The 71,560-nt window shown below is 50.1% G+C and overlaps 1 long non-coding RNA gene across 1 annotated transcript; it reads right to left on the bottom strand.

Annotated features, from left to right (window-relative positions):
• Nucleotides 1-31,712: 31,712 nt before the first annotated feature.
• LOC109252340 (uncharacterized) lies at nucleotides 31,713-42,662 on the bottom strand. Its single transcript, XR_008420820.1, has 2 exons — nucleotides 42,531-42,662; nucleotides 31,713-32,772 (listed from the first exon to the last, which is right to left on the bottom strand). It is a non-coding gene; the product is annotated as an uncharacterized LOC109252340 (long non-coding RNA).
• Between the last annotated feature and the right edge of the window lie 28,898 nt (nucleotides 42,663-71,560).

Genomic DNA, 71,560 nt, shown 5'->3' with positions numbered 1-71,560 from the left:
GCTCAGCAGCCCCAGGACACTAACGCACAAGGATGTGACTCCGTACCGGGCAGGGACACATGGACACTGGGGCACTGGGCTCCTCCTGGCACTGCTCTGGCTCACTCTGAGCTCAGTCTCGGGGCGTCTCCCGGGGAACAGGTGGGGTGCCGTCTGGCCCACGGCGTGATTTCTCTCGTTGTCATCCGCCGTGAGCACTTTAAATGTCGGTTGGGAATGGAGGTGGCAGGTGCTCTGGGCACACCTTGCTGGGAAGCTGACTCTGATGACTGATGGAGATCAGCACGGTGGCTGAGCCAGGGGCCAGGGTGCATGTGGGCTGCCGCTCCAGAAACGAGGGAGTGCTAACCGCGACTCCTCCCTAAGTTTTGGTGGATTTGAGCCTGGGTGTGTCTGAGGGGCTGTTACCCAGGTGATTGTTCTCCAGCTTTGGTCAGATCCTTAAGAACCTCTGAGATGGAAGGGATATGCAGGTCCTATGTTCCAATCGCTGTGGCTCTTATGCGATGACTGATGGCCATCCTGGGTGACTGATGGCCGTCCAGGGTGACTGATGGCCATCCTGTGGTGACTGATGGCCATCCTGGGTGACTGATGGCTGTCCTGGGTGACTAATGGCCATCCAGGGTAACTGATGGCCATCTTGGGGTGACTGATGGCCATCCTGTGGTGACTGATGGCCATCCTGGGTGACTGATGGCTGTCCTGGGTGACTGTTGGCTGTCCTGGGGTGACTGTTGGCCATCCTGGATGACTGATGGCCATCCTGGGTGACTGATGGCTGTCCTGGGTGACTGTTGGCTGTCTTGGGGTGACTGTTGACCGTCCTGGATGACTTTGGTGTCCTGGGTGACTGTGGGTCTTCCTGGGTGACTGTTGGCCATCTTGGGGTGACTGATGGCTGTCATGGATAACTGTTGGCTGTCTTGGGGTGATTGTGGCCATCCTAGGTGACTGTTGGCTTCCCTGGGTGGCTGTTGGTCGTCCTGGGTGACTGATGGACGTCCTGGGTGACTGTTGGCCATTCTGGGTGACTCTTGGCCGTCCTGGGGTGACTGTTGGTCATCCTGGGTGACTGATGGCTGTCTTAGGGTTGTCATCCTCAGTGTCCATCGAGGGTGGAAGCTTCCTGGACCTCTATAGGTCAGCCTGGACCTGTGACTCCAGCCCATCAGTTTATGGGGTAAGATGAGGAAGCTGAGGCTGCTTCGGTGCTGGTCTCTGCTTGTAGAGGGACCCTGAGTCCTGTGTCCTGTGTCTGGGCTCCCTCTGCCCGCCCCAACACTTCCTTCCTTGTGTGTTTCAAGTCATCGTTATGCATCGCTTTGGAGTTATTTCAGCTGTTACTATTGGGCCGAATGCACACAGGCTCCTATCTTCTCAGTTTGCACAAGTTAGGTCAGAGGTGAGTGTTCTTTGGTGTGTACACGCTCACGGGTCCTGGGACACCCAACGAACACAGCATTTTGTGAGCTTCATTATCCAAACGGATTGTGTTTCCCGAAGGAGAACATCCACCCGTGTCCTGCTCCACGGACGGAGACAGACCAAGGTGGGTGTTTCTTTGCAGCCTCTGGAAGCCAGTGGTTTTGACTCAATATTCACTGTATTTTGTGAGATTGTTCATGCTGTGTTAGGAAGGATAGGATTCAGTTAGTTGTGACTACTAGAACACCTGTTTTCCCCTCTCCCGAATGTACCATTTTTTCCAAGCCAACATTTCAGGATGGACGGTAGTGAGAGGGGTAACTGTGAAGACATTTTGATGGAGTTTTGCATGTCTGAACATGAGGCGACAGTGGAAGATGCTGCCCTGGTCCTCCTGGAGAGGAGTGGAGAAGAGACCAGAAAGGTACCCACCTCGGGAGAGGCAAGAGCGCCCGTCTGCTCCCGGCAGCCCTCGTGCGTCCTGAGTGGTTTCTGTGGGCGGCTGTGTGTGCGCGAGGGGGGCGAGGGATCCAGGGAGGAATCTGTGATAGGATCTGGCCTTAAAGGGACTCACAGTGTAATGAACGAGCTAGGACATAATTACAATTATAACACAAGTTAAAACGTGGCGAGTTTCATGGAAGAGATAAAAATAAAGTACAGTGGGAGCTTAATGGGGGAGGAGGGCTATTTCCAGGGGGAGAATCAGAAAGCCACTGCCCAGAGGCATTGAGCTACAGCTCTGTTACTTACTTCCAGAAGCCAATAAATTTTATAATCTTAATTTTCTAGATGTTTTCAAAGCATGGGGCATATCCAACTCCCTCAGAGTTTAACTTAAAAAGCAGTCAGCAAATTAAGATTTAAGAACCCCTTGCGTGTGATACAGCCCCCCACAGAGCCCCGTTTTCCTTGCCTCCCTCTGGCACTGGTGGGGCTCAGAAAAGGTTATGCTTTCTGTTTCTTCACGAGGAAACTGGAAAAAAATTTTTTTGCCTTGTGTTGCTATAATAAACTCCCTATCTTCTTACTTGCCAGGCATCCATAACCACTGCTTATACTGTTACAGAGGGTGATACTTACACAGATGACTGTTAAGGAGGCAGTGAGGGAGTAAGAAAGGAAGGAGGGAAGAAAGAAAAGAAAGCAAGAAAGCAAGCTAAGAAAGCCATCTTAGCAATGAGAGCCTATTTTCACACGTGCAATTTAATGATTTCTTTCGTTTGAAGCAATGTAAAAGCAAGTAATTATTGTTATTCCTAATGTCCCAATGCCAAGTTGCAAACCAGGAGCGGCGGGGAAATAAATGGGGTGCTGGTACTTGGTGATCCCGTGTGTGATAGATCACTGCTGATAAGATGTATTAGTGCCATTATATAATTTGATCAGGTAGCCAAGAAATATGTCAGCAACCTCACCTGCCTTATGTGTCTGTTTGCTCAGTGTTACATTCCTCACCCTGGAAAATAAAAGCAATTTGCAGAAATGCACGTGGCTCCGTGGCTGTGGAGTAGCTTCACCCGCTGAACACCTCGGGCGTTCTGGAAGGCTCTATCACAGGAGCTGAATATCAGAGGCTTCCCCCTGCAGCCAGTGAGGCTGCTTCTCTGCCTTCCAGCTCTGGAAATGCTAAGCGGGTAATTAACAAATCATAGGCACAGGTGTGCCAGGTGAAGTTTGGTAAATTGCTTTTGATCTAAATTGAGATGCTTTGGGGATTTAACTTCTTAGACAAAAAGGGCATAAATAAATAATCAGGATTTTAAGGTTGGAACTTGCCAGCGAGCTCTAAAATGTCTTAATGCACTTGAGGAGGGATGTGGGGAGAGCGTTTGAGGCCAGCCCTTAGCTCGCCTTTTGTGCTGGGATGTTTGTTCACCCGATGAGCTCAGGACGGCGGCTTGGCAAACCCCGTCCAGTGGGTTTGGAAGCTGAACATTTTGTAAAGAACATGAGTTGCTCACGGATGCCTCCAGTTTTATTTCTTACCTCGTAAGAGGGAAAAGGGGACGAGACGTGAGCGCCGGGGTGGCGGGTGGACCGTGCGGGTCGGCAGCCGAGGCCGCAGCGGGGTGGGGGGGGGTGGGCCTGGCCAAGAGGCCCTGGGGTGGTCTCCACGGGCCGCTGGCTGCGCGTCTCTGCTCCGCCGCTCACTGTGCATGACGCCATCGGATTCACACTAAACATGTCCTCAGCTCTTGGGGTTGGGGGGGGGGCTCTTTCCCGTCCTCCTGTGACGTTCGTCCTACAGCAGGGATGATGCGGGTACTGGTAATGCTCTCTTTGGCCTTCCAGACCATTTGGTGATGTCCTCAGCCCTGTGGTGGTGGCCCCGGGGGGCTGACCTCTGTGGGCCACATCATCTGGGCCCCCTTGTCCTCCAACTTCCACTGGGTTTGAACAATGGTGGCGATGGTGGGAGAGCAGAGGGCTCCTTGCCTGCTGGGCCATGGTCGTTCGGTGTCCGTCCTTCCTCCCCGGGCTGGTGGTCTTTGGTAACGACTCTGTCCCTCACCCCTTCAGCCCAGGGTGCGTCATGGGTGAGTCTGAGGGTGCTCCCCTCCCCCCGGGCTCCAGAGCCTCACCGTATTTCGACGAGGACTCCATTGGCGCTCTCTGCTCAGCCGCTCCTTTCGGGGTGGGGTCTGCTCTCTGCTGCTTCTGTGCTAACACCGCAGTCTTACCAAAGCTGTCGTGAATCGTCCTGGAAAAGCCCTAAATCCCGATTTTATAGCGTCTCCTTCGCACTAGCGAGAAACCACACAACCTCTGGGAGGAATTAACTTCTCAGCCAAGGTGGATTTGATGTAACAGAAGGATGTGTCAATTAGTTTGATTGGTTTGTGTGCTCGCTTACCCATTAGTCAGTTCTGCAGGAAGGTAAGACACGCTAGGCCCGGAGGATTCATGCCAGGAGGTAGACGTCCAACCAGCAATCCCAGCAGAATGTAGTCGCAGTATGTTCCCCGCCGCGAAGGAGAAGCACGGTATTTTGGGGGTGCAGAGAAGGGGCGTGAAGTTGGCAGAAGCTTTGTGGAGCAGGTGGTGTTTCAGAGGACCGGGAATTAAGTAAGAGAAGAGCAGTCTGGGGAGAGGGGACGGTGTGTGCAAAGGCCCCAAGGCGCGCGAAGCAGCTGTGTTGGAGGGGCGAGGTCAGCGTGTGTGGGGCACAGAGTGTTGGGAGAAACGGGGTGTGGGGTCAGGGGAGGCTCACGCAGAAGCAGGAGGAGGGGTGTGGAATTGATTTGGAGGGTCCTGGAAAGCCACTGAGGGTTTCGGACACAAGTATGGTGGGCTCAGATCTGTGGTCATAAAATCACCTGGTTGTCTGGTGGAGAATGTGACTCGGGGAGCAGGGGGCCGTCCAGTACAAGGGGAGAGGGGGCAGGGGAGGCGTGGAGGGACTCAGACCAGGTGGGGGGGGCGGGTGGGAAGCGGGCTGAAAAGAGATGTATAGGCATGGGAAAATCGGGCAGGACGTCAGCAGCAGCTTGAATTTGAGTCTGGGGTGGGTTCGATCAGTGCATCAGGAAGGAGCCCCCAGGCCCTGGCTTGTGCGGCTGGCTGAGGCCCGGATCCCTGCAGGGAGCTGGCCTGTAGTCCCCCAGCGGGGCCGGCAGCGGGGTCCTCGCGTCTGGGAGTGGAGGGCTGTCCAGGCCGGAGTGCCAGTGTGGTGGACGCCAGTGTAGACCCGACACTGGAATCGTGGGCATTTGTGTGAGCTGGACAGTGCAGTCTGGACAGAGGTGCTCACAGGAGCCTCCCATACTATGGGTCGAAAGGGGTTTCAAATGGGAAATGATCAGGCAAAAGTACGGGCAGGTAAGGCCTGCTGTCCCGTGGGAGTGGAGAAAACGGCTATTGTGGGAGCCGGGAAAAGGGAGCCCTGGTGGCCGAGTGGCTGCCCTCCTTTGGGGGAAAGGTCTCCCCTCTGTGGACACCGTGCCACTAGGACTTTTGAGCCCCCCTGTGCCGGCTCCAGATCCTCCTTCCGCAGAGCCAATGTCACCGTAACCCCCAAACACTAATGTTGAGAGACCTGGACGTTTCGTTCAGCACAATGTATTTTCCCCCAAAAGTGTAGTGCACATTGGGGGAGGGGCAGGCTTGTCTCGTCTGACTCGTGGATGAGACCCCACGCCCGGGGGGCCTCCCCTGTGCTGAGACCACCATTGCTGTCACCCCACCCTCTTCTGTGGACTGTCGTCACTCAGCACGAAGACCTACACGTGCCTGACAGTGTCCGTGCAGCCTCCCGTGGTCTCTGGTGGCTCACTGTGGTTGGTTACCCTGGGCCTCGGGGCCCCCCCCTTTGTCTTCTACAGCCCATGACCGAGCCTGGCTCCCCCAGCTTCCAGCCGTGGGACAGGGTGGTGGCTCTGTGGACTGTGCCTCCTGGCTGATACCCATGGTCTGTGCTCAGGCATCCAGTCTTGGCCTGGGAACTCAGAGCCAAGGACAAGGGATAAGTGATGTCCTAGCAGGTGGTTCCCAGTGGTCTGCCACATGCTGTTGGGGGCCGGGCGGGGAAGCCAGAGTCGAGCTGATGGGGTGAGGGGCGGATAGCAGGTGCCTCTGTGCACAGAGCCCGACAAGGCCCTCCTCTCTCTGGGTCAGCCTTTGAAACCTCCTCTGTGTATATGCTAGCTACCGGCATAAAGCCACAGAAAGTGCCACCCCCACAGGCACCAGGCACCAGGGCAGGAAGCAGGGCAGAGCCCTGGGCAGATGCAGGACAGAGCTGGTGCGATTCATGCCGGCCCTGGACACCCTCTCCCCAGATGCTCCGTGACGCTCACTTCTGCCCTGTCCCTGCCCAGCAGCGGCTCCTCTGGATCTCGTATTTTTCTGCCCCACCAGCTCCCTCTGAGTTTTGCCAAGAAGTCACTGCTGTGTAGACCAATGCTTAAATGTCCTGGGGAGCTCAGTGCTCGAAAGAACTTGCCGGTAATTCCTTTAAAGTAAAGCATATTTTTGCAAAATAAATAATCCCTTCTGTTCAGCATATCTCTTTTCATACAGTTTGTTTTACATATATAATATTATGTTTGTATTATGTTATACGTAATATACATTGTATATTGCTTATATTATGTATTTATATATTGCATATAATATTATATTTCTTTTGTTTTTAAAGTTTATTTATTTATTTATTTTGAGAGAGAGAGACAGAGACAGCGTGGGGGGGGGAGGGGCAGAGAGAGAGGGAGAGAGAGTCCCAAGCAGGCTCCCACTGCCAGCGCAGAGCCCGATGTGGGGCTCTGACCCACAAAATCGTGAGATCATGACCTGAGCAGAAACTGGGAGTCGGACGCTTAACCGACTGAGCCACCCAGGCACCCCATATTATATATATTTGAAATCAAAGTGGACATCAGTTATATTTTTATGATTTTCAGGGAATAATGGGGCCTACTGTGGCACGTTTAGGACCGAGCTGTGTGCTTTCAAAGCAAGAAGACCTCAGCAGCCTAGGTTGGTCTGCACCCACCTGCTTGTCCGGTGCTCAGAGACCCCACGAAGCGTCAGGGTGAGTCACGGCACATCGTGAAGGATGGGTGAGGCCTATCTTTTGTTTTAAATCTCAGAGCACTCTAAGGCGTGTGTGTATATTTTAAGGTACTTTGTTTCTGGAACTTTAGTACACTCCTCGAATTTGTGTGTCCCAAACGTACTGGGAATCACTGAATTAAACAGTATTAATTTTTCTCAAACAGTGGTTAAAAATAGCCACCTCCATCGCGAGCGAGCTAGCAGTGATGGTCCACTGTCGCAATACGTGGCTGAGTCGAGTTTTTCTTCCCTTTTACTACCCTCCTGGAACAGAGCTCTTTTGTTTGATTATTACCTGGGCAAATTTGCTATACGATAAAAAAAAATTATGCACGCCGTTGACTCCCATCCAGATGCCCTTAGGAGAAGATGTTCATTTTCATCTTCTGTTTCCCAAATGAAGCTTTAAATCTAATTAGGTCTTGAAAGGAAATAACTGTGATATGGTTTCTGTAAGTAAAGGGCCTCTCATTTAAATAATGTTCTTATTTGTTTATGCTGTGTGATTTACAGTAAGTGATGAAATTCTCTGTGGCTCGCATGCCGCACACTTAAGGGATCCTTTGCATAGAGCACTTTGAGTAAGTTGTAAACCATTCTAGACACAGAAAAATTTAATTGTTGTAACATTTAATAGTGTGATAGCCTAGCCCAGCACCTGGTATGGGCCTTTTACATAGTGGAGGCTCAATAAATATTTGCAGAATGAATGAACTCGTGCTCATCCATCACTGGATTGGGATAGAGCAGCTGTTTTATTAAGGTTTAGCTGTTTCCGGCGAGTTTGCAGTGGGGGCACTTGAAGGGAGAGGTCCTAGGTGCTGTTAACTATTTCAGTCTCTGTAAAAGGAGACTCTGCCTCAGAACGGAGGCGTCCACCTTGGCCGGCATTGGGCCGCGAGCCCGAAGCGGTCGCGAGAGAGAAGTCTGATTCCCGCGGCTACTTGGGCGCCATGGCTGCTCCACAGCCACGTGGGTGGGACTTTCCCACTTACAATGGAAGGGGGGCCCTCCTGAGGGGCCCATGGTGCATCTCGGTGGGCTGATGGCTCAGGCCAGCATCTTGAAAGAAATGGCTGCCTTAGCATTTTTGAAATAAGTGCATATATGTGTTTATTTATTTAGTTTAGATTTAAGTTAGCTAGCATGCAGGGTAGTATTGGTTTCAGGAGTAGAAGCCAGTGGTTCGCCCCTTACATACGACACCCAGTGCTCATCCCAACACGTGTCCTCCTTAGTGCCCGTCACCCTTTTAGCCCAGCCCCCCACCCGCCTCCCCTCCAGCCGCCCTCAGTTTGTTCCCTGCATTTGAGTCTCTTATGGTTTGTCTCCCTCTTTGTTTCTATCTTATCTTTCCTTCCCTTCCCCTACGATCATCTGTTCTGTGTCTTAAATTCCACGTACGAGTGAAGTCATAGGATATTTGTCTTTCTCTGACTAATTTCACTCAGCATAATACCTTCCAGTTCCATCCACGTTGCTGCAAATGGCATGATTTCATTCTTTCTCATTGCCAAGTAGTATTCCATTGGATATATAAATCACATCTTCTTTATCTACTCATCCGTGGATGGACATTTGGGCTCTTCCCATGCTTTGGCTATTGTTGATAGCACTGCTACAAACACTGGGGTGCGTGTGCCCCTTCAAATCAGAATTTTGTATCCTTTAGATAAATAGCTGGTAGTGCAATTGCTGGGTCGTACGATAGTTCTATTTTTAACTTTCTGAGGAACCTCCATACTGTCTTCCAGAGTGGCTGCACCAGTTTGCATTCCCACCGGCAGGGCAAGTTCATATATATTTATACATTTAAAAATAGCTTTCCGTGAAACTTTGTGGTGAGGAATTGAGGAGTTCACGCGGGCTTCCGTGGGGGAGAAGCGCCACGGAAGCGGTGGGTTCCGGCAGCCCAGGCCCCGACGCGGCCTCGACGGGCGACTGTCCACAGTGCCCTGAGCTCCCCATCAGCGCTCGCGAGACGGTGACGCCTGGTGAGCGGCTGTCCCACGTTTAGGAGAACTAGCTGTCTCTCACAACTTTCGGGACGAAGGCTTCTTACTCCTCAGGAATGCCCCTGTTTCGTCTCCTCTTTGTTCTCTCCTCCGTGTGGCGAAGCCGAGGACTCCAGCCAGGGCGCCTCCTGGGAGGGCGAAGGGGCACCTGCAGATCTGTGAAGGCGGGAAATCACAGCTCAGCCCTGCCCGCAGGGCTGGCGCAGCAGTGAGGACAAAGGGATGTCTGAGGTCATGCAGTAAATAAACCAGGGCGGGATGTCTTTAAGGTTCCTCAGCCATTTTTATCTGAGGCAGAAAGCACTAATTTCAATGTGGAGCTTCATGTGGCTTCTGTGGAGTCGGGCAGAGAAAGACGGGAGGTGAGTCCTGGGGCCTCCAGACCCAAGCAGAGGAAGCAGAGCCGGGTTGTCCCCTACCCCCGGGGGACACTGAGCCATGGCTACACTCAGCTAAGGGCTCTGGGAAATCTGATGACTGGGTTTCTCATCAACCAGAGGGCACCTACTACGGGAGCTCTTAAGAGTTGCTCCCATCTCAGGACAGCCGGGTGGCTTAGTCGGTTGGGCATCCGACTTCGGCTCAGGTCGTGATCTCATGGTTTGTGGGTTTGGGCCCCGCATCGGGCTCTGTGCTGACAGCTCAGAGCCTGGAGCCTGCTTTCGATTCTGTGTCTCCCGCTCTCTCTCCCCCTCCCCCCTCACACTGTGTCTCAAAAAATGAATAAATGTTAAAAAAAATTAAAAAGAAAAGTCGCCTCCATTTGTCACTTCCTCCCTTTGAGGTGAGTGAGCCTGGGGACTGTGCCTCGAGTGAGGAGCTCCCAGCTTCAGCCCCAGGCCTCACAATCCTTCCCACCCTAGAGACCCCGCGGGGCTGGGCCTGAATGGCTGTGGGTCTTGTGCTCCGTGGGCTCCGGGGGTCTGGGCTGCAGAGAACACCTGTGGTCCAGGGGTGCCATCCTTCGCGGTGCTGAGTTTGTTTTCCAGGAGGCAGCAGCCGATCAGACTGGGCAGTGCCTGTGCAGGAAAGGGGTTTCGCTAACCCAAGAAAAAACGCAAAAAACGAGGGAAGGATAAAGCTAGATAATTGAATTTGAGTGTTTTTCCCTTGCTTCAAAAATGGAATTTGAACCGGTGTTGGCAGAGACGTTTAAATGATCACAGCTCTGTGACCTTGAGCGAATTGGCTGTCCTCTCTGAGTCTCCCTTCCCTCGTCTGTAAAAAGGGGATGGTGACGATAACCCGTTTGCAGCTGCCGAGAGGATTTAGGGGGATTGGGTACCGTGTCTTGGGCACCTGCGGTCGAGCCTGGTTCAGGATGAGCACTCAAGATGGGAGTGCTCTTACTTGTTATTCTTGTAACGATCATTTTAACTAACGTCACTGTTAATCACTTTTGCAAGACAGTGACTGAAATCGACGATTATAAAAGCATCTTCTCGGCAAACACTTGTTCGGTTTACTCCGGTCTGGGATGAAGAGTCAAGTGCTATGTATCATCCAGCTGGACTTTTCCTCCTCCGTGCGGACGTACGCGCCTCGTCTTCAACTGGATTTTCCCCTGAGATGTTGTTGTTACTGCTTTCCGTGCCCTGAATTATTTTACATTTCGGCTGAGCTTTGACAGACCACCTCTGCCGTCAGTTAATGGCACAGTATCAAATACGAAAACAGTTTTGGGCACAAGGTGGTCTCGGGTGACGTGCACACACGTGTGTGTTTGGCCCGTGGGAATGATTGTAAAGGCCGAGGCCGCTCTGGTTTCCACGCACCCGCCCGCCCCGCCCGGGGCCTCAAGCTGCCCGTGTGTCCGTCTTGCCCGTAGGCGTCTGTGTGGGCGACCCCCCCGCTCGCCCCTGGACCCCTGTCGTCGGCTGCTCATGTTTTGGCCCTCACTCAAGCATTACTTCCTCAAGGAGCTTTCCGGATCCTTCCAGCTGTAATCTCACCTGGTAACGGAAAGTGGTCTATCAGCCAGCAGCGTCTTCCCCACGATTCTCCCTTAGCACCCTGGGACCTGGAGCTTGTCGCCAACGTCAGGGTGATCCGCGGGTGCGCTCCGCCCCAGAGCCACGTGCCTCCTGGCTCGGAGTGCTGTGTGGCGCCCAGCGCCGTGTGGCCTCACGCCGTTGGCCTTCCTTCTCCACGGGACACCGTGCCGCCAAGCCGAGCTGATCTCGGGATTTTCGGGTTGTCGCCTCTGCCAGGAATGGCCCCTTCTCTCACGCCACCCGTTGCTGGCTGCGTCTGCGCATATAAACGTGACCCATCCTGTAAGGCCCAACCGGGGTGGTGACCTCCTGCCTGAGGTGCCCTGTGTCCCCGTGGAACAGACTGGTGATGGATCCATAGCCACTTTGTATCGCAGCCCACCTTCCCACGGCCGTGAGTCAGAGGCTCTGGGCCGTAGTTTGAGGGGCCGTGGGGTCAACCCTCCTGCACGCATCACTTCCGCCGGCTGCCGTGCCGCGCCAGGCCCCATTGGAGTCTCCCTTTGGGTTAAAGCACGGAGGCTGTAGCACGCCCTGTTTGCAGCCGGGTTTTCCCTGAAGGCTGGCACGTGACATACCCGCCCCCCCCCCCCCCCGGGGGGGGCCGGTAACCTGGGTGATCGATGGGCTCACCAACAATCACCTCAGCAATCGAGCACTCTCTTAGCAACCAGGAGGAGAGGGGGACGGGTCTGGAGCAGGGGCGAGTCGGGATCCAGCCCGTGCAGGGGTTCGGGGAGCCCGGGGACCGTGCGGGTCTCTGCGGGAGAGGGGCCGCGAGGAAGCCGGGCGGAAAGCTGTCCCAGCCGGCCTTGGCCGGCTCCCAGCTCCCTGACGGCTGGGAGCGCTGTGTGTTTATCACTTGTGAGTTTAATTAATATGCGATCTGTTTTCACTTCCAGATTCCTGACAAAGAGTGGGTTTGGTCCAAGAAGGCCTTTTGAGCATATTGCTGTGCTATGCACGAAGACTCCACCTCGCCCTGGGTGCGCGGCTGGCTGTCATTTCCCAGCCTTACGCGGGCGAGGCGAGGCGAGCCGCAGGAGTGGGTTAGAGGCGCCTCCTTGACGTTTGCTGTGGGGGTGGGGCGCTGTCTGCAGGGTCTGGGCTGCCGGGGGGGGGGGGGGGGGGGGGGGGGAGGGGAGGGGGTCAGGTCCGCCGCTGAGCCAGGCTTGCCGACGGCCGTCCCGGGTGACACTGCAGCCGGGCACCGTGCTGGCTCCGTGGGCATACGCGACACGCGGACACCCCTTTGGGAGGAGCAGGCCGTGGCCTCGAGAAGTCGGCAGCGAAACCGAACCCCGATTTAAAGGCAGGTTTGAGGCCGTGCTGTTGGGGTCCCACGCGGCTGTGGCGCTGGACCTCCGCCCCTCCCGGTGACAGGTGCTCACTCTGTTGTTCCCCTTGGAGAGGCTTTGTGCTTCCTGTGCCGGCGTCTGCCTCCGTCCACCAGCCTCCTCCCCGGATCCTCTCGGGGAAGGACAGAGCCACCCAGTGCAGGGGCCTCTGGTCCCTCCCAGCTCCTGCCATCGCCTGTCTGCCCTCCCGCGGGGCTGCGTCTGAGCGGCCTCGCTTTATGGAGCGTTCTCTCGCTCTGTGGGTGTCCCTGCTCTCCCGACGCTTTTGGCCAGATTTAAAAGTGCTGACCCTCAGAAGAGCTCCCCCGGACCCTGGGTCTCTGCCACCTGCGACTCCTCTTCTTCCTCCTGTTCACACCAAGTCTGTCACTTCCTAGACATGGCTCAGTGCCCTGGGACCAGCCCCTGCCCCGGTGCCTGGGCTAGCCACCGAGTCCAGGCCTGTTTGGGTCCTTACCCTTACCCCGCGTGGTGGCCACTCTCTGAGACCCTGTGCCGTCCTCGGTTCCATGCACCCTAGCCGTCTCACTGCTAGGGCAGCGTCCCTCTCTTCCGCCTCTTTCCCAAATGTTGGCGGTTCCCAGGCTTCTCTCCCAGGCACTGACGTCCCGCGGTGGGGCCACACTGGCAGTTCTGACTCCCGTCTAGCTGGTGTCAGACCCACCTGCCTTCTGGGTACACATGGCTCTTTGCGTGTCGCCCAAGTGCCTCAACATCCCCAGATGAACTTGTCTTGTATCCTGCTCAAGTTCCCTGTCCTAATCAATGGAGCCTCAGTCTGCCAGCACTGAGGAGATAAATAGCTAGTATAAATAAATAGTATGTAACCATCCTACTGGTTGCCATGTGTATAGATCTATTTGGTATGCAAAGAAATTCATCATAAGGAACTGGTTGGCTCTCGTGATCATGGAGGTCGAGACATACCAAGATCTTGCAGACGGCAGGCCGGAGACCCAGCAAGAGCTGAAGTTTCCGTCTGAGTCTGGAGGCCAGCAAGAGTTGATGTCCCAGCTCAAAGCCCCCGTCGGCGGGAGAATCCTCTCTTACTTGGAGGAGGCTAGACTTTTTTGTTCTAACCGGGGCTCCAGCTGATTGGATGAGGCCCATCCACACTGGGGAGGGCAATCTGCTTTGCTCAGTTTACTGATTCAAATGTTAATCTCATTCAGGACACCCTCACAGACACGCCCAGAGTGGTGGTTGACCAAATATCTGGGTGCCCCGTGGCCACATCACTTGGACACGTGCATTAACCATCACAAGGAGCAGGTGTTGGGGATGGGAGCATCATTCCCACAAGAAGGGCAACGTGGCAGCAGCAGAAAGCGTGAGGGCAGAATAGACTTGAGGCTGCCGGGGCCCTTGGAAGCATGGGGTTGGAGAGGGGAGGGGACCGTTTGATTTGCTTGGAGGAGCATCGCTCTGGCCGAGTGGAGGATTGAGGTCAGGCGTGGCTGTGGGGACACGGCTCTGTAAGCTGTGTGCTCAGAGGGCTGGCTGTTGAAGTTGCTGATTTATTGCCTCTCAGCTCCAAGTTCACCCTTGTTTGCTGGTTCTTCCAAAGTGGATGTGGGCCCATTAAATATTTCTCCTTTGCCTTTGCCTTTCTCCTTTGACTTTTCTCCTTTGACTTGATGCTAAGCCTTGTTAGCAGAAGGCAATGGAGAGACGCTGCAGGAGGGAGGGGTTTTACCTTCTGGCTCTGGTGTGGCTTGGCAGGGTCTGGAAGCACTTGAAGTTTTCCCAGAGCATGCTCCTGCAGCACAGACCTGGTGCGCGGATCTGGCAGCGTGGATGGCTTTTCTGGCACTGCAGAGGGAGGGTTTCTGGCAAGCTCCACCAGTGTGGCACCCCGGAAACCCCTGTCATTGGGCAAACCGTGGGTGTGTGTCTCCAGGAGAGTCTGCATCTCAGCCTGGGGTGGGGTGTGTGTGTGGGGGGGGGTGTGGGGGGCTCTTTCCTCGGCTTCTCTGTCTCAGCCCTGGGGGGAGGGGCTGCTCCTGCGTTCTTTAGAGTTCTCTGTGCTTCTGCCTAGCAAATCCCTCATATGCTAATTCCCTGTTTTAACTTGTTCTTTATGCTAAACTCTCCCTGTTCAGGTGACCGTGTGGGTTTTCTCTCGTACTCAGACACAGACAGACGTGGTGTCTTTTCTGTTATACTCTCTTGGTAGAAGTCCAGAGTCCACCCGCCTTCAGAGAAAGTTGACATAGATCCCACTTCCCAGTGAGAGGAGTGTCATATATTTGCCCCAGCTGCTGACACACCCCACGAGCAGGCAGGTACTCTAAAGTGGAGCCTGAGAAATACACGGCTAAATGAACGTGAAAAGACCAGGAAAGCCCCAGACAACCCCGTGCCCATCCCAAGGGCTCTTCTGGAAGTTGTTCTTATACCATGAACCCAATGGTGACTTCACATTTGAAAGTTTCAGGTCAGGTGTGAGAAGAGGTACCATGACAGACAGTTGTAGACAGGGTTATTTGTCACAAAGGCCTTTTGGCAAACCTCAGATTTCACTGTGGTCACCAGAGTTACCTCTGATTTCAGTTCATCAGTGTCTTTGCAGGTGACGGTTTGAAGCTCATGCTCTGTATGGTGGATTCGTCTAAGTATTGATAAGGTATCCGTAGCTGTTCTCTGCTGAGCACCTTCCCACGTGCAGGAACTCCGAACACTGTTTTCATGAACTGTCTCATATCGCGCCCTGTGGGGTGAGGCTGTCCCAGGTCTCAGATGAGGAGGCCTGAGGTCAGGGGCCAGGGTTTGTGAGGAGTCTAGCAGCTGACTCATTAGCCCCCTTCCTTCCATGTGAGGGACCTAGAGTGTTTGCCTCGTCCAGTGTAGCCCTGCAGGCATTTCAGGACCACACATTTCATCCCCAAATCTGCTCTCCTCCACCCTTCTTCTCGAAAGTTCCTGCAAGGGTGGTGTGCGGTATTTCACCTTCCTGATTCCCTTTTCTGGTGGATTCTAGCTCGTCAATACTTTTACTACATAGCATTCAGAATTGGGTAGAAGGGTCCCAAATCGTCTGAGTGCTGCAAGGTCATGTGGAAATAGGCGTTGAAGGTATGTAAGTGTGGAGAGTGCATCTGTGACTTAGGGACACGGGGGCAGAGAGCGTTATTTGCATTGAAGAATCACGTTCCCGTCCTGCAGGTGTTTGTCTTAGGTCAGGCTGGCGTAGCAGAATACCCCAGGTCCCGGCGGTTTCAGTGACAGGCGCTTACCTCTCACAGATCTAGAGGCTGAAGGCTGCTGGTGGGTCCCACATCCTGGTTGTAGGTGGCATCTTCTCACTGCATCATCACAGGGCGCAGAGCAGAGAGACTAGGCAAAGTCTCTGGTGCCTCTTCTCACCAGGGCACCAATGCCGTCACGAGGCTCCACCCTTGCGACCCATTCACCTTGCGGGTTAGGCTTCAACACGTGAGTTGTGCGGGGTACACAGATTTGGTCAATAGCAGTGATCTCTGGCCAAGAATGAAGAAGATATTCAAATGTGATGCAAATACACATAGTGTAAGTACAAATAAAGGGCAGTCAGTCACCGTGCTTTCGTCCTCAGTTTACCCATTAGCTACAATTAATGGTGAGGAAATGGTCTTTGTCACTGCTGTCTTGAAATATTGATTTGAATGGCTGAGGTGTCTTACGTGTGCTGGTTGACTGCGAGCATCTGAGACGCAGGGCACCGATTCGTGCTGTCTCTGCCATGTGGTTCCTACCACGTGGCCAGATTTCTGTCCCTCTGCTCACCTTCCTGGGCTTCTGTCCCGCACCTGTGCTGTTTTGCACTAGTGTGCCATGAGCGTGTGGTCTCACGGGAACTGCCCAATGGCCTTGATTGAGTGAAGCCCGTTGATTTGGGTAGTGGGAGACCGTCAGCTCTACTGAGCCCGGCAGGCATTTCACAGTCACGGGAGTGTAGAACCCACCAGAAGGCTGTGCTCATGGAAAGTGGATTCTGGTTACCCAGCTTCCTACGACACCAAAGGTTTTCCACAGCGAAGCATCAAAAACATTGGGGTTGAGCCCTTCCAGAAGAGTTCTCTACCAATCTGATGTGTCCCTCAGTACATCATCACCCCGTTAACCCAGAGCCACTGTCACATTAGCCCATCCCTCTGGCTGCTTCTTATTTAGGTCCTGAAAAAATGACCTGGGCAGTAGTTACTGAGTGTGAGGAGGGGTTACGAGAGCAGGGAAGGAGGTCGGGGAGAAGTCCACAGCTTATGATATATGTAATATCATGATTTTATTTTATAATCTAGAATATAATCAGCTTATGACACACCGGAGCCTAGCCTTGGTTGAGATGCGGGCTTTAAGCAAATGCACACAGGAGCGAGAGTGTGCACACACGTGCGGTGCTTGTGAACGCGTTGATGCGCAGAACCTCCAGTAGGAGACCTAACGCGTCTGTGACCGGTATAGAAACAGGAGGCAGCCAGGCTTCGGGAAGGGTCGTAAGTTCGATGGCGATCTTGTTGGGTCTCTGTTGCTGTAGGACATACAGTGGGGGTGTCCAGAAGGCTGATGTATGCATCCGGTGGCGTTTGGAAGGGAGGCCCGGGCTGGAGGCTTATATACGAGCTCCACGGTGCGCGTGGGATGGCAGAGCCACGTGTGGCCGCCAGGTCTTGGGAGGAAGGAATCGGAACGCATCCAGACGACCCAGCATCGTAGGAGGGTCACTGGTGGTCTTGGCAGCAATGCAGAGGTAAGAAAACAGGCTGAGTGACCCAGGACAGGTCACCAAGTTGTGTCTTCTGAGATCACTCGTTATGTGACTCTCAGTATTTTGGGGACAGCAGAATCCTATTTTAAAATTAAATCTTATTCAGAGCCTCAGTGAGGAAACAGGTGAGACCCAACTAGTCTGGGTGAGTCAAGGGTGAGGCCTGGAGCCCCGGCGCTCTGCTGTCCCTGGGCCCTGAGCCATGTCCCCAGAACTGGTGCCCCTCAGGACGGTGTAGAAATGCTGCCGCCTCAGAGAGCGGACCAAGGTCTGTGTGCAAGAAATGAGCGGCTCCTCATGGGAAACCGGCCTTCGTCACGTGGGGACGCTGCTTGCAGGCTAATTTGAGCAATTAGAGTCTAGTCTGAGTTCACGGCAGGGGCTGTAAACACCATTGGTTGTGGTTGCCATGGTTTCGCAGTCACACGCGAGGTACGGCAGCGAGGAAGATGCATCCCACTCCCGGCCGTGCAGGCGACTGGGTATCGGGGGCTGATGACCTTAGTTTCCCCTCTACCCGAGGTACTAATGAGTAGCTCACTTCATTTTTATCTCTCGGTGGCTCGCGCTTCTTGGAAGGTGCTGGTGTGCCGTGGAACAGCCACAGGTGAGTGGAGGAGGCCAGCCGGGTGCGCGACGCCGTGGAAGGGCCCGCGTTTCTGGGGAGCCTCCTCCTCCGGTCTGCGCAGAAGCCACGGCGATCGCTTTCAGATGGGACTCAGATCTCATCGTTCTTCTTACAGGACTTGAAAAGGGCCTTTCCGTGGCGTTTAGGGTGGAGCCCACACTCCCATCCACAGCCTGGGAGGCGCCCAAATGCTTTCTGGGCGCCTTCACCAGCTCAGTGGGTCCGTCCCCTCTCCCGTGGCCTTTCTCGTATTTTTGTTTAAAGTTTTATTTTACCGCGGCAAGAACACTTCACTGGAAATCTATCCTCTTAACAGGTCTTTAAGTGACAATACCTGTCACCCAATACAGGTCGTGGTTGTGCAGCAGAGTTCCGGGGCGCGTTCTCCTGGCCCTCGGATTAGCTGCCTCCCTTCCCCCAGCCCTGAGCAGTGGCCACTCGGCTCCTTGCGTCCCTGAGCTGGGCCACGTTAGAGTCACTCACACGGCACCCATCTTTCTGTGACTGGCTTATTTCACCGAGCGCAGTGTCCTCAAGGCTCACCCGTGTTGTGGCGTGTTGCAGAGGCCCCTCTCGGTTAGGGGCCGAGTAGCGTGTTCATCGCACATCTTCCTTATCCAGTCATCCATCGGCGGACAGCGTCTCCGCATCGTGGCTCTGGTGAGCAGGGCTGCGGTGACTGGAAGAGCGGACAACTCTTTACCATCCCGATGTCGCTTCTTCTGAGTCAATACCCAGCGTGCATTGCTGGATCACATGACATTTCTGCTGTTTTTTTGAGGAACCTCCGTACTGCTTTCCACAGCGCCTGCACCCGTTTCCATTCCCAGCGACCAGGGCTCCCTCGTCCCTGCATCCTCGCCAACACCTGTTGTGTCCTGTTTTCTGTGCTCCCCTCCCACGTGCCTCACTGTCCCTGCACCTCCGGCTCTTGCTCAGTGCTTCTCCGGTCCCTTCGTGCGGTTACTCTCCTCGTCTCTGGAGCTGCTCTCTGAGGCCTCGTCTCTCCCGGTCTCCAGCCCCTCGCCCCATCCTGCCCCCTCCCTTCTTCCCACTCACCAGAACCTGGGCACGTGTCTCACCTGAAAACGGTCTTTGTCTTCCACACTTACGACACTGTCCCCAGCCAAGTCTTCCCAGTCTGATTCTTAGAAGGGCCTTTATGAATACTTGCTGGATGAAATAGCTAATCAAACATTTTGCATCTCTAAGTTGAAATAGGTTATGTTTTTAGCTTTATTGTTGGCCTTGTCATAGTTGCGAGATCATGGACTGGTCAACTCTCCACAGGGGTGTCTGATGGTTTATAATTCTTCATTTGAAATTTCTGTAATGGTTATTATTAAATCATAAAGATTTGCCAGAGGGGGCAGGCAAGGGGATGATCGTCATGATGAAGGAGACACCTTAAATAGTCACAGATTAAACAGAAATCTGTCTTTACAGGGGACAGGTTGAAACACGTAGGCAACCATTTATACTAATGGAATTCCGGGATCAGTGTGTTAAATAAAGTGGCATTCAGCTCCCTAGAAGACACCACTGGGGCCCCCAGACCAATGGAGAGGCAGAAAAATAAACTCTTGCTTGGGATTTTGTCACTTACCCAGGGCTTGAGTATTGGTCAAGGGACGAGAGAATTTGTCTTGCATCCATAGCCCTTTAATCGACAGGACCACCGTAGCTCTCATTCTGGAGCTGGGAGCTGAGCATTCTGGGTGAAATCCAAAAATCTGGTTGTTAACCTAAGTAAATGCAAAGGGATTCTGCTTGGAAGGAGAAAAAGTTGAAGAAAAGATTATCTTTAGCTGCCAGGAGGTTATAGACATCTATCCCAGCATCAGTCAAATTTATAGCCAACTGACTTCTAAAAAGTTTTAGTTATGGCCTATGTTTCTTAAAGCTTAGTTCTTGTCCGAATGAAACCACTTAGTGAGCTCATCCGTTTTGGGCCAAAACACCTTAGGTTTTGGATGAATCGAAATGAATGTTTACTGTACGACTGCTGGCGATTTAGATCAATGGAGACAAACTGTTAGCAGCTAGTGAGTTACACCAGATCAGGTTGTGAGCAGGGATTCCAGGGAGGGGAGGCACATGTGTCTGCTAAGTTCAAACACTTTTCCAGTACAGGATATCTTGGGTATTTACCTTGAAGTTAATAAGGGGAATGGAGGTGGCATAATAAAATGAGCAAAGACTAATTTTTCAGAGAGCTGAGTTCCAATTCTAGGTCCATTCAGGTTCTGTTACTCTGGCCCTATCACTTATTTTTTTTTAAATTTAAAAAAAAATGTTTATTTATTTTTGAGAGAGACAGAGTGGGAATGGGGGAGGGACAGAGAGAGGGAGACACAGAATCTGAAGCAGGCTCCAGGCTCTGAGCCGTCAGAGCCAAAGTCAGACACTCAATTGGCTGAGCCACCCAGGCGCCCCTGACCCCATTACTTCTAATGTGCATAAATATTTTCCCTGTCTGTAGATTTAAGGTGTATGTGAATGCATGCATACCGTTTTATCCCACTCATTCCAGAAAAGGATTAGGGGCAATTTAAAGCAAGCAGAAAAACACCATTAATAAGAAGTAATCGTGTATAAATAGAAGCAGGAAGGTAGTAACAGGAAAAGAGTACAAATAGACCAAAAGCCCACAAAGATGTGATATTTCTACCTCCCATTTGATTTTGAGCTTCCTGGAATGTGAGGTGAAAGTGAAGGCACGGTGAGAACCCCAACTCTCGTCATTAGAGGAGAAGAAACATCTTAGTTCTGGGGAGAAGGAAAACTTTCTGAGAACTGGATGCAAACAAAACTGACCTTGGACTTTTTCTATCAGGCCCAGAGGGTTGGCACACATGGTCCTCAACCACAGATATGGCAATAAATTTGTTATTTTAACCCTTACTCATTCCATGAAGGATTTGGAGTAACTGCTTTCATTAAGCGATCTCTTGGAGTGGCCCTCAATAAAACGTATTGTTCCAGGAGCTGAATCTGTGGGTCACCAAGTGACAAGGCCCAAACATCCCATCTTCGGGGTCACCCTTGGTCTAAGACCAGGGGTTCCGTGTGCTTGTTGGGGCAGGATCACCTACCCCACCTGACCCCACATGGCTATATGTGACTCACAGACAAGGTGGTTCTGGAAAGCACTTTAGAAATTATACAGTGCGAAAATAATGCCCCTCTGGTCACTATTGTTTACCCACTAAGTTATAACATAGCAAAGAAAAATAGGGAAACTGTCTTAAAACTCTTCTTAAAAGTACCCTACTCGTTGAGTTTTATGAAAAGAAAGAAATACATGGCATCTCGCATACGTACAGCCGCTGAGAGAACCCGCCTACAGCATTTCCTTCCCACCACTGCCTGTCGATCCTGGGGATTCCCCGCAAGCACACGTTTGGAAGCTGGAATTGCATGGCCGGGATTACCTCTGCTAGATGAGGGTGACAGTATATTTCCCTGATAGCCCACTTGTTGTCATTGTCTACCTTCGAAGAAGAGAGAAATTTTTATTTTCACGGCAAGATTTGGGGCTGTGTGAATGAGCCCTCTGCGGTGTAGCCATCACGAGGACAGGTTATTGGGTGGTCTGCTCGGTTCTCTCCCGGGCGCACAGAGCAGTGACTGGCAGACCGGAAATCAGGAAGCGCCTGCTGTCACACAAGTGACGGGATCTGTTGTGGAGAGAAGGTACCTACCCTCAGGATGCTTGGGAGAAACGCTGCCAAGGATGTATGATCATCATTATTTGAAATCAGAAATATCAACGGTGAAAGTAAATGGTGAACGGACTCTTAAACCCTACCTTGGGATCCCCAGAAAGCTATTAACACGCTGCTGCTGGGTAACTGTGATTAAGAGTGTTATTTCCTAATTTTTCCCGAATACTGTCATAAAATTTTAATGTCTCTGTAAATACCTGAGGAAGACTACCTTATAAGTATGAGAAATTTAAATTCATACTTGTAAAAACTACTTAAATCCTTCAAGTGGATCCTCGGGTGACAGGGAATTGGCTGTTTGCCTAATTTTTTGTATCGATTTAACTCGATGCCAATGGACACAGGTGCGCCTGCTGTCTCTTCTTTACTTCCAAGCACCAGTGTTTGGCAAGGACAACAAATTGTTGCATAATACGAACGTCCCTCCCCCCTTTCGGATTTTGCCTGAAGTCTTTTTAGCGGTTGCATTTGAAGCCTTTGTAGGGAGGCGGAATGCTTTTCTGAGTTACATTTCTATTAAACCGTGCTTACGGAAATACCTGCGGATTGGGAACTCGTCTGCGTGTGTGCGTGCTGGTTATGTGTTGAGGTGGTTTTCATTCACAGGGCACAGAGTGGATACGGAAGAACGAGCCCCGGGCCTGCGGTCAGGGGCCATGTTCCAGTGCCACCTGTCACCATCACGCGCCTCACCCCCACCTGTCGGTTCCTCTCTCTGGACCTCAGTCTCCGTGATGGTAGACTGGCGATCCCTCCAACAATCTGTGTGTCCAAGTCTGTATTCCTCAAACGGGGCCTTCCCAGTGAACTAATTGCTGTGTGGTATGAAAAAGGATCCAAGATCTCTCGCGTTCGGGAGGCATTTGGTCAAACCCAGGTAAATGGCAGGCCGTCTCAGAGGCTGTAATGTGTTGACGTGCGTTCTGACTGCAAAGGGCATCAGTCACGTGTCCTGGGCAAGCTGCGCGTGGGAGCCCTTACTTCCCCTAATACCGAATACTCACATCTGACCGGACCACAGCTTTCTGCAGAGACCGCTAATCTGTCAGCTCGGTTCTTCTGAGGTTCTCACGTGTAAAACGAGGCCATTTTACTGGCTCCGTGGGGAACAGCTTTTCCAGGACCACGGTTTGTGATTTTCTTCCATCCTGAACGTATTTGGAAAGGACTTACCCGCAGAGCACAAGGTGATTAGTAAGTGACAGCTGTGCGGCCTCGCTGTGGATACATGCGTGGTTGGCATTAGGCTTCTGCTATATTTTGTTTCCTCTGCCCCCTTCTGGGTCTTCGAGGTGGAAATCACATGACTGTATGACCTTGTGTGTTCTATTTCCTGAAGGTAGATTTGCCTTTTAAATTTTTTCAACGACGTGGCGAGCATTCGGCAAGAACTCCACGGAAGTTGAGTTCTGGACATGCGCGAGGCCTGAGATGGCAGCCCAACCCTGGCATCTGGGAGTACTGGCCTGGGTCCTACACCCCAACTTAAAGTTAGTAGGCATGATGAGCTCCACTAGCCATGTCCCTTTGTGAGCGTGACCCTTCCCCGGGGACGTGTTTCCCAGGCGCGACTGTAGGCGACGTGTTAACAGGAAGCCCTGTCCGGCTCTGTTATTGGGCGGTCTGGACGCTCTTCCGCATGGAGCGCGGCTGTGGACGTAGGATGCCACCCGATGACGCAGTCGGGGCCTGTGGTCTTGTCCTACATCCGTTTGGTTGGAAGGCTCTTAAACGTTCAGTGACTTGGTACCAGTGTGTTTTGCTTTTTGACGGTGAGATTGTGGGGAAGAGGTTGCCGGGATGAGATCCTCCCTGGTGCGTGGCCCCCGTCACCTCCCGCTTGATACCTCGACCCTGGTGAGCTCCCTGCGTCAGCCACCAAGGGCTGCTCCCTGCGGGTCCCTTTCCCTGCACCTCACGGTACGCCCGGCACACAGCAGGCACTTCATCTGTGCTTTATTACCGGAACAGAGGAGTCTCCCTTTCACGAGTCCTGAGAAGTTAATGAGAAGTTGTTGGCTTGCTCCTTGAGAAGTCCCGGGACAGAGAAATGGTTGCAGTCCAGGCCATGGTGTCATGCGGGCAGCTCTCTGTTTGGACACAGTTCTTTCTTACTGTCACTGGCACACACCTCCCTGCAGGCCAACCCCTCGGCCTACGGAGGATAGGCCGTTTCTGTGCGGCAGTCCTTCTGATTAGCGAGGTCAGTCATCATGCCTGCTTCGGTTTTGGCCTAGTTTTTATTTTTCACAATGTTAACATTTGTAGCTTGTTCTAACTTTATCTTTTTTTTTAAATTTTTTTTTCAACGTTTTTTATTTATTTTTGGGACAGAGAGAGACAGAGCATGAATGGGGGAGGGGCAGAGAGAGAGGGAGACACAGAATCGGAAACAGGCTCCAGGCTCCGAGCCATCAGCCCAGAGCCTGACGCGGGGCTCGAACTCACGGACTGCGAGATCGTGACCTGGCTGAAGTCGGACGCTTAACCGACTGCGCCACCCAGGCGCCCCTAACTTTATCTTTTTAAAAAGACTTTATGATGATGATTATTTTTTTAGAGCAGTTTTGGGTTCACGGCAAAATTGAAAAGAACGTGTGAGCGGTTCCCGTATACTCCCTACCTGCACACGAGCTCAACCTCCCTCCCCAGAGCAGAGAGGTACAGTTGTCACGATTCATAAAATGACACAGACACGTCGTTATCACCCGCGGTCCATAGTCGACGTGAACGTTCGCTCTCGGTGTTGTGTATTCTGTGGGTTTGTACAAATGTGTGATGATGTGTCCGCTACGCGGGGTTCGCACCCCCTCAAAGCTCCAGGTTGACTTTATAGCAGGGTTTCAAGACCTTCTCAGGACCTGGGGTGCCCCCCTTTGAGCTTGCAGCGCTGTAGCGGTGGCTCCTGTAATTTATGGTTGTTTCAAACTGGAACTCCTGACAGATGCTGGCGAGTGTTAGCTGGACGGGACAACCCCTGTGCTAGACTGCACAGACTCGTGTATTGTATGGACCACACCAGACCTTCTTCCGTGGCCCCTTTGTACATATTCCCCCATTAATTCACTCAACACATATTTATTAATTGCCTACTGTTTGCTAGTTGCCAGGATGTGATGCTAAGGAAAAGAGGCTTAGGTCTGAGGTTGAGGAATGTAATGGTTTGTCATCTAATGGACCATATTTAGGGTCAACTGGCAGCTCAGTCGGTTAAGCATCTGACTTTGGCTCAGGTCACGATCTCACGGTTTTTGAGTTTGAGCCCCGCGTCGGCTCTGTGCTGACAGCTCAGAGCCTGGAGCCTGCTTAGATTCTGTGTCTCCCTGTCTCTGCGTAACCCCCACCCCCAACTGCTCATGCCCCCCCCCCTCAAAAATAATAAATAAACATTAAAAAAAGAATGGACCGTATCTAAGTAATGTCATTAAAAAACTTCTGAATTATTATTATTTTACTCAGACTGCTATCCCCAGTTTCCTCTAGGTTCTGCACTCGAGCTTTTGAAGTTCAGGACTTTTTATATAGTTAGTTTCATCTAGTCAGGTTTTTGTTTTAGACCGTCAACCCAAGGTATCATTTCTCCTCAGTTTTTTTACATATGCACTGGATGGACACACTTTTTATTATTTTACTCAAATTGTTAAAAATACTCATCAGGACAGGGCCACCTACAGAGCCTTATGGCAGGCCACCAGAGACTTCCTTCCAGGAGGACTTGAATCTGCACGTGACTCTCCCACATAATCTAGTCCGTTATCCGTGTAAAACAGGGACTTTCTGCCCAGGAGCTATGTTGAAAATAGGAGTTGATATGAGTGGTGGGTTACTGTAATTCGAGACCCACTTGTTCGTACAGATTACTTTCCTGGTTAGTTTCCTCTGATACAATTTTGGGCTAATCAGTAGTTCTCTTAAACATCTGCCAATAAGTAGCCTGTGTTTTGCTCAAGAAGAAGGAGGCACGTTGTGATCGTTGCTGATGGCCACAAAAGCGATGATGTCGTGTTCCCCCAAACCACCCCTGCCCCTCATTCTCTCATGTAGTCTGAAATTTATGGGAAACCAGAATTGCGTGTCTGACAGAGGGCTTTCCTGTAAGAGATTCAGATTCCTATAAGAGATTAATTCTATTAACAGGGAAAGCAAATCTTAGATACTTTCTAAGTATCATTGAGCTGGGGAAATTTAAATCTTTGTGCAGTGGGCAGAGACATAATTTGTACATTTTGCCAGCCTCTGAGTTAGATTTGGGAATACACCCCGTCGAGTTAGGAGGGAATTCCAAGATACACCTCCCCCACCAAATAATTGCAAGGGTGTGTCTGGGCCCTAGGAGAACCTACAGGTGCCATCACTGGTTAGGTCTCTCTTCCCGGGCATTGGATGAGTAATAAATACCTCAGACAACGAGATGGGGGCCTTCGAAGGCTGAAGCATTTATTTTTATTTTTTTATTTGTTTATTTATTTTTGAGAGCGCGTGCGCGAGACAGAGACAGAAGGAGAGGGAGAGAGAGAGAGAGAGAGAGAGAGAGAGAGACCATGAGTGGGGGAGGGGTAGAGAGAGAGAGAGGGAGACACAGAATCCGAAGCGGGCTCCAGGCTCCGAGCTGTCAGCACAGAGCCCGACATGGGGCTCGAACTCACGAACGGCAAGATCATGACCTGAGCCGAAGTCGGACGCTTAACCGACTGAGCCACCCAGACGCCCCCGAAGGCTCAAGCATTTCCTGATGAAGAGTGTTCAGAACTCGGTGCAGATCCAGAGTGTTCTTACCTTGCCTGACCCAGGTGTTTATATAATCTTAAATTGCATGGCCTCGTTTTCTTAGCTGAGTTCCAAGATTGCATGCGTGTAAAGAACAGAAGGTAGGGAGTAGAAAAAATATTCACAAGCCCCAAGACGCCCTTGGCGGGAATGAGTCTTACGTTTTACAGAGGCAGAGAGGCTCTTAGTTTTTCCCTCAGGCTATCGTTGAGAATCACGGCTGCACCGTTTGTCCGAGTGGTATCACTCTCCACTGAGATGAAGTTCTAGTTCTCGGGGATGACCTTTGTGATATATGTTGCTGTTGGAAAATTACTTCCTCTACAGGCTGCTCGTCTGTCTACTTCTGTCACTGACGTTTATGGTGCTTCTGATCACATATTTATTTATGTGTTTACCTTTTAAGTGTCTTTCTTCCCCAGTGGACTGAGAATTCTCGGTATCAGGATCAGGCCTTGTTTTACACACCAGTGTGTACTTCAGCCCATAGCAGAGAGCCTGGTCCATAGTAGGCACTTAACTTGAAACCAAAGTTGAAATTAAAATTTCCTGTGAAGATCTGAACTTTAAATCTCTTGTGCTGCCTCCAAAATTCTGCCAAGAACTCATCCTTTGGCATCTTTTCGGTGGCTCGGTTGGTCATCTTCAGTGTCCCTGTATTGGGTACTCTTAAACCAACATGGGTTTAGGACTAAGGACTTGCCATGTGCCTGAACCTGCTGCTTGGTGTTGTGGACGTCACAGAGGAAGAGGGGTCTCATCACTAACAAGTTTGTGGTGTACTTGAGGGGTCTAGAACGACTCACGCAGAATGACTAGTGACCATTACTAGGTAACAGGTAACTACGGGCTCAGATCACTGGGACAATAGGACTTCAGGAGAAGGAGATGGCTGGTTATAAACTGGTCTTAAACAAGCCCCGTTCCTGGATGTGCTCCCCCAGTCACCCTCTCTGTCGCCCCTCTGCTTTCAGACGGGTTGTGTGGCATGAATACAGTGAACTATAGATTCCCTTGGTCAGGGAGATGGCAGCCTGAATCCGAACCACGAGCTCTGTGTGTTCAGATCGCCTGGGAGCCCTGCCGGGGGTCCTCGGTTCCATGCTTCACTCTGGGGGTCTCTCCTCTTTCAGAGAAAAATAAGCATGAATCACAGGAGCAGGCAGTTTCTTGAATTTCACTTCTTTCTTCCGGTCCTTCCCCTGAAAGCCCAGCACGGTGTGGCCCTAGTGACAGACAGTGTGGCTGCTCAGTGCCCGCGGGCACGCAGAGACTTACCGGTGTGTGCCTTTGCCTGGGGCCCTTACAGTTCAGGACCCAGAGCCACTTGGAGAGCTCGGCTGGCACACCTGGCTGAGGTGCAGACTCGGGTTTCTCAACAGGGGCCTGTCAGTGGAGCATCGTGTCGCAGGCTGAGTCCCGGGGCTGCATTGGCTGGTATCACACGCACACACGTCCTGATACGAGATCCTGAGACCATCTCTTTGTCTCTATCTGAATTTGTATTCCTCCTGAGATGTTTATACCACATTTCGTGGCAGTGGCTGCATCACCTGATTAGCCGTACCTACACCGGACGTACTGGGATCGAGTGAAATCTGGAAAGACCAGAACTGATGGTGGCGGGGGAGGTTGGTGGATGACCAGCTTTGGAGAGGTCAGTCACAGATAGCAGGACAGTCGCTGGGTGGGGTCGCATCTGGGAGGGAGATCCCGAGGATGTAATAAGATTAGCACCTAGCATCAAAGAGCATACCAGCCGGCAGGTGCATAACAGAGAACAAGGCAAGACCCTGATATTAGAACCGGGGCTCCTGACGGGGACGCGGCTTCAAGAAGAAGCCACAGGAGAAGCCCATCCCTCGGAGCTTGGGCGCCTGCAGGCCAGGCCAGGTAGTGAGTCTGGGGGCAGGATGCGCTCGGCTGTCTGGGGTCAGATCGTTCTAGTTTCCTGGGGCGGCACGTGGGAGCCAGGTGCCGCGGCCTGGGAAGGACATGCACGAGGGACTGGGGACCCAGTTGCCCCTAACATTAGCAACAAGAGTCCATTTAAAGAGTTACTTCCTTTAGGCATATTTGTAGTTCAAAAGGAAGAATGGCTTTTACATGAAAGGAGACCTTTTTAAATTAAAGGATAAATCCAGGGACAAAGGAGGTCATTTCAGATGACCCATCCCCCAGGAGGGACAGCTGTAACATGGTCTCATTCTGCCTGGTCACAGGGCTGCCTGGATATCTGGTACAAATTCCCTTAAAACACTGATCCATAATTACAGTTGCATCCGAGGGAAAACACTCATTGTACTTCGTTTCTGGTGAAATGGGTGAACTCTCTCTCCCGTGTCACTAATGTCACTGACAGCCAGTCCGTGCCCCCTGCTCTCTTCCAAACGTCCAGGTGACCACTCCCTCAGAAATAAATGGTGGTGATAATCTGCCCGAATCTGTCCCTACGTCCTCTGGCTCTGCTGGTTCACAGAGTGTCCGTTCCTCAGCTCCTTTACTCAAATGTTAGGGTGCCGTTTTAAAAAGCAGCCTCTTCCCCCACCCCCTAACTGTATCTAACATAATATCCATTTTACTTACTTCTTTCACTATATGGAAGAACAGCGCTGCCCAGACATCTGCGTGAAGAGTGTGGACCAGGAACCTGGCGTGTCCCGGGACCATCCAGGAGGCCAGTGGGCTGGAGCCGAGAGGCTGGGAGGGTTGGCGGGGTCCCAGCACGCTGGTGGATGGCCCCGTGGGCAGCACCGAGAAGCAGGCAGTGCAGAGGGGACGTGGGTAGTGTTTTGTTTGTTTCTAAGTTGAGCGCCATCAAGGAATATCATCTGATAACAGGAATTATCTAGTAGAAAAGGGAGACACTGCGCCATGGGAGAAGTGTGATAGGAGGGGTTCGAACAGAAGGGTGCATGGTGAGGGTTGGTCTTGGAACGTCTGCTGTGAATTGGCAGAGTCAGAGGATGTAAGGACAGGTTCAGGTAGATTGGAGGGGTAGGCGGGTAAGAGGGACGTAAGATAGTTTACAGACTATTTATTTATTTAAGTTTATTATTTATTTTGAGAGAGAGAGAGAGAGAGAGAGAGAGAGAGCAGGACAGGGGCAGAGAGGGAGAGGAATCCCAAGCCAGCTTTGTGCAGTCAGCACAGAGGCTGAAGCAGGGCTTAACCTCACGAATCATGAGATCGTGACCTGAACCAGAGTCAAGAGTTGCTGAACCGGCTGAGCCACCGAGGCACCCCAACGGACCATTTATATTTGAGGAAGTGGGTCACCTGGATGTTTGGAAGAGAGCAGAGGGCACGGACTGGCTGTCGGTGACACGGGGAAGTGAGTTTCCTGGGGAGCCGAGCAGCACAGTTCATTTGGGACCGGTGGCCACGCACTTGACGTGAGTCTTGTTAGCAGATCGAGGGCGTTTTCTCCAGCAACTTCCAGCCGCTCGGAGGCAGGTGCAGCACCAGCAGGTGGTTGGGTGTGACCAGAGTTAGGGATTTTCCAGGTAAGCGAAGTTTGCATTCGTTGATCCCGCGAGGAGAGCAAGGGAGGTAAAAGGCTCTTACTAACAGTTGTAGCAAAATCTCAGATCAAAGCTGGGGAGGGAGGGACCGGGGACACAGGTGACGAGTGCAGTGTGCACGGCCGGCGGGCTGCTGAGTCTGAGCCGCAAACTGGAAGCCGTGGTGAGGCTGGCGGTGTGGCACGTCTGAGATTGAGGTGGGGGAGGTGGTGCGGTCTAGCGACTGCCCTTGGAGAACTTTGTAATGTTGGTGGAGGATGTGGCGGTTAAGGGGGTCAAAGAATGAAAAGTCCGGGCAGGAGGCGGGTCATTTAAAGCAATGTTTCTTTATGTGAGGCGTCCCCCTGCCCAGGGGCTCTCTGGGAACGTCCGGAAACAGATTTGGTCGTCCCAGCTGGGAGACGCTGCTGGCATCTGGCGGGCAGAACCCACGGATGGTGCTGCACACCCTACAGGGCACACGCCAGCACCCCACAACGGATTGGCCCCAAGTGTTGGGAAGTGTCACTACTGAGAAAGCTGGTCTAGGTGGTGGCGACGTTGCCAGGAGTGAGTCCAGGGGCCGTAACAGGGAGGCGGGAGCGAGGTGACGGGGTCAGCCACGAACGAGGGAGAGCCGCAGGAGGGAGAGGATAGCCAAGTGGGACCCCGTGCCCTGGAATGAATCTTTTGGTTTTGGTTTTGTTTTGGAGAGGAGGCGGACGCAGTTGGGGAGTGGCAGAGAGAGCAGGGAGTCACGTGAGGGGCGGGGCCTGAGAAGTCTGGGGGACAAGGCTGTGGTTAGAGCGGGGGGAGGATGTGTGGGGAGGCGGGAGATGTGCCGATGGCAGGTGTGACTGCCGGGGCCAGGAGCAAGGCTGGGAGAACGGAGGCGGGGCTTGTGAATAGAAAGCGATCATTCACATGAGGGTAAAGCGCAGTGCGATGGCTCTTTGGAATCTCAGAGGCCGAGGGAGGTTGGGGTCCGGGGCCGGCTGCCTGATGCCCTGAGTGACAGTGACCGAAGACCCCAGGGAGGTGGCCTCGCCCAGAAGGAGGTGCCGTCTCCACCAGGGTTGGTGTAAGGAAGAATGGGAATTTTTTCCCTCTGAGCCTGCTCTGAAAACACAGTGGCCTTTGAGATCATTTCTGTTAACACCAGGCTAATAAAAGTGCGGAGGAGGAGAGATCCTTAGTATTTTAAAGGCTTCCCATAACTATCTTCATGGTTCTCAGCAACTATTTATGACATGCCTTTGGATAAGACATTCTAGTGTGTAAATATATGTAATAGGGACTCTGGGAATTCTTGACCAACGAGAAAAGCACCGTGGTGCTGGGGCGGGGGGAGTGTTGATGGCAAACAGGTGTATTTCAAAACTTTTTGAAGCCCTGAAAATGCTAAAGTACCAAATATTTAGTGGCCTTCATGGCCATTAATATTCCTTAATTTTATTATGTCTTAAAGATATTACTGTGAAATATATATATATATATGAAGTATAAATGCCCATATATATGGGCATATATATATATAATGGGCATATATATATGAATATAAATGAAGATTAATAAATAATTAAAACATATGGGCATCCATCACCCCTACCATATTGCTTCCTTCCTTCCCCTCCTGTTTCTTTGACATTTATGGTAATTATTTCCTTGCTTCTCTGTATCATTTTGCCACCTATATGTGCATTCCCAAACCACATAGTATAAAAGGGTCTGTTTGGGACTTTATATTAATTCATTCACGTAGTCTCTATTCTTTTGTATCTTACTTCACCTGCCCAGCGTTATGTCAGTAAAGTTCATCCATATTGTTCCACGTCACTATAGTTTGTTTTTTATTTCATATGGTTAAATTTTTGCTTGCGTATCGTTTTCCCTTGTATGGACGGACCAAAATGTGTTTATCCATTCCCTCATTGATCTCTATATGTTGTTTTCAAGTTTTGGCCATTGCATAAAAACAGTGCAAAGAATGTTCTTTGACATAGGTCTTATTGTACATCTGCATGGGATTGTTTGGGGAGTAAACAAAGAGTGAAACTGCCTGACTGAAGAGCATGTCCATATTCAGCATTACAGGTTGATGGGATTGACAGTGTTCAGTGTGGGGGAGATGAGGAGTGTTTGTAATTTTCATCACTGCCAGTGGATGTCAGATATTTTCCTAAGTGATGTGACAGTTTTCACACCCACCTGTAATGTCAAACACACCTCCTACCCTCATGTTTCTAACGCCTCTAGGTTGGTCTGAATAACAGGCCAGCCCGACCCATCAGTCCCTCTTTCTGTATCTTGGTGTCACAGAAATGATGAAAATTACAAATGAAATGACATTCATTTGATGGAAATTACAAATGCTCCACTTTTCACCAACACTTAGTATTGTCAAGCTGGTGGGATGTAGTGGTATTTCATTGTGAGTGTTTCTTTTCCTTCTGTATCTTGAGAAATGATTACCATATTATTTTCATCAAGATACATAGCAGTGATAGCTGGTTTTCTTTTAAATATCAGAATTAAAATTAAGTATTTTTCTCTCATTCTAATTTTATATTGTCCTATAGAGAAAAAAAGAAAGACAGACACTCATAAAGCTTGGACACACTGGCATGATTAGCTAGGCTGTGAACATGGTCAGCTTCTTCCCAGGCTTGGGCTCTAGCTAAATGAAGCCAGGTTACAATATTTGTAGTAGAATAGTGCAGTAAAAAGGGGCTGACTAGTTCTAAACCAGGTAAGGAAAGGGAGAAAGAAAGGGACATTTTGTTTCAGGAATAGATTTCCTGAAGATTCCCAGTTTATCAGGTATTTTCCCCCCAAATGAATTTTAAGGGATAAAATTAACATGAGCTTCAAAATATCGTCCCTGGAGGTGGTTGTGGGGAGGGGGTGGCAGATTTTTAGAAATGCTCCAATACTTGTCGTTGGACTGCTCTGCTTGGCTTGGCTTCAGCATCTGAGAGAAAGTCTCTACCGGGGGTCCTGGCATGATCTGGTCCACTGGAATTCCTCAAGGTACTGTAAAACCTCCTGCTGGAAAAAGGAAAGGAAGAGAAACATCTCATGCTGGTTCAGGTTAGAGCTTGATAGTAAGAACTATTGAATTATTATAAGAATAGACTCAAAATCCACTATGTGGAAGTTGAAAGTTGTAGTAATGGCAGAATAGATTCGTCAGATCAACTATCCCATAGCTAATCAAAGAATCTGAACAACATCTATGTGTGTAGCAAGGGGCAAAGGAGTGTCACTGATAATAGGCATAACTGGAGGGGAGGCTGCCTTTTAAATACAGGCACTTGACTTGGTAAAAATTTTGAGTTCACATCTTTTTTGCCTAAGCTACTCCGTGGTACCACTCCTGTGGCTTTGCCCAGGAGAAACCTTGTAGTGTTTCTGGACTGAGGTGTTAGAATAGAGAATTTGGAGCTGATAGGTCATCTAGAAAGTTAGAGGGAAAATCCTGAAAGAGACAGTGCCCCAAATCTGCATATAAAATCCTCCCAAATAATGGGCTGACTGCTAAAGTATGTTTGTGTGTGGGAGTTCCCAGAAAATCTGGTGAAAAAGCAGCATCTGAAAGCCCATGTACTTAAACAGAGATTCTAGCTGTTACGTACTTCAGAGCAAGGAGTCTGAGCCGGCTGAATTAACTACTTTCTAAAATAAAAGTCATTCTCTAGATCAGTATGAAAGAATTTCGAGACTACAGTGTTTTACTCATAATGACTTGTATTTAATAGTAATACAAAAGCCAGATACACGAAGAAACAAGAAAATGTGACTCATAATCAAGAAAAAAGAAGCAGCAGCAACTAACCAACTCTCAATGAATCAGATGTTGCAATGAGCAGATCTATACTTTAAAGCACCTAATAAAGGTGTACTAGAACTTGAAGGAAAACAGATGCATAATAAATGAATACGTGGCAACTTTGGCAAAGAACTGTACATAAAAGTCATGGACTTAAATGTTCAATAAGGGAAATTAAAACTTCACAGAATCGACTTAACAAAAGAATGAAGGTGGCAGAAGAATCAGTGAACTTGAAAATAGATCAATAGAGGTGATCAATTCTGAAGAACAAAAAAGCATTGAAGAAAATGAACAGGGCTTCCAAAACCTGTGCAGAAATATCAAGTAGTCCAATGTATGTGTAATTACAGTCCCAAAACAGAGATGAGAAAAATAATGGAACAGAAGAAATCATGGTTAATAGTGTCTCAAATTGGATTAAAGATACGAAGTTACAAATCCAAGAAGCTCAAAGATCCTGAGAAGGGAAAGAAAAACACACCTAGGTATATGGTAGTCAAGTTACTGAAATAATAATATAAAATATTAAAAAGCAGTTAGAGAAAAATGGCATGTTCCATAAGGCAAAGGATCAGACAATTGACAGCAGATTTCTTACTAGAAACAATAGAGACCAGAAGACAATGGAATGACATTTTTAAAGTGATGCAGTAAGAAAGTATCAGCCTAGAATTCTATATCCATGAAACTAGTCTTCAACATTGAAGGCAAAAAGACATTCCAGGACTGTGCTGTCTAATTCAGTAGCCGTTGGTGGAAGCTGTTGCGCGCTTAAAATATGACTAGTTTGAATGGAGGCGTAAGTGTAAAATACACACCAAATTTGAAAGATTTAGTGTGAATAAAAAAAGGTAAACTATCTCAATAATAATTTTACTACATCTAATGCATGTTTTTTTTTAAAAAGTTTTTCTTTTCTAAGTTTTTAAATATTTGTTTTTGAGAGAGAAAGAGCATGAGCAGGGGAGGGACAAAGAGAGAGGAAAACACAGAATCCGAAGCATGCTCCAGGCTCTGAGCTGTCAGCACAGAGCCTGATGAGGGACTCAAACTCACGAACTGTGAGATCATGACTTGAGCTGAAGTCAGGAGCTCAATCTACCGGGCCACCCAGGCACCCCACATTAAATGCATGTTAAAATGACATTTTAGATATGTTGGGTTAAATAAAACATATTAACACAATTTTTAAAATGAATGTGAAAGGCATTTTAGATAAACAAGCACTAGGGTAATTCATATGGAGCTTTTACTCACATCTAATAAATGCCAAAGAAGTTCTTCAGATTTAAGAGAAGTGACAGGTGGGTATTGGATCCAGAAGATTTTGTGAACATCACTAGAAATGGTAAATGTGTGGGTAAACACTATATTGATAGTTTTCTTCTCTCAATTAAAAAAAATTTTTTTTTAACACTTGTGTTTGAGAGCCAGAGAGAGACAGAGCCTGAGCAGGGGAGGGGCAGAGAGAGAAAGACACGAACCCATGAACCGTGAGATCGTGACCTGAGCTGAAGTCGGACGTTTAACTGACTGAGCCACTCAGGTGCCCCTCTTCTTTCAATTTTTAAAGAAGACAAAAGAATTTTTAAAAGTACAAGTCATAAAACTATTCTATCATGTGTGTACCTATAATATCTATGAAAGCAATAGCACATGGGGGATGGTAGTATTATAGTAATATAGTATTGTATACTATAGATATAAGTAGATAGGATTGTATGTAGATTATAGTATTGTAAGTTCCCTATATTTTACATGAAGTGATACAATAGTAAATATAAATAAACCTCTAATAAATTATAGATGTACATTGTAATCTCTAGAGCAACCACTAAAAAAAATGTAAAGAATGTAGCCAAAAAGCCAATACAGGGATTAAAATAGAATGCCAAAAAATTTGATTAACTTAAAAGAAGTCAAGAAAGGAGAAACTGAGAAACCAAAAACAGATAAGACAGATAGAAAACAAATAGTACAATTGTAGACCTGAATTAAACTGTATTAATAATTGGTAGAAATATAAATGACTAAAACACCAATTAAAAGGCATAGATTGTCAGGCTTATAAATACAATCTATATACAATCAACGTGAAGCCATATCACGATGATGTAGTATTAACGCGATATTTGTAAGGCATAATTCTCACTGTTCTTACTCTAATCAGGGTCCCAAATTGAATAAAAATCACAGCAATCTCTAAAAAAAAAAAAAAAAGGTCAACTATATGTTGTCTTAAGAGATATACTTTATATATAGATAGGTAGATAGATAGATAAATCTCAAACAGTAATCATTAAAAATTGGAGTAGCTACAGTAATACTAGGAAAAATAGACTTTGAAACGAAGCATGTTACTAAAAGTAAAGAAGGACATTTTATAATAATAAAAGGCTACATCAGCAACACATAGTAATTAAAATGTATACAAAGCTAGAAACAGACTCAAAATTCATGCACCAAAAAATTAGAGAAAAGAGATAAATGCAGTGTCATAGTAAAACTCTGTTCTCAATAATCTGTAAAATCAACTAGACAAAATGTCAGTAAAGATATAGGATCCAAATAATAAATGAGTAAAATCGATACATTTATAAATCTATACATTTAAATTATAAATCTAAATTATAGGATCTAAATGACTTAATTGACATTTATGGAAACTCCACTCAACAGTGCAGAATCCATGCTATTTTCAAGCAGATATGGAAAGCTTATCATAGTAATTCACATGCTGAGCCATAAAACAACGGTTAATCAAGTTCAAGAGATTGAAATATTACAGAATCTGTCTTATGGCTACAATGGAATTGCATTTGAAATCAATAACAATAAAAGCTCTAGAAAAACACAAATATTTATGTTAAATGATGAACTTCAAAACCTGAAATGTCAATGAAGAAATCACAGTGGAAAAGAGAAATAATTCAAACGAATGAAATGAAAATACTACATATAAAATTTTATGGAACATAGTTGAAGCTGTGCTTAGAGGGAAATTTACAACTCCAAAATGTTTATTTTAGAAAGGAAGTGATTTAAATCAATGATCTAATTTCCCCCCTTGAGACACTAGAGAAAAAATGAGCATGTGAAACCACAGTAACTGTAAGGGAGAAAATGATTCAGGTAGGAGGAGAAATAAATGAAACAGGAAGGGACAAAAACAGTGGAGGACACAACACTCCCCAACGAGGCCTTTTGAAAATATTAATAAAATTAATAAATCCCTGGCAATAACAGTTCAGAAAAAGAAAGCATAAATTAATAATATCAGTGATGAAAGAGGGGGAGATCATTATAGATGCGACAGGCGTTAAAAGTATAATGAGGAAACATAAACAACTTTATGCCAATAAATTTAATACTGAATAATTCTGAATACTGAAATAACACTGAAAAACTGAAATAATACTGAAAACTAAAAATACAACTTATCAAAAGTGACGTAAGATAAAAGAAAAACTCTGACTAGGTTTATATCTAGGAAAGACCTTAAACTTTCTACCAGAATAATTTCCTGCAAAGAGAACTCTACGCCCAGATAGTTTCACTGGTGAATTCTTTCAAACACCTGAGGAAGAAACATCACCAATTCTACAGTATTCTTTTAGAAAATAGAGAAAGAAAATTTTCAACTAATTTTATGTGAGTATCATGATTGTGACACAAAACCTGACAAAAGGATCACAGAAAATTATGGACTACTACCTCTTAGGAGCAAGGGTGTTGAAATCTTTAACAAGATGCTAGAACACTGAATCCAACAATACATTAAAAGGATACATCATGGGGGCGCCTGGGTGGCTCAGTCGGTTGAGGGTCCGACTTCGGCTCAGGTCATGATCTCACAGTCCGTGAGTTGGAGCCCCGCGTCGGGCTCTGTGCTGACAGCTCAGAGCCTGGACAGCCTGCTTCGGATTCTGTGTCTCCCTCTCTCTCTGCCCCACCCCTGCTCATGCTCTGTCTCTCTCTGTCTCAAAAATAAATAAAAACATTAAAAAAAATTAAAAAAAGGATACATCATGACCAAATGAGCTTTATCCTATGAGTGTACAGTTGGTTTAGTGTTTGGAAATCCATATAATCCACGATACTTGTCAAATGAAGAAAAAATGATGTATTTATCTCAATAGATGCAGAAAAAGCATTTGATAAAAAACTAAAACCTATTCAAGATAAAAACTCTCAGGAAACTAGTAATGGAACTTCCTCAATCTGATGAAAGGCAGCTACAAAAACCTTCATGTAACATAATACTTAATGTTGAAAGACTGGATGCTTTCCCTATAAGACTGGGGGCAACTTAAGCTCTCATCACTTCCATTCAACATTGTACCGGTGGTCCTCCCAGCATAGGGGGATGAGAAAAAGAAATAAAAAGCATATGGATTATCAGTGAAGAAGTAAAACTGTCCTGTTCATGTACAGCCTGGCTGTTTACACAGAAAATTCTAAATTATTGACAATAACAACAGCTTATTAGGACACATGTGTGCATTCAACAAAGTCTTGGGATAAAAGGGTCAATATTCAAAACCACAATTGAATTGCTATATACTAGCAGTAAACAACTGGAAAAGAAAATAAAACAATCAGGTATAATAGTGTCAAAAGAGCATAAAATGCCTAGAAATGAAGTTAGCAAAAGACATGTGACATATATACACTGCAAACTACTAAACTTTGCTGAGAGAAAATAGAGATGCCTAAATAAATGAAGATACATCCATCACATTCATGCATGGTTGCAAGGCTCAGGATTGTTAAACTGTCATCTCTAATTTGATCTGTTTTCAACGCAATGCCAGTCGTAATCTCAGAATTTTAAAAATTAGTGGATTCTAACACTGATATGGAAGCACAAGGAATATAGACTAGAATATAGACTAGCCAAAGTAGAGTTGATGTCAAGACTTATTAGGAAGTACAGCAATCAAGCCGTGTGTTAGTGTAAGAAGATGTAGTTAGAACAATAAAATAGAGATTCTAGAGCCCACACGTATGGTCAGGTGGTTTTTATCCAAGGCAACTAAGAAGTTCAATGAGAAAAGTAAGTTTTTTCAACAGATATTACTGGAAAAACTTGGTGCCCATAAGGAAAAGAAAAGAAAGAAACTTGGCCAACCTCATAACATAAACAAAAATTAATTCAAGATGGATCATAGATGCAAAAGTAAAAACTAAAGCTAGCAAGTGTTTAAAAGGGAACATTGCAGAATATCTCTATGATATAGGAGGCAGGCAAACGTTTCTTTGACAGGACACATAAAATATAATATTCATAAGAGAAAAATTTGATTAGACCTAAGACGAAACAACCTTTTCTCTTCACGAAAAACACATTTAAGGAAAGAAAATAGGCAAACCTAGACTAGGAGAAAATATTTTCAAGACGTAAAGTTGACAAAGGATTTGTATCAAGGATGCAATTTCTAGACCCCATAATAAAAAAGAAACAACTTATTTTTAAAAATGGGTGATGGGGCTCCTGGGTGTCTCAGTCACTTAAGCATCTAACTTCCACTCAGGTCATGATCTCGTGGTCTGTGAGTTCAAGCCCCGAGTTGGGCTGTGTGCTGACATCTTGGAGCCTGGAGCCTACTTTGGATTTTGTGTCTCCCTTTCTCTCTGCCCCTCCCTGCTTGCACTCTGTCTCTCTCTCTCTCTCTCTCTCTCTCTCTCTCTCTCTCTCACTCTCAAAAATAAATAAACATTAAAAAAATTTCAAAAAATGGGTGAAAGACCTGAACAGTCACTTTGCCCAGGCAGGTGCGCACATGGCTGAGGGAGCACAGAAGAAGCGCTCAGCATCACAGCCATCAAAAACATGCACCCAAAACCACATTGGCCCACCACTCCGTGTCCATTAGAATGACCAAAATTTAACAGAAGAGGAGTGGCTGGGACTCTAGCACATTTCTGGTGGATCTGTAACGTGCTGCGGCCGCTCTGGAAAATGTCCTGCAGCTGCTTATGAAATTAAACGCATGCTTACCCTTTGATTCAGTAAACGCACTTTCTGCTTCCCGGAGTCACTGCTGGAGGTCTCTATGACAACTGGGGACCTTGCAGAGCCTCGTGGCAACCATTTGCAAAAGCAGATTTTTATCGGCTAGAAAGTGAAGGTGATAGGTCTGCATATATACCAAACTCGGACAGGCTTCAGGGAATTCTGTATCTGCACAAATCCCGGTTTTCGGAAGTGTTTAGGCGGTTTACACTTTTCATGATAACTTTCTGGGCTTTTGCTTGAGTTTGTGTGCACCCTGCCTCTGCAACCCAACGTTTCACCCGTGTTCTGCTCATCCCCAGTCGCCAAGTTCGGATTCCACTGCCTCCAGGAAGGCGTCCCTGGCCATCTGGTGAAAGAGCTAATAAATATGGCTAAACTATGGCGGTGCTCTAAAACGCACCTTAACGTGCAGCTCCCCTTGCTGCTCCTGTCCACCGCCACTCCCCGTCACCCCCCTCTCCCAGAGATACCCCTTCGCAGATGCCTGACGTTGTTACAGGGGTAGAAATAAAAGGACATTGATTTTCATCTGTTGATATCCCAAACAGGCTCTTTACGATGACAGAATCATCGTGAATTCCAGGCTTTGTCAAGGGAGGAAATCTTTTCTGAGGTCCTTTATCCCCATTAGGCCACTGAGTGTAGGTCCACGGAGCGGACCTCACGTGCCAGGTGGGGGAAGCCCAAGGCATAGGGCACAGGACGTGAGGAGCTGACTGCTTCTGACTGAATGGGCTGTGGACAGGAGGGAGCGGAAGAGGGGCGACAGAGTGGACAGAAAACCTTATCCCCTCTCTTGCCCCAACAGAGGCAAGGTTCCAGAGAGCACTGTGTGGAGGGAGAGTAAGGGGCATTCACCGCCCCCCTCCCACCGAGCTCTGGGAGGGGCTCTGCGTTTGTCTCGGTGAAGAGCCAAGGTGGCACCATAGCACAGTGTGGGGCTGGCCGGTGGGAGTGTGTGGGCCTGTGGCCATTCCCCTGGCTTTCCCGTGGTCTGCAGGGGGTGGAAAGGGTCGTCGTCCTGGGTCCTGCTGAAGGGATGCGGAACGGCTGGGTAGGTCAGTGTGTGGCCAGAGCCTTGGGACGAAGAAGACGGGTTTGAATGGGGATTTCGTAGCTGCTTCCAGCCCAGCCATCAGCGGTCCAGAGAACCCCTAGTGGTACCAGGACCCTTTCATTCTTGTTGCTGTCGGGTCGCAGAAACCTGAGACGTCTTAGAAATGTTGTGCCTTTACCCCAGAGAGATTAAAATGGAGGAGGCTGGTCTAACATGTTGAGTTATGTTAATCTGTGGCCCTCACCCACCCTGCTCTGACCATAGCACCAGGGTCCTTTGTGTCATTGTCCAGGAGGAAGGGCAGATCGTCCGGAGCAGAGCAGTGAGGGTCACGTCTCAGTGTCGGCCTTGCTGCAGCTAGTCTAACTTCCGCAGGATTCCGTCAACATCTGGCACATTCCTGTCATACTACGCTCAGCGCTCATCAGAGCGCTGCATTATTTCATGCATTTAATGAAATAATAATATCTTTAATGATGCCAACATGAATGTCTCTCTTCAGTGTCATTACATAACTGATTTATTTAAATATTTACAAGTTCCTGTTGCTCCAAACATATCTCTAAGACAAATGGTAGTTGTCATGTTAGATAATATTATTTTATTTTAATTTTAATTTTTTAAATATTTATTTTTGAGAGAGAGAGAGAGAGAGAGAGTGTGTGTGAATGGGCAAGGGGCAGAGAGAGGGGGAGATACAGAATCTGAAGCAGGGTCTAGACTCTGAGCTGTCTGCACAGAGCCCGATGGGGGTCTTGAACTCAAGAACCCTGAGATCATGATCTGAGCCGAAGTCAGTTGCTTAACTGACTGAGCTACCCAGGTGCCCCTTTTATTTTAATTTTTTAATGTTTATTTTTGAGAAAGAGACAGAGAGAGTGAGTGGGGGAGGGGCAGAGAGAGAGAGAATCCCAAGCAGGCTCCCCACTGTCAGCATGGAGCCTGATGTGGGGCCTGAACTCACAAGCCATGAGATCATGACCTGAGCTGAAATCAAGAGTTGGACGCTTAACTGACTGAGCCACCCTGGCGCCCCTAGATAACGTTATTTTAAGTGGAGAGGCATTTTCGTGAAATATTTTGTAATTTTTTTTTAACATTTATTTATTTTTGAGACAGAGACAAAGCATGAACGGGGGGAGGGTCAGAGAGAGAGGGAGACACAGAATCCGAAGCAGGCTCCAGGCTCTGAGCTGTCAGCACAGAGCCTGACGCGGGGCTCAAACTCGCGGACCACGAGATCATGACCTGAGCCGAAGTCGGACGCTTAACCAACTGAGCCACCCAGTCCCCCTGAAATATTTCGTGTGTAAGTCTGCTGTGTGTAAAGTAGATGATAATATCGAAGAAATGACCGTCCTTGTTTCGAAAGCCATCTCAGAGAAGTGTTTCTCTAATCCAGCAAGCGTGAGTGGGACTCTTTCAAAGATTCTGGGTACAGTTGAAAGACACCTAGTACACTCCTATGTCTTTCTTGATTGCCCCCCTGCCTTGCCTCACACGAGTGGAGAATAGGTGTGTGGCACCCAGACAGGGCAGCCCTGCTCCCCGACCAAGGCATCTCACCACCATGGTCAAGAGTGCGGATCCACACGCACCGCCACGCAGCCGGAAGCCTGAAGGGCGGGTGTGCATCTGGGTGCCCCCTTGTCCTGGCTCACAGACCAAGCAGTCCTGAGGGATACGACCAGGGACCGGCAACCCACGTCTTCCCGTGCATGAAGCAGTTGAAACGTACCCAGCTGCCCCTTTTAAGTTACAGAACCTCAGAAAAGGACGTAACATTTTTGAAACTGGTTCCCCGGACTGAGAATCGTCCCTGTAAACATGTATTTGCAGCTGTGCCCCAAGGACGATAGATTTATCGCGTAAACCGGGGATCGGTAAACACCGTGTACCTTATGAAGAGCCGAACAAGTCCTTGCTCATCACGGCGCTTAATTGCAGTGGTTCTATCAAAGCCACACCAACTGAGTCAGCAACCACAAGTGAGGCTCTGTGCTTTACGGAGGTGCTCCTGTCCTCATTTCTCCACCTGTTAAAATGAAAGATTCTTGGAATATCTAGTATGTAAAGCTTGTTTATGATGCAAATATTCAGATGCCCTTTCATCTCTGAACGGCTTTGATGTCGTGATACGGAAGCGTTTAGCGCCACTCCTCGCAGACACGCACCCAAGATGTTATCTCGTTCACAGACCTGTGTGCACAGTGTAAGTACGTGGGAGCCAATTATGGGATACTTGTGCGTTCAGTACTTTTGATGAGGAATCTGGCCGCTTCGAAATTAGTAGAAGGATGAGAGGAGTTTGTTCATTTGTTTTTCTTTAAGGTTTTGGAATTTTATCTGGAGCATCAGCGTAAGGGAGGCTGAGATGGGAGAATGACGCAGAATCTCAGGGTTCATTCAGTGCCTCTCGAGCTACGTGGGACACACCTCCTCAAATATTCCTCCACGAGATCCAGTCATCCTTGCCCACAGAAATGTCAATTTCCTCTCCCGTTTAGAGAAGACAAATCTTTCTCTCTTTTAAAAAAAAAATTTTTTTAACGTTTATTCATTTTGAGAGACAAAGAGAGCGTGAGCAGGGGAGGGGCAGAGAGAGAGGGAGACACAGAATCCGAAGCAGGCTCCAGGCTCCGAACTATCAGCACAGAGCCTGACGCGGGGCTCGAACCCACGAACCGTGAGATCATGACCTGACCCGAAGTCAGATACTCAGTCAACGGAGCCACCCAGGCGCCCCAACTCTTTCTCATTTTAATACATGTTTAATTAAGAAGCTCGGTGTTTCTGTCTACCACAGTCCCAGCTTTTAACCCAACTGCGTTAGAGGCTCCCCAGATTTCGAAAGTGTGTCTGCCTGGGCCCCCGCCCCAGAACATTTAAACAAAAACAAATCTCAGGCACGGCCTGGGTGTGGCTTTTTAAAGGACTCCTGGGTCATCCTAACGTGCGACCAGAGGTGCAAACCACAGATCTACTGAACCATGCAATGTTTCGTGTCCTTTTATTCATTTAAGAGCATTTTGTTATTCAAATGCCTCTGCGTGCACGTGCACAAAGAAACCTACGTTTCCCAAGCTAAAAAACCAGAAACAATAGTTGATACATTCGTCTTTTGTTTGTTAGATAATCTTTGAATGAATAAATGTAAAGTTGAATAAAGACTGTATAAACATGCCAACATTTAATTTTAGCCACTTTAATTCCTGCTGAAATGGCTGCTAATGTGTGTGCCCAAAATAGAATTTTAAAGAGAGAATATTGACTGATTAATTCCTGTAAAGAGAGACAAAATTCTGGGGAGTGAGGAAATTCCTCACATTCAAGCTCCCTGGAAATTTTCTCTCCAACTTTCTTCTCATTCATTTTAAAACCTAGAAACAGTATTCTTTGATCACCCTTTGTCCAGAAGTAAAACAGCCAGGGAGTTCACGTAAGGCAGTAAGTCTCAGTGCCAAAAAATAGTGCTCGCCCTAGAACATTAGACTGGAGCTCTACGGATAGATTGGGAGTCAGGGAAGATTTAATCCTCCCTTTTAAATGCTCTGTATTTATGGGGCTACAGATTTTCTCTCCAAACTGACGCCCTGCGTGCACGGCACAAGGTCTAAGATGAGGCTCTCCATCATTCTCGAGTGATGCAACTCCATCATGTTTGGTACGATTTTTAGCGCTAAGTATGTATTATGAGATTCTCATTTTGTAAAAGCTGGGCTTCTGCATATATATGTTCTTTTTTACTGACCCGAATGTTTAATTAATTAGAACACCCCATCTTAACATCATCCTGCATAATGAGAGTTTACGGTACAGCTATTTTTGGTAGCCTGAATGAGTGGAAAGCTATTCACAATGATGAGTACCTGACTCTGCTGATTGTAGACGTGGGTAATTCACAATATCCCATCAGTGGTGATGGGGAGCAGACAAGCTAATTGGCCCACTTAAGGGATGGAACTCCCCAAAGAGGGCTGTCTTTCATGGTTCAAGTTCCATTAATCAACAAATACTCATTGGGCTCCTGCTGGGTGCCTAGCATGATGCTGGCATGACAGGGTGCAAGGCATAGATAAAGGCCCGTGACCTGCAGCATCTTTTGATTCGGTCGGAGAACAAGACAAGCACATACGATACTTCTGGTAAAAAATACTGTGTTTGTGAACGCGATCACCTTACGTACCCATGAAAGAAAGAGCTTGCTCGCACCGGATGGGCAGAAAGAGTAAGACGACAGTTGCCCCAAGCAGGGGTTACGAGACGTAGAGCCCAGTAAAAGTGGTGCGAACACAGAAGAGAAGACGTGCCCTCGTGCACGGTTGCCTGACACGTCCTGTGTCTCAGATGAGGAGTAGCCACCAAGACCCTTGTCGGCTCCTGCAAAGGAAAGCCCCCCCCGCCCCCCCAACGCCCAGTTGTGCGGATTTGGGCTCTTGTGCTGTTTGGCTTGTGCTTCCTATTTACCCTGAGATTTTGCTTCCAGGAGCACAGAGTGCATGCACTTTGGAAAACACCTTTCAGCCCAGGGAGACCTGGACCCCAGGGCGGGACGTTGAGGTCGGAGTCTGGAGCACAGTGTGAAGGTACAAGCCACTTCCGTTCCACGAGGTGGCTGAGCCTTGGAAGTCGGCCCGTAGGCTAGACCCATTCGTGCTTCAGATGTGTGGTTTTAAAAATAGTTCTGTTCACTTACAGGTCCCAGGCTAAAGCCAAAGTAATATTCAGCTTGCAGTCTCGCCATCCGGAGGGAGCCTCTGTGTCCCTCTGTGTGTGTGTGTGTGTGTGTGTGCGCGCGGGCGAAGGCGTGGGGAGAGCGCGCCCTGTGCTGCCGGGTCCGTCCCACCACATCCGCACCTGCCTGCTTTCCAGCACCTTCACGAAGCCTGGGGCCTGTGCAGACCTCCGGGGCAGGGAGAGTGGGAGAGGCGGACGTGGCAGGTGCCCCCTTTAAGACACATCACCTGAATCACTTTCTGTCCATGGATGTCTGTGAAATCAATTCTCATTAGTTGTGCACGCCTATGACACTGGCGTCCATTCACATATGCAGCCACGAGCAGTCCACAGCTGGGGGGGGGGCGGTGTGTGGTTTCTGGCCCATCCCCTTCCAGGCTGGGGTAAGAAAGGGAAGGGGGCGAGCCTGGGGAGGGAGTTTGCGTTCTATTGTGCGGGACCTGACCACACGCTCCGGTTGCATGAACGTTACCTGCGCTGACCTTGTGCTAGGGAAGTAAGGGTTGAACTCAACTTCATGGCAGGTTTTAGAAAGATCAGAATAAAGGTAACATGAGGCAGAAACTATTTCAAGTAACACTTGATAGTCCGCATAGGAACTTTCATTGGAAGGAAACTGCTCTGCGAAAAAGTGATTAGTTCCCTCCAAGACGGTCTCTCATTTTTAAATTCAGCATCACAATGCAATATGTTACCCTCCTTTTATTTCAGCCCCACTTATCTCCCCGCCTGGGCTCATTTCACATACTTTTGATTTGATTTACAAATTTGCGATTGGATTTTAGAGGCATTATGGAGTCCACGCGGCTGCCAAGATACCCATCACAAGTTTCTATGTTCAGCTTTTCTGGTATCACTTGTCATCCTATATTCCTGTCGGGACACCGCCTGAGCGCTCACCGAACAGTTCACCGCGGGGCGCCAGTGGCGGGAGCTCCAGGCGAGCTCCGAGTGAGACCCACACGGCACAGGCTGAGTCACCCTCCCGGAGGCTCTGTGTCCCAAGATCGTGCCTCCGCGCAGGGCCGCCCAGGCCACGCTGTGCCGGCTCTAGCGGACACGACGCAGTTTGTGTGCGATTTCGTCTGTCTCGTTTTGCGTGTTCGGGCAAACTCTGTGTCACGTGTCACAGCCGTCAGATCATCGTGGGAAACGACTTACAAGGCGGTACTGGATCAGAAGTGAAAAGCCTATCAAAAAGTCAGCGCCGCCGTGAGTTGGCAGAAAAGAGCATGAAGAGATTAGCAAGAAATTAAGAAAAGAGCCCTCGCTCTTGCCTGCAGTCGGAGGGTTGACGTCCATGATGTAGAGTATTTGAAGTCCCACTGTTAATACTGTTTCGTGTCTGTATCGCTTGGCCCACTTCCTGGATCGGGGGTTGGAAGGTGCAGGTGCAGAGCGGGTGAGCCCCTGCTGAGATGGCACTGTGGGCCCGGGGGGGGGGGGGGGTGGGATGCCCGGTCCCTCCTGGATACCTGCTTCCTTCCCGGCCCTGGTGTTTCCCTCTGTGTGCCTCTTCCACTCCGGAATTTGGGCTGGAAACCGCATCACCTGTCAGCCCCTCCCAGGCGAGGCCCACGTCTACACAGCCTGTTCCGCCTCAAGACCCCAGCTGGCAGGGGAAGGACACCCTGGCTTCTCTGCCTGCCCCACGATGCCGGTCATCAGGTTACTAGGTTCTGTGTTCTTGCCGTCGTGTGTGCCGCTGAGGAGTGTCCCAGATGGGGTTTTGCTTTTCCGCTTTTAATATGGCTGCAAGAATACCTTCCCCCTTTCCTCTTCTTGGCCATCTCGGCGGGAAGCCGCAGGTGCTCCGCCCGTGCCCCGCGGCATCCCGCCGCCTTTCCCACTCTGGCTTCCCCTGCTGGCACCTGCACCCGTCTCCCTGAGCCCTGCTCTGGCCGCGGGCCCTCGCTGGCAGCCCCACGCAGTGGGCGGACGCTGGTGCGCAGTGCCCGGCGGTCCTCGGTGGTGCTCGGCGGTCCTCGGCGGTCCTCGGCGGTCCTCGGCGGTGCCCGGCGGTCCTTGGCGGTCCTCGGTGGTGCCCGGCGGTCCTCGGCGGTCCTCGGCGGTGCCCGGCGGTCCTCGGCAGTCCTCGGCGGTGCTTGGCGGTCCTCGGCGGCCCTCGGCGGCCCTCGGCGGCCCTCGGCGGTCCTCGGCGGTCCTCGGCGGTGGCCGCGTTGGGTAAACACCGCGGCCTTCTTCTTTTCCCTCAGGTGGGGCCCGCGGGTGTGGCCCGGGCGCCTGCCGCGGGCATTTACGGGCTCCCTCTCTGTGCCCCCCGGAGCCGTTTCCAGCTGCTCGTCCTCATCGCGCCAGGGTCCAGCTCGGCAGGGGCCTCAGGTATCAGCTGTGGGCGCGTCCTCTGGAAACAGGGCTGCACAAGGGACACGAGCGTATGTAACGGTGTGTGGTCAAGAGCGCTGGTGGTTCCCTGTGCCTCTGTCCGTCTCTGCCTCCCCGCTACCCCGACACCAGACACACGATTTCTGTTTGAGAAACTTTTTTTTTTTTTTTTTGGTCCAGTGATGTTCCTTTGGCGTTTCCCCACGTGTTTCAGTGTTCTCCAACAACGAGATGATTCCGTTGCAGGGAATGGCGAAACTATTTCGTCGCCCTCCCGGTGAATACCGTCTTCCCGGTTTTCAGTCCCGGAATCCGTGCTTTGATGGCTGTCTCTGCAGCCTTCCGTGACGCCTTAGTGTCAGTCCCTTGGCCTTGAAGCCTCCAGACCAACGTGCCTCATATTTTCAAGGCTTTTGCTACACTTTACACCAAAACTGTCAGCAGGCGACACTTCCCATTCCCCCAAAGACGTAACAGAAGTGGGTTTTAACCTCTGCCAGCTTGATAGGGAAAATGCAGTCTTGTTAATTCTTTTCTTTGAATTAACTTGTTTTTATTTTATTTTTTAAAGTTTTTTTTTTTTTTTTTTTTTTTTAAATTTTGAGCGAGAGAGCGAGTGAGCTCGGGAGTGCATGTTTTACCTTGAAATTTTCAATTACGTTGATACTTTTTGCCAGATAACTTTTGTATACATTTTAGACTCATTCATCTAATTATAAAAACTGCAGTCAAGCTCTTAGAAATGGAAATGGTAAATGAAATTGCAAGACACACACAAATTGACGGTTGGTAGTGGTACAATCCTTAGTTTAACATGCGAGGTAGACATGCTGTATCTTTCCACTTCTGTAGGTCCTTTTCTCCATCTCTCAGGTAAGTTTTTAAATCTTCTTCATGTGCGCCCGGCACATTTCCCAAGATGCTTTACATTTCTAGATATTTTCTAGTTTGTTATAATTTCTTAAGTGAGGCCGTTTAAATTCCGTATCTTAAAGTATAGAAAACGAAGGAGCAACAAGAAATCATAAAATGGAAATTATAGATATAACAAGAAATAAAAGATCCGTTATAACAATAAATACAAAAGGGTTACGATTTTGAATGAAAAACAAGGCCTATCATCACGGTTCGGAAAGAAGAGCAAACCGCTCATGAACTACGTACCTGAAGTATGAGTGGGATTTGGCAAAAGTACATCAAGAAAACACAGAGAGACTAAGGCTTGATGTTACTACTGGAATGCGATTCAAAGTGAAAGTCGTGACGTGAGACTAAAGTGTTTGTCCTATGTTTATAAAGGTGCATGAACAACACTGTTTTAGCAATCGTTAATTTTTTAGTGCCCTCAACTAGCGAAGAGTAGACAGTAAATCTGATTATAAGTAGAAAGAGTAAACATTTTTTCCTTATGTTATTTTCAACAAGCTTCCTTGTTTTTACTCTTTGTGGTTCCTTCTCCAAACCACGTGTAATTGATTTATATGCACAGTGTGAAGTAATAAGGCCTTGAAAAATATATATTGTATGTAACTGTCCTAGAATTTTTCATCACAAATAATAACTCCTCCCCACGTCTTAGTGCCGCGTTTGTATTAAACAAAGTGTACATTTAGGGGTCTATTTCTGGCTGTCCCTCCGGTTCTGGTTGTCAATTTGTTTATTGTTTCACCAATCCCACATCATATTAATTACTATAACTTTAAAAGATCTTAATGTCTAGTAGAACTTGTCTTCTGCTTTGTTCTCTTTCAAGAGCATGCTGGCTATTCTTTGCTCCTTGAATTTTCATGTAATTTTAGAATCAGCTTGTCAAGTTTCTATAAAAAGCCTTCTCGGTTTTGATTAGCATTGTATTTAATGTATAAATCAATTCTGGTGAATATATATCCTTACCAATATGTAGTCTTCCAGTCCACAAATACGTGAACTTATTTAGTCGTTTAACTTATAATCCTGCTTTTTAGTTTTCTGCAGAGAAGTCTTGCGTACCTTCTGTAAGTTTCATTCATAGTGACACACGCTGTTTGACGCTACTGTAAATGGTTTTTGTTTATACTCTACTAAAGAAGAGTCTGAGACAAGGATAAGAGGGCAGGTAGCTTATTTAGAATGTGGTCCCAAGAAGCAGAGCAGCAGGCATGGGACAGGAGGAGAGGAAAGCCAGTACGGCAGGTGTTATTGAGCTGGTACCGCTGTGGACAACCGGAACTCAGTCTCACAGGAAACGGAATGGGCCCTAGGATTTTCCCACCAGAGGACAGGCTGGGACATTTGCCAACAGTCCCATTCCCGCAGTAGTTGAGGGTTACCTCCAGGGGTGTTGCTGTCCCTGCACTTCTGAGTGTCTGTGCACAGACCAAGAGGGTTTCCAGGTGTTGGACGAATGCCGGGAGCAGACGAGCAGGCCCCACGTGTGTGCCTGACGTGGGGCAGTGCGTGTGCGTGGAGCTGTCCACCACAGTCGTGCTGAAATCAGGCTGGCCAGTGGGACGCAGCACAGGGCCCTGCGAGCATTTGCTACCTTATCTTCTCTCTTTTCTAGAAATTATTTGTTTGCTGTCCGTACGAAGAGAGCCGATTGATTTTTATAGGTTGACCTCAATCCAGTAACCCTCCTAAATTCATGCATTAATTCTAATAATTTATCTATAGATTCTCTTGGATTGTATTCTTAGCAAAGTTACATCAACTGTGAATAATGACAGTTTTATTTTTTCTGTACCAATCCTTGCGCATTTAGTTTCCTTTCCTTGCTTTATGGAAGCATGTAGACGTTCCAGTGTCCTGTTGAACAGAAGTGGTGAGGATGGGCCACATTCCCCACCTCGTAGAGAGAACTTTGACATTTCACACAGGAGGATGCTTGATGTAGATCTCTTGCAGATGTCTTGTGTCTGGTTGAGAGCATTCTCTTCGATCCATCGTTTTCTAGAGGCAATAGATTCTAAGTGGACATCGAATTTCACCATTTTTAAATTCTATAGAGGTGGTTTTCTTCTTTTTCCTATTTTTTTGTTCTCAAGGAGGTCACTGCTATTCACTTATCATGAAAAGTTCATTTGCAAGAAATGGCATTGATGGAGAAACCTCTAAAAGAGACTTAGTGCATCTAGAGTTTTCTTATTTTTATTGTTATTTCTAAAATTAGCTGTCCACAGACCTCTGGTGAAGCCTCTGGGCCCCTTCCCCAAATAAGATTTCTCCTTGCATAAAATAACACACATAGAATTTCAAAGGAAACAAATCATGTTGAGCTGTGTTGTTTCAGAGGAACATATGTTGTAGAAATATGAAGCAACTTTGAGGCATAGTAACATATGTACTTTTAGAGCAGAATCACTCAGTTATAAGACCTGGTGGCTTTGTGCCACCGCGGCTCTGGGGCGGTGCTGAGCCTGGGCACGGTTTTAGGAGATCTTCAGCAATCGTCACTTGACGTGAAATCTTCTGTGATCTTACAGGTGACGGGTTTGGTTGCCTACATTCATCATTGACGGGGCACTAGAGTTCAGTAACAGCTCGGCGAAAATAAAGATGTGCTTTCCCTATGGGTTCATAGACCCCTGGATTCTCTGCGGGACCCTGTAGGGGTCGTTCTTCCTCCTCAGAGCGCTCACACCCACCCTCCCATCTCTCCGGGAAAGCTTCACCCCCTCCCGGCACATGTGGCTCCTTCTCAAACTTCAGGATGTGTTTAGGGGCATCACCCTCCATCCCAGGTCCCCCGCCGCCCTCTGTCAACACAGGTGTTCACATTCTTTGGCACACTACATTCTGCACGGACGTACTGACTCGTGCTTGCGGCCTGTCTGCCCTGCTAGAGCGCACGCATCTTGAAGCCGTTCTGCTCTCCACCACGCGTCCGTTGCTAGCCTGGTGCTGGGTACACGGGAAGCGGTCATCCCTGTTTGTTTGACCCTAGAAACTTGGACCCAGACTAGTGGCCCCCGTCTAGGACACATACGGGACTTGAGAGAGTGCGAGTGTTGGGCGTGCGCTGTCACTCCTGGCTCATCTTACTGTTGATATCCTTATTCTTTGTTCTAACTGGAGCACTCACTTAAAAACTTAATTACAGTGTGTTGTACTTAGTTCTTTTTATTGAGTTTATTTATTCATTTTGAGAGAGAGAGAGGAAGGGAGGGGAGCACGAGCAGGGGGAGGGACAGAGACAGAGGAAGAGACAATCCCAAGCAGTCTCCATGCTCAGCACAGCACAGCACCTGATGTGGGGCTTGAACTCACACACTGTGAGATCGTGATCTGAGCTGAAGTCGGACGCTTAACCTACTGAGCCACCCAGGTGCCCCTTATTGTGTTGTACCTATTTCCAAAAGCACCATTTAGTCATTTTCTTTTTAAGTAAAGTATGTTTTTCTGTGCCTTTGTTGGGATGGTGAATAGGAGTAAACAGACAGCCAGGTCCTTCTCTGGCTGCCTGGCAAGACCACACACTACGCCGAGCGCCCCGCTGCCCCAGCTGATGGCTGCCCCGGGGTGGACGGAGTGGAGGCAGCCCCCGTGGAGCGGGGGTGGGGCGGGGGCAGCGCCCTGGCTCTGGCTCGAGCACAGCCCAGCGCTTCACCTTCTGGGGACAGCTCTGGAGACGAAGGGTGGGCTGGTGATGTCCGCAGGGGGACACAGCCCCACACTGAACACAGCCCGGTTCTAAAGGGCGGTGTCGGTGGCATATACGATGCCACTTACAGGCCAAATGGCACATTCACTTGTGTGTCTGACTGTGGGGCACACCCATTCGTAAGATTTGCTCTCGGCACACCGTGCCCCAAGCTTAAGTGCTGCTGGATGGCAGCTTGTGCAGAGGCAGCGTTTTTGGTAAAACTTGTCATGAGAGCTCTCAGCGTCTCTGTGCTTCCTGCCCTTCCTCTCCCGTTAATTGCCACAGCCCAGGTTTGCTTGGGCATCACCGACCATCTAGACGTTTGGACCAGACCTCCAGGAGTCGGGGAAGCCTGTCCTGGGAGAACAGGATGGATGGAAACATGTTCGGTGGCCCTTGGAGAATTGGGTTCTCTTTTGCAGAGAAGACAGTGAATAGAATACAGTTGTGATTTTTTTCTAGTAAAAAAACAAATCTCACAGTTTTGTGTGCCGTCTCTACAGTAACACATATTACTTTTCAAGCACAGTGTTGGTTTGGCATAATAAATAACCTGCGTAACTACAGATTATCTTTTCTGAGAGAGCTGCTATAAATACCTTCACATTCCCTCCCACATGAAAGGAAAAGAAACCAATTTTTGCCCCCATTTCAGCATTTCATTCCATTGCAAAGGACTTCGGGCTCAGAATGAGACACATACCATCGTGTCTCTAGTCCTTTTGAATTCCAAACATACTTGTAAATCCCCACCTCTTCTGAAAGTCATGGCTCTTATCTGTGAAGCACGCTGCTATTTTGTGAGACAAGAATTCAGGAGAAGCACAGCTCGCCTTAGAGCGATCTTTTCATTTGGCCCAAATCAAACAGGAATCACATAAGCTAGCATACACTTTCTGGCTCAGATGGACACTTCATTGTCAGTTACAAAACCATTCTGATTTTGCAAAAGCCCATTAAATGTTGGCACCTGATAAATATTGCTTGATGTCATTATAATCAACACCTGCTGTCTGCTGAGGCGGCGACACATTTGCCCAAATTAATTGGAGGGAAATGATGGAAGGCAGCTGTTCTCAGTGCTGGGCCCTGCAAATGAGCTGCACTTGGCCGCGTACCGCCCTCCCCGCTCCCCAGGGGATGCACGCCGGTGGTCAGAGCCCATAAGAGCACCTGGTGCGCACAGGTAGCGAGCCTAAGGGGGCGTGCTGATACGACCCCTGTAGCCGTGTCACTGGCCCTTACCACGGTTCCACATCCGGAAAACTCTCCCCCCGCCAGGACATAGGGCGTTAGAGCCGAGACACTGGTTTTCTTCGGTATGTTTCCCTTTCTGGCGCCCCTGATGGAAAAATAGGCTCGCCTTCTGCAGGGAGGCTGGGGGTCCCCAGCGTCCTGGGTCAGAGCCCAGAGGAGGAGGCTGGAATCACGGCGTCAAGCAAGGTGGGACGCATTCTCTGCCTGGCACCCTTTTGGGAACGCTGGCGTTTGCAGAGATGGTGAGAAGTAGGTACGCATTCTAACTTCCGGAAAGAATAATTCACAGCACGTGACCCCCGTCAGGCAGAGATGAAAATCACCTTTATTTAAAAACAGAGGACACACTAGGGAGGAGAGAGGAGGGGCCATCTGGTGCGGCTTTCCCCCAGACCTGGAGGGGCCACAGCTGGACAGGAGCACGTGGGGCCTGGAGCACAGCAGGAAGAAGAGGGGCGAGCTGCCACATTGGCTGTCAGTGGCCGTGACCCAGGAGATCCCCTAAGGGCCTCTGGAGCCCCGCTCGGGCCCTGGGGTTGGAGATGCGGAAACTTTCCTCTTAGGGCGGGAGGTGCAGCACGGAGCCAGGGACTTGGAACGACGTGTACAGAGTGACTCGTTCCAGCATCTGCGGCCGGAGCCGGGGTCTGTGCTCAGCCACAGGGCAGAGCGTCCTGCAGAGCCTTGACTACAGCTTTATTAACACGAGCCAGTTAACCAGCTCCGGGGCACTGCTGCTGTCACTCCGACAGGGACAGGGACATGGGCCTCGGCCCCCAGCGCCGCCGCCCGCCCCCGCCCTGAGGCCAGAGAGACCCTCTCACTGGCTCTTCCACTCCAGATGAGCTGCTGGGCCTCCCTGTGGCTTTGTCCTTATCTTACAAGTGGGGATAACGATACTGTCTTTCATCGAGTTAAACGCGGTGGTCCACGTTATGCATAACGGATGTCACAAGTGAATAACGGAAAAATGACATGCAAAGCAGCAATCATCCAAGAAGATGAACAAATGAAAAACGGTGGTTTCCCACATGCACAGAGACCCCGGACCACCTGCTCCAGGACACCCCCCTCCCCCCACCCCCAGCTACCCTAATCTCACTCAGTATTTCATGCTTCTGGTGGTGGAGTGTCAGATATTTTCACACAATCTAAAGCTGAGCCAGACAAAATATAAACAGAGGGACGAGAGGGAGGAGTGGCTGGGCAGGAGGTGCCATGCTGGGGGGAGGGGGACGGACACAGCAGGTTGGAGTGTGGCCTTTCTTTCTCCCATGACAGCCTTCGGTGGGGGGGGGGGGGGCGCTGGGGCCGCTGGAGGGGCAGGGAACGTGGCTGGAGTGTCTGAAGCTGTTCTGACTTTCGCAAGGGGGTCTTTCCCACAAGACAAATGTTAGCGGGCATTTAAGTGAGACGGGCCCGCACAGTCACACCTGTGGACGTGCACATCCGGGTGGTCATCTGAGCCCAGGCTCTCGTGTGCAAAGTGTATTTCTGCTGTGCCTGTCCCCTGGGCCCCTCTGGGTACACAGTCCCCGCTGCCGTGGGCCAGGAGCAGGGGTGGCTCGGGGCTTCTCCCTGTTGTTTTGAGGAGGGGGGGACACCTGCAGGACCCGGGGGCATCTCTGCCCTGGATTCCTCCACCCTGTCATTGTGGAAAAGGCAGCTATGGGTCAGAGACGCCCTCCGAAGGCAGCGCTGCTGGATTGCAGATGCTTCTGATTTCAGGACAAGTGACGGCCGTTTGATAGGTGGTGTCCGATTATAGGCAGGCGGCCTCTCCCAGAATATCCTCATGCTGGACTTGTTCCCACGCAGGCATCACGACATTCCAGGACAGGTGGGAGAACAGCCCAGTCATTCCAGAAGCTTCCTGTTGCAGGGTTTAGAGGCTTGACCACTGCCTAGCTCCAAAGAATGACAAATGCATCCGGTTGGCCAGAGACCGGCCAGACTGGGTGGACACTTCTCTGCCCCTGAATACGCCATACAGCTCGGGCATGAGCCCCTGGGCAGAGGAAAACTACCGAGAGACTCCTTGCTGGTGGAAATACCCAACCTTCTTTGTTGCGCCGTGAATCCAGGGCTGTGCAGGTCCGAGATCCAGGACTCAAGGTGTAAGAAAATGCCTGCCCAGGGAGTGCCCGACTTTCCAGAAGGGCATGAGGACTCCCGCTTGGACAGCCTCGGCCAGAGGCCATCTGTGCTGGTCCCGGCCCCTCCGATCATTGGGAAGAAAGTCCTTTATGTGGGTCAGACCATCAGATAGTTTCCACAGAATTGTATATTTTTTTAATGATTTTTATTCAGTAGGAGGTTGACGGGTTAGAGAATCACTCTGGTTTTAGACACATCTTTCAAAAGCGCAAGCAAACTGCACTGTTGCTATTGCTATGATTTCTCTTCTGGAGCTCACCCTCCTTCCTGGAATGCAGGATAGAAAATGAGGGGACCACAGAGGAGGAAAGCAGACCTGGGGCCTCTGTGCCCTCATCTGTCCTGCTGAGAGGCCCTGGGCAACCCTTCCCACTCTCCCTCCTTGGGAACTGACGCTCTTTCCTCCTTTGAAGAATGATGGAATCACCTTAACTTTTTCAAATGTCTGAGAGTTAAAAGCTACCTCTCGAACCTGCGGTCCTTTAAAATTTACGGAGGAACATGCTACATCAGGCTCCACGAGGTTGGCCCCACGTAAAGTCAATACTTGTCTAAAAGCAAACACAGTCTTCGAATACAAGGTCAAAGCGAAAGAATGCCCTCCCCCCGGCTTCCCCAACCCCTTGTCTCCTTTCAAAGACAGAGGTGGTGACCTGGCTCCTTGTGCAGGTCAAATGCGTGTCATGGCAGACACTGGAGTTAATATTCAACTAAAAATTAATAGATTAGATAACTATTACATGCTTTTAGTGCCAATTAATTTAATGGCTGTTTCCCCCCTCCTTTTATGGGGCAGGAAAACACCGTGCACAGTTTCCTGTGGCAAGTTCTCAGGTGGATCCTTTGTGCTGCCGTGGCCGGCCACGGGGTCGAGCTGACACGATGCCACCGCAGTCCCGTGTCAGGCGGGAGCCCCACCAGCAGGGCTATTAAAGAGCACGCTGGACGTACCCCTTGTTGCAAGGTTTATGCTGGCTTACGCTAGCATAACAATGATGCAGTGGTATTTGTTTGAAAACGAAAGGATTATATGGCCTTTGTAAAATGAGGAATTTAGTTTTGGGGAGGGGCAGCGAAATGGTGGTTTATTTTTTGTTGGTGTTTCTATGAATCCTTTGATATGTCAGCTTCTGTCACTGGGTATTAGGACACTTGTAATTTCTTGAACCAACCCAGATGAAATACATTTGGCCTCGCATAATTCATGTCAAACGCTCAACCGCGCGGCGAAAATGCCAGCACTATTGTGAGCTAGAGCGGGAGGGGCTGCTCGGTCCCTAGAGGTCTACAGGGAATTAAGTTTTGTGTTTTAGGAGACAAGCCGCCGTCCTCCCCGTACTGATTATCAGCGGGGAGGGTGTTTCTCAGTTTCGGTTTTGTTCCAGGAAGAAATGATGAAGCTAGTTTCTCCTCAGACTTCTGGTCGCTTTCTGAGGAGAGCTGGTCCCACTCAGTGGCAACTCACATCCTATCCAGCCGGTGCTCGGAGGTCAAGACTTTCCACGCAGAATGTTCCCGACAGGGGGAACACCGAATTTGGGGTACGGTACAAAGGGCCCCAGTTGAGTCAGCTTTCCTTCCTCCTGGGCAGGTGGGAGGTGCCTGCGTCCTGTAACACGTCGGGCCGAGTCCCCTGGAGCAGGGCCCCCCATACGTGGCACAGCCAGTGCCTCGTACACCCGTGGTCTGCATCCGTGGAGCATGGGGCAGGTGAACGCACCCCACTGTCTGTACGGTGGGGACCCTGAGGCCCCGGGAGGCGAGCACCCAGCTGCCTGCAGCAACCTGGGCCTCACACTCAGGCTTCTGGGTTCTGGGTCCAGCATCTTTGAAGAATAGGGTATATTTACACTCACGGGTGGCTTGCTGATGTCACTCTCCCACGGGAAGCAAACAAACAACAGACGAAAAACTACTTTAAAACCAAAACCAACTTGGAGACAATAACAAGTTCCCCGAGAAACTCAGTGTTTCTTGCTATAAGTGAGGGCATCGGCCAGCGTTTTTCTCTCTTACTGAATGACGAGAGCACGTAAGTAAACACATACACTTACTATTTTCTCTTTTCTTGTTTGTGGTGCTGTCATATAGATGGACTTCAGAGAGCGCTTTCCACGGAAACTTAGAAGGGAAGCACACGATAGCATCAGCTGAAGGAATCATAATAAATTTAGAGTCTGGGGAGGGTCCTGGCACTCATGTTTTCTTTATTTTTTTCTATTAAGTGGTTTTTAATGTTTATTTATTTTTGATAGAGACACAGAGCACGAGCAGGGGAGGGGCAGATTGAGAGAGAGAGAGAGAGAGAGAGAGAGAGAGAGAGAGAGAGATGCGGAATCCAAAGCAGGCTCCAGGCTCCGAGCTGTCAGCACAGAGCCCGACGCGGGGCTCGAACTCATAAACCGTGAGATCATGACCTGAGCCGAAGTTGGACGCTCAACCGACTGAGTCCCCCAGGCGCCCCGGTCCTGGCACTTTTTCACAGGAAACCTGAAGTGAGCGCAGCACCAGGCCGCCTGAGGGCGGTCAGTTACAGGGGATGAGGCCCAGCGATGCTGACCTGTGTCCTCCCGGCAGACGCTCCTGCCTCTTGTCCTGGGTTGTGGTTGTGCTCACGGGAGTTGTGTGTGGTTCGGCTCTTACAAGGCACCAGGTCGCGTTGTCCCCTTTCTCGGGAAGTCTCTCCCGCAGCGTTGATCCCCCGGCCGTGGTTGTCCCCGAAGGTGAAGCTGGAGGGTCTGGTTATAGCTTTGGGTAATATCTGTCTCAGAGTGGGATATTTTCTTGGAAAAGAAAGTTTGTTATTGAGCCATCTGGTAATCAGAAACAACAGAAAATGGGGTTATGCATTTCCCGCCATTAATTATGCATCAGGATCGTATGGCCTGAGCTCAGACGAGCACGGTGCGCAGAGGCACAGGGGCTCCTTCCTCGGCCCCGGGGGGCACAGCGTGTGACTGGGCGGGTTCCGTGCCGTTTGCTCGGCCCAACCTGGAGGATGCTGGAGCCATCTGGGGAGAATTAGAGAAGTAGTGGGAACAATGGGGTGAGCCCTCCAACATCTATAAGATAGCCATTTTGGGTGTTTCCTCTTTAACTTGGTGCTCTAGGCTCTCCACTTTTCTCGCGCCAAACCCCGCCACTCCCACTGTCTTAAGGACCTTCTCCTCCCAGGCTTGTTTAAGTCCAGTTCGCCTCTCATTCACTGGCTGGCATTGTAACCACGCTTGTCTTGCTGAGCAAAGTGGAGGCCGGGAAGTGAGCGGTCTGGTCACAGACGACACTCGTGCAACCAGAGGCAGGCTCGTCTCCTTCACCTCTGTCTCACGCACGTGCACGCACATGGACACACAGACAGGTACACACACATGCACAGACATACCCAGATGCATATGTGCGCGCACGCGCACACACACACACACACACACACACACACGACATTGAATTATGCTGTGTTTATTCATCTCTGCTCTTTACGCTGTTCTACGTGGCCCGATCATGGACAAAATAAGGCAGAAAGTAGTTTTTATTTTATTCTAGGAAAGCTGAGAGTCTGTAGTTTATAAAAGGGGCTCCACTAAAAGGTAAGAATGAAATAAAAGGCAAAGAAAAGTTCAAGGTGCGGACCCTGCTGATGTCACGACCCCATGCTGAGTGTGGACATCCCAGACCGCTGCCAGCCGGAAGAGATCTCCACAGGCTCGCTCTCATATCTGGCCTCTTGCCTTTGTGAGGACACAGTTTTTAGTTTCTTTGGGTGAGAGCGTCACATCACTCCTGCAAACCCCGGAGTGGCTGCACTTGACCTGTGCAGAGTGTGGGGCCCTATGCACTGGCCCCGGGGAGAGAAGCCTTTCCCAGCAGGCTTCTGGTCTCCTGCACCTGGCCCAGCCTCTGCTGTGTGTGTGTGCCTGAAGGCCTTCATGACTCCAGACCTCGGGAAGTCTTACTGTTTCCCGTTTTCCTCTCTGTATTTAAAATTCCACTCTGAATTTATTGCGACATTCTTGTTTAGAATTAGCTATGTAAAGATGGCATTTTCCATCATATCATCTTGAAAATCACCCAAAAGCAGCAAGAAAATGGAAAAATAAAAATGCAAATGCCATCTTTACAACAAAATCAGGAGACATCTGTAAGCCTGAAATACAATATTTGAGGGAAGGCTGCCAAGGAGAGAGAAGGTCAAAGAGAAGCCCGGAGAGACCTTCAGGGAGGCCACCCCCAGCTGCAGATCTCAGGACATGCAGTCAGAGCCACCCTCTCCAGAGCAAGTGACCTAGCCCATGGGGAAAACCAGTAATTATTTGTTTGGAATGAGGGAAGATGATTGGGCCGGCAGCAGGAGTTCTCTGGGTGCAGTGTGGCACACGGTCTCAGGGATCAGAGAAGGCGGGGCTCCACTGAAATTGATGCCGTAAGCTATGTTTGTAATGTGTATATCTCTGTGTGCTGGAGAGGTGGGGGCTTGGGGGGGGTGAAGCTTTATACTAGGAGCGGCCCTGCACTGCCGCTTTGATTGGCCAGAGCAAAGTAAGTCTAATTGAGCGTATTCCTAGAGATAACCCTGAACATAAAGGAGAATTCCTATTGGCTTAGAATATGACCTTGGATTATGTGTAGCTTCATCAAATTACACATGGGAAGAAAGCTCCTTATTCAATGATAAATTATAATTTAAAAGGTCTATTTTAAAATACCAGAGAGAAATGTATTAAGTTAACGGGATGAACACTTGGTAAGTGGAAGCTTCTATTGGAAAACCGTTGCCTAGAGGTAAGCAACAATCACAAGAAAGCATATTATCATGAATTTTTAAAACCACTCACACAGTTTACCTCAATAAAACAAGAGCACAAATACAACATATAAGAGCTCATGAGAAAAAGGTCTAACAACAGGTATTAATCAACTACAGATTGCCAGACTTTAGGAAAGAAGTGAGTAAAACTACCATATGATCCAGCAACCCCACTTTTGGGTATATATCCAAAGGAAATGTAAAGCAAGTGTGGAAGAGATATCTATACCCCCATGTTCACTGCAGCATCATTCAAAACAGCCAAGACATGGAAACAACCTAAGTGTCCATGGACAGATGAGTGGGCAGTGAAGATGTGGCATATGTCACAAGCTTACTTATCTCAGTTCACTGAGAACTGGGGTCATGTCTTACATCATCCTTTTGAGCAGGGCACACACAGGGTCTCAGGAGTATTTTAACTTTTATTTATTTATTTATTTATTTATTCATTCATTCATTCATTCACTCTTACCCTGTGTCATGACTTCTGCTTCAAACTGGTGAAGCCCTTTCCAGCCCCCCCCCCCCCCACGCTACTGGCTCCTACCTTTGCCCCCACCCCCTTTTTTGTGCTACTTGCATTGCCTGACCCATCCCTGTGTTCTCGTGCACCACCACATTTTACACCTTTTTCCAAGACTGGCTTGTCTCCTTCATTCTTCCTCCTTCTGAGTCTTCTCATCTACCTGTACAAATCCTAATCTCTTCTTCCTCACAATTCCTATATAGGGCATTGATCTTCAAGTTCTTTTGACTTGACAGTTGTGGCTCCTTATTGAAATGATAAACTCCTTGCATCCCTTTTCTAATGTATTCTAAACAACACCTGAACTACGGCTGGGGGACTGGGGTGAGAGTAAGGGCTTGGTAGCTGTCTTTTTATTCATCGATGGGCACGTGTGGAGGGGATCGCGAGGGGCAAGCCTAAGCAGGGTTGCCTGGCTTATCGGCAACCTTGTGCTAACGCAAGTTGTGCCTAATTGTGTTTAACTGCTTTGTGGATGGTTAACAGTCTGTACTGTATATGTATTTCTGACCTTGCCCCGGTGTATCCATAACTGATTTAGGGGATGTGCAGGCTAAAATATTGGTGGTTTAAGAAGGACGGAAACGTGAGTGGTGGTATATTAATAATTGCTGTAAAAGTGAAAGCAGAGATGAGTTTTTAAGCCTTTGGCAAGGGGAACGGTAATGATTCTCTGTGAAGTATAATCCTGAGAAAAGAGGAGTCACCTTCCCTAAAATACCCTCTCCATCCTTGATGCTTTATGATTTTCCTCTTTAAAACATTTACCTCTTGGCAGTGTCTCTTACACAGAGATGGGGTTGTTTTTCCAAGAGCTGAGCCAGTCTCAGCCTAACTGATAAATTACAACAGAAAATGAAGCTGGAGACAAAAGAACGGAGTCTGGTAATTGAAATGATTACCTATCACATAGCGTCCCCCCAGTGCCCGTGCCCTCTGCCTCCTGGCTTTGCTGGAGTATCCCAAGTGACTGACCCACACTCCTTAGGAAAGACTACATTGATTGAGAGAAAGGGTTTTTTAAGCGAAAATAATAAAGACTTTTAGAGATTGTCTAATGTCGTTCAGAGGAAAAGACATGCCTGGCTTTGGCAAAAATGGATTCCAAGCCTGGGGTTTCTCAATGGTTGATGTTCCTTTTCTCCATTTAACTCCTAAGCCCCACCTTACCCGCAAAGTCTTCCCTGAGAATCTAAGACCCAAGAGTGAGGTTATTAGGAATTAAAATTCCTTGATTTTATAGGTGGAAGAAGTGAGACCTGGAAAAGGCTAGTGGGTCTACCAAAGGCCTCCAAAGGATACCCATTCATCCTCCTCCGAGCTGGCCACTTACGTCTATACTGACTCAGTGTGCCTGAGCGTTAGCTGTGGCGTGCCCACATTCAATTTCTGCTGTGTAACCTCTGCTACAAGTCCAGGCTGGTTGATGCACAGAATGTTGTGTATTTTCATTCCTGCCATTATATTCCCATTTAACAGGTAGCTAGGAGGAAATGGTGCCCTACGCTGGCTGGATTTCCATGAAATAAGTGAATTACTATTAGAACATATGTTAAGACACATCAATCATTTTAAGGGTTATTTCAGCGGAAGTCGATTTCAATCTGGCAACACCAAGCTGGAAGTGGTCAGGAGGGAGCTCCCCACCGGCGGGAGCCGGGGGACTCCCTGGAGGAAGCGTGCGGTGTTCGAGTGGCTATAGCTTGAAGCCCGGTTGGCTGTCCGTGCCTGGTCGTCCTTGGGTTTTGGTCTCGCAGCCTTGGGGCATCGACAGGCGTGGATCCTGCTTTGCTGACTTAGGCACGGCGGCCTCCCTGCGTAGTAGATTGAATATTACCCGTTGGTTGGATGACCTTTGACTGGGGCCCCGTCGGAATTGTGCCTGTGGGGGCTGTGCTCCCAGGATGACTCTACTCCTTTGGTTTGTATCAGCGGACACATTCCTTGTGTTGGAGTTGCTGGGGCCGGTCAGGCTCGGGGAGCCCTCTGTGCATTTGTTTTCACCGTGTTCGCAGGTTCATGTCTCCATTTGTGAAACGGGGACGGTGCTCCTCCCGGGGCCACAGGACACGGCGATCACAGTTAGGAAGGAGGCTTGCTGTTTTGTTCGAACCTTCACATTAACTGATGTGCGACCTTGGGCAAATCCCAGACCTCCCTGGGGCTGTTCGCTGTACAATGGAGAAATGGGACCAGACGTCTGCAGTGGCCCTTCCGGGTCCAACATGCTGCGCTCGAAGTGAGAACGCACAGAGATCGTGTGAGGGGCTTGGCGAAGGGCCTGCGGTGCGTGCCTGCCCCTTCTCCTGGGACAGTTGTCCACGCGAGGGTGTGACTAGTTGGCACGGTCACTGCCGGGCCCACCCTGGGAGGCCTCTTACAGGCTGAGCCTGGACAGTGTCTGCTGAGTCTCTGAAGACAGCTGCGTATCGCGCCCTGGGTCGTCCTAACAGACGGTTGCAGGGGGCAGTGCGTCACTCGAATGAAAGGCTCTGGAGAGCATGAACCGCATTGTTTCCGTGCTCTGATTCTTTCCTTCTGGCAAGGGGTGCCCCTGAAGGGGGTGCCCTCAGAGGCAGGGTGATCCCTGTGGAACAGGGTGTCGGGGTGAACAGCAGCGGCTTACGTGTGAGAAGGAGGATGCGCCCTGTTCTCTGAGGATCAAGCAGAAAGGCCGCGAGTCCTGGGTGGGTTGGGCCTTACGATTCTCTGCCTCCCTGTGGTCACTGCAAGTGGGAACAAATGCCGTGTCCTTCAAACCCCAGCTCTCAGCTCAGCACAAAGAGCGTTAGGTCCTTGCAGTGAGAGGCAAGGCGTGATCGGCTGTCTACACCTGCAGTCTCGTGAGATGTGAGTCCAACATCCCCAGTGTGCTGAGTCCAGGGGAGATTCCTGGTATAGACGAGCAGATCAATTCAGGGGAAAATCCTGGTATGGATGAGGAGATCAATTCAATTCGATCGAGCATTTGCTTCACGAGCATGGGCCGTGCGCCCCGGCCTCCTTGAAAAGCTGGGGGAGCTGGGAGACCAGAGGGGTGCTCACCCTGACGGGGCTCACTGCCCCAGGAGGTAGGAACCCGGCCGCAGAGTCGGACACTGTGCCCAGCCAGCTGGGCCGTGGACAGGAAGTCCGAGGACGTGCCGTGCGCGGCCTCTCCCAGCTCAGCGGTTTGAGCTACGCCAGAGCGCAGAGAGCGCATGCAGGGACCGACCTGGAGCTGGTGACTGAGAACCACAGGCGACTTTTCTGCCTTGAGAGGCCCTGCCGGGGGCGTCAGGGGCGGCCGGTGACAAGTCTGGGGCAGGTGGCCTGAGAGCGACTTATGTCACTGTCTGTGCTGCGTCTGCGTGCACGAGAGGGGCCTGTTCACGTGCGTAATTGCAAAACTCCGCCCAAGACGCCCTACCACGGTGGAGCAGACCCTGTTTTCATCTGGGATCCGTAATTTTGTGTCTGAACATGGCACCGGGGATGGCGTGAAGGGAGAGCGCCTCCCGGGGGGGCAAGGTGTGCTCAGGGCGTCGATAACCCCGTCGAATCTCAGGTTCATCACACAGCCGTCAGTGTTCCCAACCATTAACGAAGAAATCGACATTCCTAACTTGCCAACAACGATTCCATCACAACTGGTCCCAAACCTGGGCCCCACCCCATCTCTCTGCAGCCGGGCCACCCCGGCATCGCTCAGCTCGGACTCAGCCGCTTCCTGAACCCGCCCATCCACAACCTTTCCTCAACGCGCTGCCTTCCTTCTCTCCTGTCCTGTCCTCTCTTTGGCACACAGATCCGTGGCTGCAGGCAGGGGACGAACGCCTCTCGGCAGGCTCTGGCACCCGGACTCGCTTTAGTGGTGACATTCGTGCCTTATCCCTGCTGGTCCTCCCTGGTTCACAAAAGCACTTTCTTAGCTGTTATCCAGTCTGAGACTCACAACCACCCCTGGACGGCATTTTGCCCTCACTGTCAGCAAGGAGACCTGGCGGAGGGGGGCTGGTAAACGGCTGCCCAGCAGCACGGAGGGAGCCGGGGGCAGTGGGCATCCTGCTTCTTGGCTTCTGGCTCGGACCCTGTGTCCCTGGGATCTTCCGGAAAGTCCTTGGGGGCAGCCCTGGCATGGACTGCCTACCCCTAGACACAAGCAATTGGACATTCCTTCGACCCCCCCCCCCCCACCCAAGGCTGGTTCCAGGAGAAGCTGGGGTCCCACGAAGCCGGCGATGTCTAAGCAGGTGCTGGGGGCAGGCCACAGGGGGCGGCTCTCAGATGGACCCCGTTCATCACCAGGCCTTCACTGCTGCTGGCTGATGCCCACCTTCCCCTCTGCTGAGGTCTCCAGATCCTAAATGCTTCCTCGTGCGATTCCTTAAATAGTAATGCAACAGAAGGTATTAATGTGCTTCCGTAAGGAATGCACACACTCCCAGGAACGACTCACTGTCAGAAACACGAGCCTGTTGGGGAGTTTTTCCTTTCCCCGCACGGCCTCTGGGATAAAATGCAGAGGATAAGGCCGGGCAGCGTAGCGGGCACTTAATTAAAATATTTGTGGCATGCTCAATTAAGTAATTAATACCGCAGTCGTGCAGATTTGAGAAACAGTGACGCCGCTTGCTCGACGTCTGACCCAGAGTGATCTGGGGTCTGCCTTCCTTCACGAGCTCTCTTTGGGGTGGCAAACTGGAACGGGAGAGGTAGGTCAGTGGGACGGTATTTTGGGACTGCCACTGGGAACGCTTTCTTGTTGCTTTTTCCTTACTGTGGTAGTTCAGGTAGACGAGCGTGTTATTTAAAAACCTCTGAATGATGCCTGAGCTGGTGCAAAGAAGTGGGGAGACCGTGCCTGCGGACGGAGGTGGTCTGAGAGCAGCTGGGGTGCCGGTCGGAGCGGATGAGAGGCCTCGGTGCGGGCGGTGCGGGCCAGCGGTCCTGACCAGGGGCACGCTCTGCAGGAAGCGGTGCCGGACAAAGCTCAGCCCTGTCTGGAGGAGACGCGTCCGCCCCTGAGAAGTCCAGCTGGCCGGGCGGGTCAGGGAGCGCGGGTCCCGGTCAGCGGGCAGGAAGCGGGGTCTGCGAACCACAGGGGAGCGCTGGGGGCTGGCGTGGAAGGGCCCTGACGTCCAAGAGGGGTCAGTTGGCGGGTGGCGGGATTTCCTCATTGTCAGAACGCACCCAACAGGAACCTGCGTCAGACGGAAGGAGCGAGTCCAAAAGCCGCTACGATGTGCGTGAGCAATTGCCCCCGAGTCCTGTGCCTTTTACGTGTCGCTTGGTCACCTTTCCAGTCAGAGCGCCTTGCGCTGCGCCTCCGAGCTGACCTCATTTCCGTAATAACTGATAGCCCCGAGGAGAGCCTCACCGAAGAGACTACAGTTGTCCTCAAACACCTTCTTGCCAAAGGGCCTGTTACGGATCACAAATTAGACATTGCGATCTCTAGAAACGTCCGTTCTGAGTTTCTGCATATTTTAATTAGTAACAACTGAATTTCTTGTAACAATATTACATTAACAAAATTACATTATAAAAATATTACCTCCCACAGGTAGTCAAACTGTTTTCCCACCCAAACTGAGCTTTGCCTTTGAGCCAGGAGGAAAACCAACCAAAACAACATTCACAGAGGTGGCCACCACAGCGGCAACGGCTGTGGACGATTCTGGGGATGTTTCTCTAGTTCTGTCTGGAAGAACCAGGGCTAGGGTTTAGGGTTTAGGGCCAAAACGATGCACGGGATCCCAAACTGGACCTGAAGGCCGGCAGCTTCCACCGCGTGTCCAGGGAGCGGAACCGCCGTGGCCGTGGCCCACGCGGACGACACGGACGCCCCCAGCCGCCCTTTGTGTTCCCAATAGCGTTTGTGCTGCTCGCGGGGCAATAAAAATGGTGGCCTAGTAACAATCCCCGTGACGGATCCTTTTCCTGATGCCTTCTGACATCTCCACAGCTGGTCACGTCACTTGCCTTGCTGAAGTCTCCCTAAGCAACGCGACCAGGCCAATCAAGCAAGGAAGTGACCGTGTGATTACCTGACCCCAGCGGCCCTACCCATTCTGCGTTCCTCGGGGGCTCAAGACACGCTAGACTGGTTTGCGGGAGTCATGGCTCGAGCAAGTGTGTGCGCACATGACATCCACACTCAGCCTACTCCGTGGACTGTCACTGACTATCCTGCCTCTGGATGCCACCTCGTCTGGGGCCATTTCTCTGTTCAGGAGCACTTGTCCCAGGGACATGACAGCAGAGGACCAGGAGGGGAGCTTCACTTCAGTGAGTAATTCTTTAAAGATTTTTTTAATGTTTATTTATTTTTGAGACAGAGAGACAGAGTGTGGGTGGGGGGGGGGGCGCACAGAGAGAGAGAGGGAGACACAGAATCGGAAGCAGGCTCCAGGCTCCGAGCCGTCGGCACAGAGCCCGACGCGGGGCTCGAACTCACGAGCCGCGAGGTCACGACCCGAGCCGAAGTCGGACGTTTTGACCCTCGCACGGCTACCATCACTGGGAAATGTACGGGATGTGGTTAGAGACCCACGTGAGCACAGCAGACACGTGTGGCTGTGCCTCCGGGGCGTCCCGTTGCTTCTCTGCACATCTCCTCCCCTCTTCGTGACCGACGACACCTGCCCATCCTTCGGGGCCTCATGCCAGCCGAGACCCTGGACACCTGCTCCAAAGTCCTCAGCCTTCCCTTTTTTCTTCTCGACACCAAGCACTCACGGTCTGGATGTTTCCTCAGAAAAGGCTGATGTGTATTGTGAATTCTCTCTCTGGACATCAGGGAAATGCCAATCAAAACCGCACAGAGATGGCACCTCACGCCTGATAGGATGGCGATTATGAGGGAAAAAATAGCAACGTTGGTGAGGGATTGGAGATAAGGGACCCTTGTACGCTTCTGGTAGGAGTGTAATTTGGTGTAGACGTTACAGAAAACGGGATGGAGGTTCCCCCCAAAACTAAAAACAGCATAACCGAATACACGGCAATCCCACCCCTGGGTGTGGACGCAACGGAAATGAAATCAGCACCTCAAAGAGGTATCTGCACCCCTGTGTTCACTGCAGCCAAGACGCAGAAATAACCTAAGTGTCCGTGGATGGGTGAGTGGGTAAGAAATCGTCACACACACACACACACACACACACACACACACACACGGAATAGTGTTCACCTTTAGAAAAGGAGCCTGCCATTGTGGCAGCCTGTCAAGCCAGACGCAGAAAGAAAAAGCCCTGCATGATCATTCTGGAATCTAAACAAATGGAACCCATAAAAACAGAGTGGAACGGTGGTTTCCGGGGACCCGGGGAGGTTGTGGAGAGGGGGAGATGCTGGTCACAGGGTACGGAGCGGCGTTTATATAGTTGAGTGAGTGTGGAGGCCCCGCGTGCCGCATGGGGACCCCAGGTGAACGCGGGGATTGGCTGACGGAGCGCCTGTGGGGGCTCCCACCACACTCACCCAAGGCCCCGAAGGATGGGCAGGTGTCGTCCGTCACTAAGAGGGGAGGAGATGTGCAGAGAAGCAACGGGACGCCCCGGAGGCACAGCCACACGTGTCTGCTGTGCTCACGTGGGTCTCTAACCACATCCCATACATTTCCCAGTGATGGTAGCCGTGCGAGGGTCAAAACGTCCGACTTCGGCTCGGGTCGTGACCTCGCGGCTCGTGAGTTCGAGCCCCGCGTCGGGCTCTGTGCCGACGGCTCGGAGCCTGGAGCCTGTTTCCGATTCTGTGTCTCCCTCTCTCTCTCTGCCCCCCCCCCCACCCCCCCCACCCCCCCGCCCAGACTCTGTCTCTCTGTCTCAAAAATAAACATTATGGAGATGTCATGTGAGGAGATGATGTTGCCATTAGCTGCCTGCGCTTTAAATATGCACAATTCTTATTTAGAAAGTAAACTGAGGGGCGCCTGGGTGGCTCGGTTGGTAGTGTTTGATTCTTGGTTTCGGCTCGGGTCATGATCGCACAGGTCATGAGCACGAGCCCCGTGTCGGGCTCTGTGTTGACCGCGCGCCAGCTTGGGATCCCGTCTCTCACCCTCTTTCTCTGCCCCTCCCTTGCATGCGCACGCACACTCTCTCAATAAATAAATAAAGTTAAAAAAAATTTTAAATGTGGATCGAATTTAAAAGAAACCACACAGCATCTTTGACCTCACTGAGTGCGTATCGCGGCGCCTACAACATGCGGGACCCCATGAGCGCCGGCGGGTCGCTGGCCTGGTGGCTGCTTGGCTGGGAGCTGACACTTCTGCCAGAGAGGGTGGAGGCGGGAGAGGCCTGTGTTCTCCACTCCTGTTTGCCCCGAGGACGCCGAGGACAGTGGGGGTGGCAGGCCTGTGGTGGCCTCACCCCGCAGACGGGTCTGGCCTGCACCTCACAGCTGCAGCCGCTGGAGGGTGGGGGGGGTTGTCCTCATAACCCCCCATGCAGTCTCTGCTGCCCTGGCCCTGGGGCCAAGAAGGAGGACTGCACAACCAGAGAGCCTGGATTATCTTTGCCGCAGCAGAAGCTACTTCCTGCTTTACTGATTTCCAGGTGGTCATTTGTTCACGATCACAATGACCTTGAACGCAGCTCCTGGCTGAGGGGACGGGGGACGTCCCGACTGAGGGGAGGCTCAGCTGGGACTGCCTATTTTTAGGTGCTGTGCTGTGAGTCAGGTGTTGACTTCGAGGAAATGATGTCATCGTCAAGGTTGCCCAAAAATGGACTCTTCCAAATCCAAACCCATTTCTTACTGACTGTGTAATAACCTCAGAGAAGGAAATCCTACCCTAATTTCTGACTGATCTTCAATCAGCCTCAGCTACGAACACATCAGACGTCTCTCTGCCTGATTCCTTCGACAAGTAATTAACAAGCTACGGCAAATGCTTATGGACGCTCAGAAGTTATTTAAAGGAAAGAGCGAGAGGGCGTCTGGTAAAGCAGCATTCTTTGCCTGTTTACTCGGTAGGGCTGCTGGAGAAAGGGCCGCATGAGTGTAACTTTCCAAATTAAATTGAATTAATAGATAATCAGCGGGTTTCTACTGTGTTCTTCTGTCTAGTCCTGGACTCGTGGTCATTGATTTCACAGAAAGCCCACAGCCACTGTCCCCGGTGCGGGCATCTATTTCTTGTCTCATAAGCCCAGCCCCACAGAGCCCCCAACCCCGCCCAGGGCTGACGGCACGAACAGGTAGCTGTGATCGCGGTGTGCCCGGCCAGCTGCTCCCCCGACCTGCTGAGATGGGGTGTACCCCTCCGGATCCCCCCTCTCCCCCCCCCCCCCCGCCCTGGGTGCATGGCGGCCCCAGGATGTCTCTGTCTCTAGCTGGTGGGACCATTAAATAGGAGAATGGCTGGTCTGTCCGTAGTGTAGCCCCAGTGTCTCCTGCTGTTTGGGTTTTATTGTGACACCTCCTTCTTGTTGGCACTTTCCTGGGCGGGGCTGATGGCCTGAACCAAACCCAGGTTCCGTGCCATGTGCAGGCTCCAGGGTCAGCGTTTCCGTTGGGGTGCTGCCGAACTCAGCTTCCCTTCCCCTTTGGCCCACGATGCCTGGCGGGGGCGTCTCAGAGAGTCTGCGTGAGCCTTCTCTGCGTCCTTCGGACAGAGGGCAGCGTGAAGTGTCCCCCTTTCCCCTCCTTCCTTCCCCTCTCTTGTCCGCCAGGTGCCCCGAGAAGGAAGAGAGCCCGTGGGTCGGAGTGGGGGTGGGCCCCGTCTTTCCCTGGCTCTACGGGCTGGAAGGCAGTGTGGGGGCACAGTGAGGGTCGATTTGGGCTGGGTCTTGGGGATCGAGCTGCCACTTCTTAAGTGTGGAAGTGTAGGGAGAGGGTTAATCCTGTGCTGGTGCACACTCAGGGCTCAAGCACACTGGCCTCCGGCGTAAGGAACCCTGTTGCCCCTGGAGACGTTCTCTCCTGTGCAGCCTGTCCTGGACCCCACTCGCCCTCGTCCAGCCTTCTGTACGGCGCCCGGCATCCCGCTGCAGCATCACCGTGCCCAACGGAGCTCCACATGCACCTGCCTCGTCCCAGGACCGGAGGACCGGCCTCCCTCACCTGTGACAAAGGAACGCCTGGACGAGGTCTGGTGTCTGGTGGGTTCTGGACAAATATTTAAAAACCGGCTGAGATTTGGTTGACGCAGGCGCTCCACACGGGGACCCGCTTACGCTTTGTTTTAGGAACCGCTGCTTTGGTCCTGATCTCGAATCCCGAAGGTATCCTGTGACCTTCGGCCCTCTGCCGATGTCCTTTTCATCTTAGCAATCTTCGGTGTGACCTCCGTCCCGTTTAACGGACACATCTGTCACTGACACCTGAGCATGGGCAGTGAGCGGCCACGGAGGGCACTAAGCCCTCCAATTTCAGATCTGAGGACCCGTATGTCTCGTGACAATGTCTTAACACAATTAAGAGCGTAGAGTTGCCTCATCCAGGAGCTCAAGGAAAAGCACAGGCGGATGTTAACACCAAGGGGAGGGAT

The sequence above is a fragment of the Panthera pardus genome, unplaced genomic scaffold, assembly GCF_024362965.1.
Source record: "Panthera pardus isolate Hobbes unplaced genomic scaffold, ASM2436296v1 HiC_scaffold_9, whole genome shotgun sequence".
Lineage (NCBI taxonomy): Eukaryota > Metazoa > Chordata > Mammalia > Carnivora > Felidae > Panthera > Panthera pardus.
This window is presented reverse-complemented; position numbering and strand designations above follow the sequence as displayed.